The 72,089-nt window shown below is 37.5% G+C and overlaps 1 protein-coding gene across 1 annotated transcript; it reads left to right on the forward strand.

Moving 5' to 3' along the window:
* Positions 1-294: 294 nt before the first annotated feature.
* On the forward strand, positions 295-39,318 carry TINAG (tubulointerstitial nephritis antigen). Its single transcript, XM_058802397.1, has 11 exons — positions 295-737; positions 5,435-5,498; positions 6,537-6,626; positions 8,145-8,259; positions 13,828-13,951; positions 15,647-15,797; positions 21,234-21,414; positions 21,837-21,882; positions 26,297-26,402; positions 37,390-37,435; positions 38,560-39,318. The coding sequence occupies exons 1-11, from the start codon at positions 368-370 to the stop codon at positions 38,674-38,676; spliced, it is 1,410 nt and encodes a 469-aa protein (XP_058658380.1). The 5' UTR covers positions 295-367; the 3' UTR covers positions 38,677-39,318.
* The last annotated feature ends 32,771 nt before the right edge of the window (positions 39,319-72,089 follow it).

A 72,089-nucleotide genomic window follows, 5' to 3' on the forward strand; every position in this document is an offset into this window, starting at 1 on the left:
ACATTGTTTTGATTTTAGAAGTCTGAAGTAGAGAAGTAAAATACTGGATCACGTATATTTTGTATATGTTGAAACTTTGCTATAAACTTTCTCACTTGCAAGAGATCACACCGAAGTTTCATAATGACGAATACATAGTTGTGTCTCTGTTTCCAGTACCTCTGTATCTTGGACAAATAAATCTGTTTACAACATATCTGACTAATAATTAACACATGCAGAGTCTTCCTGGAAAACTGTAGTCTGCAGCTTTCTGTTCAGATTTCTTTCTGATTGCTGACTGGAGGTACTACCTCTAGAGTAAATGAACATTTGCTGAGAAAGTGAAAGACAAAAAGTCTCAAAAAAGGCTTCTAGAGGCACAAGAATGTGGCACAAAATTCAGATATTGCTCTTATATTGCATTGCCAGTGAAGTTTCAACAACAAAACGTCTTGATTCTAGAAGAAGTTTCCCCCAAGGACTTTACTCTGTAAAAGACAGTGGTTCTGCTAAGTGGAACAGGATTGCAAGGAGTCTGTATCAGGGAAGCTCCTGCAGGATACGAGGCTGTTGCACAGGAAGAGATGATGACTGCAGCTTTACCATTGTCTCCAGAGGAGCTATATGTTACTGTGACCAGTACTGCACCTCGGGCTCTCCTGGGCCTGTAGACTGCTGTACTGACTACTGGGATGTCTGCAACCACCCCGTGGAGCCCACCAGGTCAGAGGAGCCCTGGCCACCTCCAGCATGGGGTAAGTGGAGAGAAAATGTGCAGCTGGCTTTAGCGCATCGCAGTGAAAATATACATAGAAGTAAAATCCTGAAAAATTGACTGAAGTCATAGTGGACAAAGACGCTGAGCATGAAACTGGAGTGAGAATTACACTTGATGTTATTTCTTTGTCTCTAGGACATTAGCATTGATTAGATTGTGTTTCTCTTGGACAGAACCTCTTTTTTATTTGAATCTTGTCAAAGAACCTCATTGGGTCAAAATTAGTGTAAACTGAAAAATTTCAATAGGGTTCCACAGATTAACACGAGATGAACAGCAAGCTCTAAATATTTGTATCCATTAGTACAAACAAATCATCAACAAAACTGCAGGTTATCCTGAATGATACTGCCCTGAGGTGTTCTGCAATGCCTTTGACTCCGCACAGCTTTCCTGTAGGACACTTTTTCTGACAAAAGCTCAGGTGCAGGACTAAATGAAGAGATGTGCTTAGAACAAAGAGTAGATGAAGGGATGTATTATAGCAAGGATTTCTGGCATATTTTAGTTTCTTACTTTTTACTTTGCAGTGCAAGTCCCTCCAGGACTACTCTAATTATTTTTAGCACTAAAGATTGCAAAAAAAAAAGATTTTTTTCAAACATCTGGTCCTCCCTTGGCTTGTGGATAGGCCAAATCTCTGATGGTGGAGAAAATTTGGTATTCTCTACGTCTTTAGCCAGATTTGGTGTAGCTTCTTACTGTCAGTACACCAAATCTGGCCAAAGATGTAGAGAATGTACCAAAGTTTCAAAAGCCTAAAATCAATAAATTACTACTGTGATTTTTTTAAAATTAACTGTCTCTTTTCAATAACTTTGCTGCTTGCAGTTCAGCCCTTAGAACACAAGCTCTTCAGGAGGCTGTGCTCTTAGGTGTGTAGCCAAAATCTGATAAGTGGGAGTGACAGAAATGCTGCAAAATTTGATTTTCCAAAGTGTTTCTAACCATTTAAAAGAATTTTCTAAGGCTCTATGTAAATAAAGACATTTATTTTCATTTTTATTTGCTGCAGTGATGTATATTATTTTTGATGTGTGGTTTTTGTTGTAAGCTCTGCTTAAACATGTAGTTGTATTTCTGCCTAGATCTGAGAGGTGGTGGGCCTACTTTGGCAAACTGTCCCATAGAATTGAATCATTACAAAACCTGCAGCAGTTTGCCACATGGTCACTGCCACAAGTCCACCTCTAAAAAGCAGAAGTGTAACAGAAGGTTTAGATAAGGGAATAGGTGAGGGGTAATCTTTTTACTGCTTTCTTAATCCATTTTTTTGCATTTGTGATCACTGTTTGCAACTCCTAACATACCTGCCAGGGGTAGTAATTATGTTTTAAGTACCTTTACTTGTCCTATAAATGAGCTTATACTATTTTTAATATGTCATCTTTAAAAAGATGGAAAGTCTGAATTTTTTTAAAATCTCTTTATTGGATATTCATTATGTAAGTAATTTAGAGGGTAAAAGATGAATAATACAGCCAAAATTAAGCAGGAGAAAAAAGGTAACAAACAAAACCATCTCTAAAGAATCTTTATAAAACTGGAATGTCTGAGGAATTGGAATGAAAAAAAAGAGAAACAAGTAGGAATAAATGCCTGAAGATTAAGAAAATTAGGAAGCATCATTAGAAGTGACATAAGTATGCTAGCTGACTTTTAGCAAATGAGACTACACTTCTGTCTTAGGCTAAAAATTATTTAAGGACTTGAAGACCACATGTGCCAAAGTACTTTTTACCTGGAAGGGCTTGATCTTTTGGTTGCCAGAGGTTTTTCTCTCAGAGCCTCCTGAGTCATAGTTCTTTAAATAAACCAATAAAGTGAAGTGTTTTACATGGGCTGGAATGTACAGCAATAAAACTGCTCAGTGGTTTATTTCAGGATCCCCACATATTCACTGAGAGGCTACAGCAGAAACACTGTGACTTCTTGCATGTGTGTGCACCATGCTGGGGGTCAGTATTGATTTAATTGTGTGGAATTGCTTTGACTCTGCCTTCATAAACCCAGCCTTCAGTTTGTTTCTATGGCTTTCATGTGTAGTTTCAGAAGAAACTGCGCATTCCTTCCTTAAATACCAAATAGAAGTTCAGGGTCTTTTTATTATAGTCATATTTTAAATGCTGTTGTTAGAAGAACTTTTTGAGTTTTATTTCAGGACTTTATTTATTATTTATTGCATATCTTTGTTTCAGTTATTCTGATGGTACAAAAAGCCCCGTGACAGCCCACATACTGGGTCTCACTCTGTTGGTGGTGTAAAAGTGATATCCAGTGAGTTTGCTGATTGCTTTTACATGACAGATGTGATCTGACCTACAAGGGAGTAAACCTAGAGATATTTCACTGACAGAAGTACTCACACCAATGCTGGGGACAAATTAAATAAGAATCATTAAGGGTATATGAATGTTGGACCGTGAGGGAAGTCTCTATTTCTCAAATTTTCTTCTTTCCAGTAATGATTTTCACATCATAAAATCTCATTCACAAAGTCATCAAGCTGCATCTTCAAATTAATTAATTTCCTACTTAATGTATTAATATTCTAACCTAATACATTCAGAGCCAGACAGCCTCACTGTATTCTCATGTGTCCTTTAGCTTAGAAAACTCTGTTGTCTCACTGATGCCTCAGGCAGTACTCCTGGCCCACAAAATATTAACTTGGTTAGGTTAAAGAAACTGCATAGTGTTAATTTTCAGTTCCCTAAGCATACATCATTGTAAAGCTGCTTCTGTACTAGTCCAGGTTTGCATTTTATCTTGGGCACAGGCAGTGAGCCCTGCCAGCAGAGCTCCAATGAGGGGCTGTTCCATCTCTCAAGTGCTGCATCAATACTTCTCTTGATACTTTTGAAATAACTTGCTTGATCCTCCTTCCAGATACTGTCTGATGCTGACTTAGTCACATACTGTGACAAATGATGGCGTTTTGGTAATTTGCTTTGATTATTCTGTGAAAAGTACCTCAGCTCTTAGCTGAAGTTGGATTACAGCAGACACTTTGGGCCTCAGACTGCCTCAGCAGGATCTATTTTACCTGTGCTAGCTCCCATAGCCTGCTGAATTAACAGCAGGGAAATAACGGCATTTATAGTTAATACTCACTTAATAATCATCTCTAGTTCCCTTTTGCACTTTGTTATGTAATCATATAGGGCTCAGAGTGCATTTCTGTCCTGGCAAGGAAGGAGGTGCAGGCCGCTGAGGGCGGGGTGTGTGTGTGCCCGCGCAGCCAAACCCCAGCCCTGGCCATGAGAGGGGCATGGCCTCCCTCATACTCCTCACGGGGAAAAACAGGGTATCACACCAATTTGCAAGTCAACACCATATTAGAGCTTCTTGCAAATGGAGGAAAAGATCAGTCTGCCTTGGGCTGGATAGGCTGCCAATCTCACTCTCCTGACTTGGACTCTGCGTCCTCCAAAAAGCGGCAAAATCAGAGGAAGTTGGAAGTCCCAAAAGCTGATGTAATCCAGCCTGAATCACCAGCTGATGCATGGCGTATCACACCTCATGGGAGATGTGGGGGCCAGCTGTAAGAATCCCTGTCTGACAGACTGTTCAGGTCCAATCCTGCTAGCCATGGACCCCAGCCCACACCATCTTACATGGACAAAGGCAAAAGATGAGAAGTGTTCTTCTCCACGTGGAGACAAAAGTCCTAAATTTATTTCCTTGACAGGAGACACCTGATTATCCAAGTGACCTCCCAGGTGAAGAAAAAGAGAGTGATGCCTCATGGCGGGAGACTTTTAAACCTGGGGGAATGGGGGGTGGAGGAAGAGGACCACAGCCAAGGGGATACACGTGAGGAAGGGGCGAGGGAGGAGTAAACCTGGGACAAAGCAGTTTAGTGCAAGTCCAGGCCCTCTCAGCAGGGGAAGAAGCATGGTGTCTGTAGGCTCAGCTGTCAGAACAGGCTGGAAACACAGACCCGTGTGATAAATGCATGGTGCTTGCTCCTGACTCACTCCGTGCAGGCCTTCCAGATCGTGCTTCCACTGAAGCTTTGACAATCAGATGCACTGATGAAACAATTTATGTGGGAGATACTGAAACACACACAAAACCTTTTCTCAGTGAAGTGTTACCAAATAAAAAAAAATGAGAGGGATGTATTTTTTTGGAGAACTCATCCCTCAATTTATGTTTCATGGTGGGTTTTGGAGGGTGCATGAAACATACATTTGCCTTGAAGTGCAATTGATCTGTCTGTTTTTCAAAGAGGAATTAATCTGGCAAGGAAAAACAGTTTATTACAATACTTTTGGAGTATTCACTAGTTTTTTGAATTCTATACCTGTAAAAACCTATTTCTAATTTAATTGTCAATTAGAAAATAACCTTTATTATAAATATTTTCTTTTTAATATTGGAAAATAACTTTATTTGAAGAATTTTTTATTTATATGTAAGATAGTAATTCTTCAGTGGGTGTTTTGAATCTGATGCTGAATTTATTTACTATGAAGGATATTTTCTAAAAAAATAAAATACATTTAACTGCCTTCATTACTTGGAAGAAACTGGAACCATATTGCTGACTTTCAACTAAATAATTCAAGCATACTGCATAAAACTAATTAATACAATAGTAGCAAGAGTTTTCAGTAATTCACTTGAAGAATTATTTTATTTTCACACATCTATATGTTATGTTGGCAGGTTGTTATAAAGATGGCCGATATTACGGAGAAGGAACAATAATTAAAGACAACTGCAATTCCTGGTAATGTTTCAGAGAACTGCAAATTGAATTTTATCTAGCATATGTCATGAAACAGGAATTAAGGTAGAGAGCATCTTTAAATTCATATTAAACATGTAATCAAATCAAAATGGCTGCAAAAGTAGTGCTAAGTACTGAGGTTTTGTGGAGGCAGATTAAAGTCAATTTAGAAGAACAGCAAGAGGAAAAGTGGAATTTCTAATCAAGATATGAGTATTAGACTATTCAAATCTCTTCCTCACGGGCCTAATTCTGTTCCTGGCTCAGTCAAACCTAAATTGAAATGGTTTCAGTCTAGTCCTGGGCATTGACCTGAATGTAGATCAAACAAATATAACAAATATCATTAAATTTTATTGAATCCTTCCTCGGTGTTTTTTATTTTTCTTTAATGAGTTATGAGAACTTATATTAACCTGTAAGGAAAGTGTATATATATATATATATACACACACACATATATATATATATATGTGGAACGAGTGAATTGTTTGAGCACCCCTTTCTCTGCCTTGGGACAGAAGCAGACAGTGCAGGCAGGGGAGCTTTGCTGTCAGCCCTGGCACTTGGCTGCCTGGGCTTTGCCTCTCCAAAAACCAGCCCTACCCTGGAGTGTGAATCCCAGGGCACCAGCCCCAAACAGGGCTGGAATTCCCACTGTGCTGACTTTAGCTCAGGGTCCTGGGAGCACAATGTCTGGGGCCACAAAACCCTTTCTGAGTTTCCAGAGTAAAACTTCCTCAAAACATAACATTTTTTCAGGAATTCAGCAACAACATTACATTCCCTGGTTTGGCCTCACAAAGATGGAAGCAAAATGTTTCAGATATGACCTTTCTCACAAACTGTAAACCTTCCCACCTTGTTCCAACTCGTTAGATAGTGAAGGAGGAAGAAATGATGCTATGTTTTCATAAAATCTCTGTGACAATTATACTGTTTACACCTTTTTCCCCTCCATCTGCCTTCTGCTGTTAAAGTGCATATTTTTCCTTTGACAATTCTTTTTTTTGTTTAACAACATTCTTGTCCTTTCAGCAAATGTTTCAACAGTCTCTGGAAATGTTCAACAGATGTATGCCTTGTTCGCCAAGACTTAATTCAGCACATCAATTCGGGAGATTTTGGGTGAGAACCCTTTTATTTTAAAGTTTTGTTATGCACTACAGTATTGCTCATTCTGTGTATGTGCAAATTACAAGGTATGCAGTCTTCCCCACCCCTTCTTTCTCCAAATACGTTACAGCAATTTGACAGTAAGTATGCATTTATGAAACTTTCCAAATCACTGGCAGATTATAAAGCTGTAAATGGAAAGATACTGAACATCTCATGCTGGTAAGAGAACATCCCCTGTAAACATCTATCTAAAATATTGTCCAAATTTAGAACAATTTCTTTTCTCTCAAAACAAGATTTGCATCATCTTCCCCTATTCTTCACTGTGTTTATTACTTGGGATAGATATTTAAAGTAATTTTTTTCCTGCTCCCTTCAGAGCACTGTTCCATGTAACACTGGAAGTGGAGAAGATGGGTGAAATGGGGATCAAATTATCAGAACTTGGGGGGCTTGGTGTTTTTCTTATTAACAATCTCATTCCTGTGGTCAGTGCACAGAGATTTGGGACCTCAGTACTGTATCTGTGCCTTGGCAGCCTGCTGGCTCTTTACAGAAAGAGATACATGGGCAGCCTCCTAGGATCTGGGGCGCCAATTCATCAATGAAGGCTGCCCAGATTTTAAGCTATCAGGAGTGCTGAAACATTTTGTACTTCATGGGAGGCATTTAAAGCAACTGAATTAAGATAAAATCCAAGTTAGGCCCTGGAGCCTGAACCTATCTCTTGTCAGTTATGATCCTCGAGATTTATCACAGGGTGACAGGTGAGATATGATTCAACTTCTCCATGTGCTTGCACTTTTCATTGACCACAGCGAGACCAAGAGACTTTTTTGGGCAGTAGGAATCCCACTCCTTGTTCTTACAAAAGCAAGTAAGAAACTGGCAAAGAGAATGCTCTCTCCCCTGTCACTCAGCCCTTATCCAGTAGTAAATTTCAGTGTGTTCCAAATGTGTATGGCTGCAAGGGTGGTTTTCTTTGTGTTGTGCATATAGTTTGCACATCAACATTGCAATCTGAGTTGGGTCCACCTGAGAGTAGCAAGGGAATACTTAGAGAATCATGGGGAGCCCTTTCTCTCACAGTGGCTATTGGTATAAAACTAGGGCAGAAGGTGTCAGCTGGGCTTTATGCACTGCAACTCACAACATGAGGCTGCTAGTTCTCTGTGGGAATCTGGGCTGGAGCATGATTTGAGCATAAGTGCAAGAGAACAGCAATGAGTGTCTCGTTTGCCAGTACTGCTCTGAAGGATTGCACACTCGTGTCCTGCAGGGTGATGTGATGCTGACCCCAAATCACCACTATTCATATAATGCTGTGTTGCTCCATCCTGCACTTATCTGCAGCAGAAAAGCCCACAGCAAATATTTTCTCATACATATTGAATGCAAGTTTTTGAAATGCAATTTCAAAAATTTATTTCTGGATGCTTTTGCTGTTGTACTCTTAAATGAGCAATGTGTTAATATGAGTGTTATCTCTAACCTGGGTCTTGCTTTTTGGCTTCATGTGTGAGGAAGATGGAAAGCTGACAGCTACAGTCAGTTCTGGGGAATGACAGTGGAAGAAGGTTTCAAAAAGCGTCTGGGCACCTTCCCTCCATCTCATTCTTTGCTGAATATGAGAGAAGCTCCTGTAAGTGTCATGTACACTTGTTAATTGTTAAATAACTTTATCACATAGAAAAATAAATGTGGACAATTATAAGAGTATGATTCAGGGTTTTGTCACTCAATGTTTCCATGTTGAATATGGTGTTCCTGGAACAGTTCTATAAGTCATAGAATGTCGGGCCCTATTTACGGAAATCAAACAAGAAGGAACAAAAGAAAATCCTAATCACTGTGAAGCTCTGCAGCAATATTAATTTATCATTGTAGTTCACTTCCTTAAGAGGGCTCCATATTCATTCTCTCCATTTGCTAATCATTGCACACACAGCTGTAACCACCGAAAAATACATCTGGGCATAGTTCATTAGTGCAAACAGCTGAGTCTAAACAGCAATCTTTGACAGAAGCTGTGAAAGCTTTTTTCAGGTTTTGAACAAATGGACAGAAAAATTACGGGAATCATTGCAAAATAAAATTGTTCTCTACTACCAGCTTTCTAAATCCCTTGGCCATGACAATTTTTGTGACAGCTAAATTAAATTTCCTATCATTTATTTATGCTGAAATTAGTTTGGCATCAAAGCAAATATACTTTAAGTTATGTACGTTGGTTAAGCAATTTAAGAAAAATACAAGTTCTTGAATCCAGAGTGATTTTTCCAATGCTTTGGATCAGTTAGTTAGTTTCTTTCTGAGAGAACACAATTTATGGAGTTCGCAGACCAAAAAACCCTACCTAACTAGCTCACCAGAGTGAAATTAGAAGTGAAAGTATAAACAGATAGATCCAAGGTTTGCAAAAGTGTTAAGTATAAAAGGTGTTTATCTTTGCCTTCAATATAGCTCAGGCAAGTGATGCCTTTTCGTTATCTATTAGAAGTCAATTGCTGATGCTTTTTTATGTGTTGTGATATTTCTACAATCAAAAGAAAACTTTCCAAACAATATTAAAGGTGATAATATAAAGAGCACATCTTTAATGAAAGCTTTCAGGTGCACAAAATGTCTGGGGCACACCTGATATGGGATTTCCACAAATTTTGTAAGTTTAATTAATTAAGATATCCAGCAAGTACATCCTATAGGAGACCAGTTGCTCTGGTAACCACCCTTGGGCCTGACCCTCAGTGTCTCTCCAAGGGGTTCTCAGCTCTATATTTTGTTATGTCTCCTGTGTGCTGGTGCAAAACAGGACGTTCTTGCTAGAAGTGCTTTTCTTGAAATAATACTATTTATTTAAACAGAATTTCAAGAACGTGGCATAAATGTGTGAGAAAGGATGATCTACTGTTCTGAAGTGTGAGAAAGCATGAAAAATTATACAGCTGCATACTAAAAATCTACAAAGCTGCAAATATATATATATATATATATATACACACATACATACATATTTAAAACTAAAAATCTTTAGGGATCAGTGGCAGAAGGATTTCCACATGATAGAAGGCCTTGTGGTGACAGATTCAGAGTGCATAGCTGCCTCTTGAATGGGTTTTGGGGAAAGAGAGCATGGCCTCTGCAAAAATTTGAGCAGTCATAACCCTTTTGCTTGATTCAGACCATTCTTGGTTACACACAATGACAGCTCCCTGCAGCAGCAGAGTAAGGCATTGTGTTCTGGCCCAGATTGGCCAACTCAATCAAAATTAAACTCTGAAGGGTTGCCAGAGCAAGAATTGGACAGGAATTAAACTTTGGAGTTTTGCCTTGTAGGATTTTCTGGACTACTCTTTGCAGCCAAAAAAGGATCATTTGACTTGAAGATGGCAGGTCAAAATAAGACAGTGGCATAAAAGAATTTAACAAAATTTAGTAGGTGTCTACCTTAAGTTACCAGTGAACTTCACTGAGGCTCAAAAGAGTTGGACTGATTTGTTGTTTTTGGCATTTGCCTTGAGGGATACAGTGTGAAGCTTATATAGCACAGGTAAAAAATGGATTTCATGTCCCCAGCCCAGAGACTGACATCTCCATTGCTAGGTATCTAGCTAGGAAGATGCACCACTAATCCCACCTAGGAAAAGATGAAAGGGGAAGGTTTCAAGAAATTCTTCATGGTACTTCCTTTCCTTTATTCAGTTTGTAGTAGCTGTTTACTCAGTAGTCCTGCATTACATTCAGCTTATTGAATCATTGTTATTAAGCTTCCTGCAGCCACTTTAACTGGTACACTTCTTACTGTCTTTGTTCCACAGATACATTTCTCAGTTATATTTTCTCTGTCTGCTGTTTTATGAAATCTGTGAGCCACAACCCAACCCCCTTTGGCACTGCCAGACACCCAAGGAGATTCAATGCATTTTTCTCCAGAAATCCAACTTGCCACATTCATGCATTTAGTCATCATGAGACTTCCTTACATGTTGCTGGAATCACATACCTTTCACAGGATTCTAGGAAATCTTTCTACTTACAAAAGCTAAAAATATAAAATAATACTCTCCGTTTGACTTTGTCAGCTTCTGCAATATTCTCAGGGAAATCACAAACTTCCCTGTAGTTGCTTGTAGAGCTTTTAAAAGTTCTGCTTTTAATAGAAGATTTTACCTGCTCAACAAGGTGATACTTTTGTCTGGAAGGGAAGTTTGTCATGATGGCACATTGGAACACCCAAAAGACAATGATATGGAGCAAGTACCAAAACTGAACTGAGGACCCTCTGTTGCACACTATGGCTGGACCTGAGTATAGACCAACAGCTAAATGCACCACTAAATCTGTTTGACTCCTGAAAAAGCTGAAACTCCTCCATCTGAGAAGGCATTTTCACTGCAGGAGACAGTCAATCATTCTTGAAGTTCCATGTAGCACAAGAATAATTGCAACGCCTTTAAAATCACTGTGATGCACTTTTGGTGGTATTCTGTCAGCACAAGTTCTGGCAAAAGGTACATTGCAATGGTAAGGTCTGCACCCCCAGCAACAAGGTGCTCACCTGACCATCTTACAAGAAGATGAAATACATAATTCAGTAGTAAGGCACCATTTTCTCAATAAATATCAAGAAAGTCAGAAAAACAATTGGAAAGTAGACAAAGTACAGCCTCTGTTCCACTGGTATATGGCTTTTCACAGTAAAAATCCTCAGCAGTTGTAGTTCTCTTGCAAACTGAAGGTCATTCATGCCCATTTGGTCTCCACAGAGCAAGTGATGTCCAGGATCATTTTGCTACACAAAAAAAAAAAAAAAAAAAAAAAAAGGCCAAAAATAAAGCAAAAAAAAGCTATTCCACAGGGAAACTATTTCCACATTTGCAAATTCAGTTATCTTTGGCCTTTTCCCTCTTATTGGGCATCTATCTTTTCTGAAGAAGTCATTGTTGAAATTTGAGTGCTCTTTTATGTCCTCTTACCTTCCTGCTTTAGCCAGGCTGCCACCTTCACTGCAGAGAGTACATATAAAGGTTTAAAAATAGTTCACCAGTCATTTTGCTGATTGCTTTGTGCTGTCTGATGCTGGTCCATGGAGCATACATTGAGAAACAGTTGTCTAGACTTGATATTTGCCACAGACCAGCAGCACTTCTCAATATCAGGGTAGAAACTTTTTCAGAAAAAAGGCCAATGTTTCTTGCTACAGATCAGTCCTGTATTTCTAAATGACAAGGCTCAGGGATAATGAGGAATTTGCTCTGGGATTTACAATAGGAGGCTAATAAATACATTGACAGTAAGTTAGGAATACAGAAAACAATACATTGTCAAAACTGGAGATCTATTTAAAATTTTACTTTTCTCATTGGCCTCATTTGTAATGAGGCATCATAATGAGCATTATAAGCAGCCATTACCCACTCAATTGTGCTAAATATTTGCCAAATTTTGCTTTTTTACTGGTTGTTAGTCTCATAATATAAAAGAAATCCTATCTGTCTGGGATTTGCCCTGTATGTTTCATCTTCAAAGTAAATCTTGAGTGCTTGTTCACTAATAATGAACATAATGATAATTTGTCAAGTTATTATTTAAATTAGTTGCTGCTTCCTGAGTGTCACTTGATGTTGCAAGTCCCATGTATATAAAACAATGAAAAAGCAGTCTTTGAAACTGATTAAGCAAAATAATGAGATTAATATTTTAGCGAGGTTTAAAAAATTTTTGGCCTTATATGGGTGGAGCTGAGACTTTCAAAATTATTGAAGTGACCTAACAGTTGGCACTATTCCTTCATGGGTTCAGGACTCACTGCCTGCATCTAACCTGCTCAACCTAGTACCACTGAGTCTGGGAAAACACATGGACTGTATCAATTTGCCTGTTGAGGCTGTATCCCAACATAATGTCAGATATAGACCTGAGGTACAAGCTTCCTTTTCCTCACCCACTCTTTCTCAGCTGGGGATTCTCCGTGGCAAATCCAGGTGTACAAGCTGGATGGAGGCGCTGCCGTTTCACAGTGTACACAACAAAGTGATCTTGATACAGGCAAAGGGCTAAAATTCGTTTCTCCAAAAAGTCCTAAAATAGTTTGAAAGAACTGGCTTCAAATGTTTAAATAATCTTAGCAAAAGGTATGTTTTTATGATTATAAATCACATAAACAATTTAGAAAAATGTTTTAGCAAGGGTACCCAGAATTTAAACAGGATAGAAGCCATTGTGCTTCACAATTTCAGGTTGCTTATGAGAAAGAAGCATCAGTGAGTGTTTTGCTCAGGAACAGATTATCTTATTTTGTATATTGTATTTCCTGCTGGAATTGAGTTTATCAAGAATTTTTTGAAACAGACTGATTGCATGGCCTAATACTACACCTAATACTACAATTCTCTATGGCCATTCCTATTTCCTTGCACAGCATAATCCATCATTCCATGAAGTTCAACAGTAAAAAAAATGGGTCAGTAATTTTGATATGTTGAACACAGAGCAGATTATTAGCAGTTGTACCAGATGGCTCTTGCATATGCAAATATTTGTTCAAAGCTTGGAGGACTTTGGAGAGGGACATAAATTTAGGCTGAGAGATGAAGGTGCCAGAAGTGGCTGGCCAAATTGCTTTAGTGAACAGATAATGAATTTTCATGAATTCACTATCAGACTGAAAAGCAGAAGAAAAATCACTGATTTTTATTCTGGAAAAGGAATAATTGCTTCAGACTGAATAACCGCTATGTAAAAGACAAATCAATGATACACTGTACTTATTCCTCTCCACAGTGACTAAAGTTTCCTACCTACACCCAGGTGTCTGGGAGAACAGGGTAACAGGTATTTAACTTCAACTCTGTTTGTAGCAGAGGGCTTTTCTTTCCAAAAATGCCAGCTGGGTCACACTTAGCAAATTTCATAGGAATTTATTGTTTGATATAAAAATCAGAGAGGAGCTGGTCAGGTTATTCAGGCTGGCAGTCTTGAAGCTCAGCTTTTCAACTCAGTTAATGGAATGCCAGAACCCTCCTGCTCTCAGGGGTCTGCAGCACCCAGCCATGGTGAAACCACCACGGAGTTGCTTGGGAAACCACAGGGGCCAATGCTTTAGGTTTCTTCAGTCTAAAAATTAAGAATTTTACAAACAAAATTACGATAAAATTTATGATAAAAAAAGGAAATTAAGCATTTACAGATCTTCTACTTTTTGTTTTAGGGAGAGTCACTTCCAGAAGAAAAGTTTCCTGCAATCTTTTCAGCCATTTATGAGTGGCCTGATTGGATTCATGATCCTTTGGATCAGCGAAACTGTGGAGCATCCTGGGCTTTTTCAACTGCAAGTAATATTTCTTTTTGCTCCCTTTGAAAGTATCAATGATGTTAGATGTGTAATGAAAATTGGAGTGGTTTGTAACAAAATAATATCAACTTGCTTTTCACCTTTTATTACCAAATAGGAACATTTAAAATTGCTACAACTTTCCTTCTATACTGTCCCAAAATCTTTAAACGTCAATCTAAGCTGCAGCACTTTGCTTTTCATAAAATTGTGTAACATAAGCATGCAATCAATCTTTGTGACTTAATTTGGCCGGAGGGTCCTCACAGGTGCAGGTTTCTGCAACTGCTTCTTTAAGTCACAGCAGTAAGAAAAGGAAAGGAGCTTTAAGGTCAGCTAAGCCCAGGTCCCTGAAAAAAACAGACTGAACGTGCTTATTTTCTGACATATCTTATCCTCTGCAGTTTTCAAAAGAGAAAACCAAGAGAGCTTTTAACAGCTCTTTTGACAGATAACTGCAGAGATGAACAGAGATCACTGAGGGAAAGAATTTGCAGATATTGTGTCTCATTTTTCCTTTCCGCAAACAAATAATTTTAATTCACATAATTATTTTCAAAGCTATGTAGTGTGAGATGCCTTCACATGTTGTTTAGGTGCATCTAATGTTTTCAGTCAGAGTTTTCAAGATTAGTTGTTGCTCAATGAACAGAAAAGCACTGCTGTATAATTTTTTTCTTACCATGAATAATTTCCGTAAGTACTCCAAAACTTTTTATACCTATGAAAATAAACTCATTATCATGGGACTTTGGAAAAGCACAAAATACAGTTGCTGCCTGATGTCAGCAACTTTGTTTTCTGAAGTCTTCCTCAGCGTTCACCAAAGTTAGTGCTGATTTTGATAGGTATTTAGATTTCAAGAGATTTTTTAAAAAATTTATTTCAAAATTGAAAAATGTGGGGCTAAAAGTAATACAAATAAAATTCAATCATAGCTAATGATTTGTAAAGAGGTTTAATGATTGTTTCATTGTCATTTGATAAAGAGAGTAGAAGTACCTGAGTTTCACCCACAACTTAGTTAACCTAGTCTGCCTTTAAATCAGTTCATAAATATATAAGCACTAAGAATCATTATTATCTGATTGAATTCAGATAAGGTTTCTATGTCTGAGGAATAATTTTGTGTAATAAGGGAAAGAGGTACAAAGAGTCCCACATTTACGCTACAATATGTACATCTCCAAATATTCTTTGTAATAAAACCAAAATATACTTCCAGTCTTGAATTGTCTTCTTCATAGGATTGCTCTTTTTTTTTCTTTTTTCTTTCCCCTCACATAAAGGAAAGAAAGGTTGAAAAGAAAGCAAAGAGATTTAGAGATTCAGCTGCAGAAAAGTATTGGGAAGTATTTGTTTCTTCTGTTGAAGACAAGTAAATGTGAATATGCATTTACAAACATGATACAGACAATTATGCGAATGTCTCATCTAATATTTGGGTATTTGGGACTTTATAATAGCCAGTAAATCTAGGAATTTGTCATATAACAGCAAAGTTGCTCATGATGCTTTGCAGTTTCTCAATCTTCTCTCTCAAGAGTCTGGACAGATTATATCAGTATTGTTTAGTGAAGTTGTCTGCACAGACAGAAAATATTGAGGTGGTATTTCTGTCCCTCTTTCACAAAAACAACTGCTAAGTTTTGAGTAATTACTTGATTTTGATAGCAGAAAATTTATTTTCAAACAGGTGTTGCAGCAGACAGAATAGCAATTCATTCAAAGGGTCAGATCACAGACAACCTTTCTGCTCAGAACTTGATCTCTTGTGATACCAGGAATCAACATGGATGTAATGGTGGAAGCATTGATGGTGCCTGGAGATATCTGAAAACACATGGGTAAATATTTTATCTGTCTGTTTAGATTATTTTAAATTGAAACTTTTGCTTCATTTGCAATAAGACAATACTGTACTTTAAATGTACTTAAAATTTCTGTGTTTCTTGGGATACAGGCTCTTCATTTGAAACAACCCTGAGTAAGCAGCCAGTTGCATGAGACAACACTGTGAATATTCAAAAGAATCAAACATCTTTTCTCAATAAAGCAACTTGTAATCATCTCATTCCAAGGTTATTCCAGGGTGCAACACTCTATTAAGGATTGTACCTAGATCCTTCTTCCTTCAGATGAGACTAAGCAGAGTTAAGAGCTATCAAATTCCCCAAACAAGGTAGAAACTTTAAAATGGGATATAATAATTTATGGAATGACGAAATTATTTTGGTTGAAACTTTGGAGGTGACCTGATCCAACATTCTGTTCAAAGAATGACTTTAAAATTAGATCAGGCTATTTAGGCCATTTCCCTGGACACATTTTGAGTATCTTCAAGGATGGTGGTTCCACAACCTTTCTTGTAGCAGGTCAGTTTTTTTGACTAATGGTCAAACTTTTTTCTTATGTCAGCATTTTCCTTGGTAAAACTTGTGACCGGTACCTTCCTTCCAGCTTTTCACTGTGCATCTCCAAGAGTTTTGTTCTGTCTCCTCTATACCTCCCCTTATGTAGTTGAAGACAGGAATGATATACTCTTTTGGCTTTCTCTTCTCTAAACTGAACAAGTCCAGCTGCCTCAGCTCCAGTTCCCAGTGCCCTCCAATGGATTTGCTCAGTTTGTCAGTGTCTTTCCCAGGGAACACATAAGTGAAAATACAACTCCATCTGCTGAGTAGTAATTTGAGGGGAAGATAAATTTTCCACAATGTCTTGGTTACGTTCTTGGTAACACAGCCCAGTATTGACCAGCCACATTTGCCAAGAGCACTCACTGCTCACCTGCATTCAATTTGCTGTTTCTCAGGACCTCATGTCCTTCTCTGTTAAATGACTTTCTACACTGGCAGTGCCCTGACAGTACCTGGGCAGTTCTGGCTCAGAGGCAGGGTTTGCCATCTGTCTTTGTTGAAATTCAGGATATTTCTGTCAGGCTCGTTTCTTTAGCCTATTAACACTACTCTGAACAGCAGCCATGCATACTAATCACTCCCTAAAAGTTTTACATTCTCCAAAAACTTGCTTAAGGTGCCTTACATCTGGCTGTCCAGATTGTTCATAGAGATACAAAAGTGTTGCTTTTGTGTTGTCTCCTGGGGAATTCCATTAATAAATAGACACCAGTCACTTTGATCTGTCAACCATTCAACATGCCAGTCCACAACTGACCTTGTAAGCAATTTACCTAGTCCAACAAAGTAGAGGAACACCACAGCAACCTATGCTGAAAATGTCACTAAAGACAAGGTAAATGATAGGTACTGCTTCCTTACTCTCTCTGGAGCCAGTCATTTCATCATGGTCTGGCTGTCTCATCACATCATCATTACCTGTCATGGTAAATCGACACATCCTGATTTCAGTCCACTCCTTGAAGTCTGTATGTCTGGAAATGGCTTCCAGGAGAAGTTCAATAACTGTGTTTTAGATACCATATAATAAAATCCTGCTGTTTCTCACATTACCAGGATTTTTTTATCCTTTCTGTTCCATACCAAAATCTATTTCCTGTCTTGCTTTCGCACAAGCTCATCCCTTACTCTGTTATATCTGAAAATGACAGACTGAGGGATCTCAGGTGTTTTCTCTGTCAACTTTTGATTTTATCTATAACACAAACAAACAAACAAACAAACAAAGCATGTCAAGAGCAGAAGAATGTTGGATGTGATGTGTCATAGTTGACATGGCACTCTGGGGATCCAGGAGAAGACCTGTCACACTATACAAGTGACAATTCGGCTTTCTGCAAGTATATCAAACTATTTCTGATATGACAAGGACTTTGTATTGTTATGGGGAGAGTTTACTTTGAATGCTCCTCTATCTTTTTCTCTCAGGGTTTCAACACTAAACTGGCTTTCATTTAGGTTTTAAGAAGGAGATCCTTCAGCTGAGTGATTAGCAAAGGCCCTTTAGCACCTCAGGAGCTAAGGGAAAAGGTTTCATTAATGAAGAAATGAAAGTTATAACTTGACATTTTAATTTTAAGCACTTTTTAACTGCAATACTTTTCTTTAACTAGAAAAACAGTCTCATTTTACTCAGTAGTTCATGTTTTTATGAGAGTAATTGCAACACTTTCTCTCTGAATGGTTTTCTTGCCTGTTAAAAACAGGAGCATGAGAATTGCTGGTATAGATAAGAGAAGAGAGAATAATTTTTATGAGCATTATCTCCAGAACAGTTGGACCAACTTATTTTTAGAGGAAAAACTGTAAAGAATGCAGTGACAGGACAATCTCCTAGTTTTCTGTTTCCTCTGACTATTACCCCTGTACAGGCACAACTAACATGAGCCCCATAATAATAAAATTCTTCCCATGCCAGAATGTAGTATTATTTTTACCTGAGCACTGTGGTTAGTGACATGGCCTGTTATACAGAAGCAATTGAAGTATAAAAGAGTTAGTTAGCTTATTTTAAAAAGAAAAGCAGGGCAGGCTGAAGCTCTACAAGGCACTATCATTATCAACTTAGCTGTACCCTGCAGGAGCTTGTTCTGGTGTGAATGCAATAACATTATGTTTGACCTGACTGAGTAGCAGAGTGACAGTGGTGTGCTGAGCAGGCTTTCTGCCTGATGTGGGCCTGGAAACACAGAGCCACAGCACTCAGCTCACGCAGCACATCTGTGAACTGTCTTTTTACCTTCACACTGCCAAGTACTTGCTTATTGCTCAGCCTCATGTTAGTCACCAGCCTCTTGCAGCTGATCATCTCAGAAAAGAATCTGAAGGGCAGTTGTGAAAGCCATCATGAATTTTTGGAAGCTATCTAAATCTCCAACAAATCTCAGCAATCCAAGATTATTTTCTTAGTCATTTATTATGCTTTTTTGTTGCCATGGAGCTAGCTCCAGCTTGGACAACATCACTGTGCTATGACAGACATTTGCTTGCTACCAATTTTTATTCCTGACCATTGATTTGTCATCAAAGTACCACACATGAAAGTATCCCTACTTACCTATTTTTATAAACATTTCTACATTTTGCTTTTCTTTCCTCAAGTTCAAATGATATTTCAAAACCCATTCTAAAATTTCCAGATGCAAATAAACACATTAAGGGAAATATCCAAATATCTTTAGAACAGATACTGGAAGAACAGATGAACAGCACTTCTGGGTCCATCCAGCCCAATGCTAAGTCTCTGATAGTAGCCAAGAGCAAATAATATCAAGAACAACAATTAAAAAGTTTTGATTCACTGGAATCATAATTTAATCAGTTTTGTAGGTAAACCCCATAATCCATAACCTTTTACCTGTGACAATGCAAAAATATTGGAAATTTATGGCAGACAAGTTAGAAGTGTCTTTTGAATGAGCCCTGTCAAATAGTGCTTGCTTCCACACACTTCCAGGTGACTTATTTTTAGGAATTGTTATATTGCAATCATTGTGTCATTATCTGCATACCCTGCAACAGGGAGAAAACACATTGATTTTCTGTGGGCCCTTGTAAATTATCACAGCAATCATTCAATGCTGTTTAAAGTTTCTGCTGTTTTTGATTTCTGGAGTGTGCTCAGCTCAGGTTTTTGACAGATTTTCAGAAAAATCAAGTGCTGACCTAAACTATCCCCAGTAAAGTCAGAAAAAGATTTCCATAAAGCTCAAGGAAGCTAGGCAAGTGCTGAGACCTGACTTTTCAGAATTACTAAACACCCAATTAACAGTGAAATCTGCTGTAAGTGGAGCTGAAACACTGTTTAAATATCACTTTGTCTTCCTCCATTAATTAAAGAATAAATATGTATTCTATTACTAATTATCATTAGTTTTAAGTGTTTCAGTTACAAGTCATAATTTGGGAGAAATAAGTGTTCTTGAAAGCATCTATTTTAACTAATAAGAAAAACAAAAAGGTTATATTCATCAAGAATGAGGAAGAAACACTTCATTTTCAGGTGGTATAAAAGTTAGACATGAATGTAAATAGTGCTTCCAACCACAATAGGACTTCATCTGATTTGTACTTCAGGCTCTTGACAGCTGTAGGTATGAGAAAGGTGTTATTGCTATTAGCCAGCTTGCAAATAACATATTCTAATGCTTAGGATTATTTTCTTATCTCACAATTCAAATACATAAATGCAATGAATCCACAAAAATTTCATTAGATTGAACACATAGACGTGACTTCAAATGAATTCTGTCAAGAATGTATGAACACACTACAGAGTTTTCCTAGTTGGCCCCGGATTCTGCTTGTTTCTAACACTATTGTTGTATATATGTATCTATATTTGTGCATATTCACATCTATTTCTGTTTTTCTTCTATGACTCTTATGGAAGGGTCTTCTTGAAGTGTTTTTAATGTTTACTGGTGTGCTGGTGCTTCAGCACATACGACATTGTACTTCAGCACATACGAAATTGTGCTTCAGCAGAAAGCTGTTCAATTGTGGTAATCAAGGCTGCAGAAACTGGGGTTGGTGAAAAGATTCAAACGTGACTCTGAACTAAGAGATCTCATCTGGATTACCACTCAGCTCCAGTGTGCTACTCTATGTGCTCTACTTTGGGCAGAAAGAAAAAGATTTCTCAGATTTTCTATCACCAAATGCTAATGGTGAAATGCAATTTCTTATTCAAAACAGCTGAAGGATATATGGGCTTATCTTGTAAAGCTCCTGGCAGCTAAGTATACACTGGCAAGCATAGTTTACTCCATACTGTGTAGAAATATAGTTTTCAATTCCTCAGGTTCAGGAATTCTGGTGTAATCGATGAGCTACTTAAATACAAATGCTTTTTATTGGACTGACTATTTTAAGGTATTCTGCTTCAGCAAAATATTGGATTATGCTCTGTAAAAGAAACCCTCTCCTAGGCCTGCATGGCATTAATGCAGAAATGTGTATATTGTTTCAGAAATGTCTAACAGTATTCCACATATCCCATTTCATAAGCCATTTTTGATAAATGAAGCCCATTGACAACATTGGTAATTTATTGATCTTTTTCAGTGTGAGCTTTCACGCATCATTAATGAGATGAATGTACCAGGTGACAATTACTAAACACATTTTTTACCCTATCTCTCTTTGGAGAAGGGTGGGAAGAGGACTACTGTAATGGAAACTTAATCATAAATATCATGTATATTAATTGAAGGAAATGCCATCCAGCTGAAAATATGCCATCTACATTTCTGAAGAGTATTACTTGATAAATGACAGTTGTAAAATAATTAAAATCTTGAAGTAAAATGGCAAAAATTTTTGAGTGAGCTTCTTATCAACTCTTTTTTTTAACTACCTGAACAGGGTTGTATCATATGCTTGTTATCCATCATTTTGGAACAAACACCTGGGGCCATCAGCTGAAAATCAGTGTTATGTGTCAAGTGAATATGGAAAAAACCATATAAATGGGCCATGTCCCAATGCTTTTGAAAAATCCAATCGGTTACACCGGTGTGCCTCTCACTACAGAGTGTCCTCAAAAGTAAGTTAATGAAATTCATCTGTTGTCTCAACAATTTCACCCCTTTGAGGTTTGGTTAAAATATGTTCACTTCAAGACTAGAGCTGTGAATTTTTCTTTATGTTCTCCTTGAATTTTCCTATGAGTTGAAATTCTTTATAGTTTCTCAGTTGTACATCATCTCTTTAAGGTTGATACTTTGTGGTCCCATAGAAATTTGAGATAGAAAAGAAAGTATGCTGTCATAATAGTGCAGTTGTTCTTCCCAAACATGTTTCTGAAGGTCTTGTTAATTTGGTAAACCAAATATTCTCCAGCAGAAATACAACTACAAAGGTATACTTACACTATATATGTAATGATAAATTAGTATGAGTTTTAATTTTATTTAATAACTGTTGTCTTCCCTTGCTCTCTCTGTTGCTGCTCTCACCTCCTGTCAGGAAACTGATATAATGAAAGAAATCAAGGAGAGAGGACCAGTGCAAGGTATGGTAAGTTTAAAGGATGATAACATTATTGAAATAGTTAGACTGTGCAATGACCTTGTATCAAAATATTAGAAAATGCAAATTATATGCCACAGTGGAGAAACAAGTCATATGCACTGTAGGGACATTTGGTGGGTAAATAGTGGTCCTAAAGGCAGCATGGCTGCATCAGAGCCTGCAAAGAGTAAAATGACCTTGAACTGGATGTGTTGAAAATTTGTGCATAATGTGTGTGCAGGAAATCTGTGTGCCTTTTTTCGTTACAGTTCTTTGGTCATTGGTGAAATAGCAATTTATGGAATTAAAGGTTAGCCAGACTTGGTTCCATAGGGCTGGGGTTGATTCCCCCACAGCTAAGGCCAGCCTACCAGACCTGCTCTCCTCTGAAGGCAATGCTGAAATATATGGGCCTTCCAGCAAATCATTCAGTACTGAAATACCCCAGAATTTCTCATTTCAGAGCCCAAATGCTCTTGTTGACGCCTACTAGTTTTGAATTTTTCTGCTGAACTTTGCAATGAAGATCTCTGACCTCTTAGAGGTCAGAAATACAGAGACTTAACTCAGAGACTCAGCATTGAGTAGGGAATTGCAAACTTTTTATTTTACCCTGGATACTATCCATTCGTGGCCATGTATGGTGCTGGCACCAGCTGAAAATGCAGGTTCCTGCTCACAGCCCAGGCCAGTGTAACTAGAGATTGATGGATGTGGGGCTTGGGATGATGGAGAATGGTCACAGTGCAGGATCTCCACCTCTCTTGGATGGCTGGCTGATGCAAACCCAAAGAATTTTACTTCAGGTGACTTCTGCATTTCTACTGCCTTTAATTATATAAGGAATTATCATAATCTTCAATTTATTATTCAAATGGTTTTGATTATGAGATGGATGTAATTCATTTTGATGCATCATGTAGTTGAAATTACTTCTTAAAGCTCTTTATGTGGGCAGCTGCAATTAATCTGAAGTTCAGACTTAACAAGATCAACATCATCAGTCTTTTTTGTTTGTTTGCTCAAGGAAAATATTATTTCCCACATTCCATTTGATCTAGATGGAAAAACAGTAATTTCTGCCAGTTTTAGAAAATGATAAAAAGAATCCTCAAGATAGAGTTTCAAACCTCAAATATTCTTCTAGATTAAATCTGCTAGTACTAAATTTTACGCATGAAATAATCAATATTCAGCCATTTGTTAGGATTTAGCTACTCAACAATTCAATTTTTTTTAATATAATGCTTTTGTGTATCAGGTTAAGGTAATGTTGTTTGTAGAAAAATCAAGATCTACATAACGGCATATAATCGAGACTATGCATCACTGACTGAAATCACTTGTTCTTTTTTCTTTTGGCTATAATATGAGTTTTAAATTAATCACAGTTATGACCCTGTAATTTGTCACTGATCCTCTCTTCTATCTTCCCATATTAAAAATGCAACCAGGGCAAAAGTCTAATTTTAAAACCATATCATATTTTTTCTGCAAATGATCTTCAAATACTGAAGGGGTTTTCCATTATTCATTCACTTGTCATTTCTGACAAACTTACAAAATGCTCAGGGACAGTATTTTCTAATGTACTAAGCAATGTTTAATAGCTGGGAAATATTCAAGATCCCTTCAAGATCATGATGATGAATGGATTTGGATTTTTGGACATATTCAAAGTTAAGAAAAAAAAATTTAACAACTGTGAAGCAGTAGGTTTAGGAATATAATTGAAGATTTTATGTTATACAGCTTTCAAGTTTGAATGACAATTTTTCTTCGACCTACATCATTGTCTTACATGGTACAGAAACTGAACAATTAGCAATTTTTGATTCAAAGATGAAATACTAGATTTTAAGAAATCCATTTTCAAGTAAACATAGTGAAATTTCACCAATAATTTCAAAACATTTAGATGGACAATCCTAATATTGCCCATACATTTTTTTTTTTCATGGACTTTAGGAAATACTCTGACAGTTACAAGGCTGATGGAGAAAAATTATCCTCTCTGACACCTTAGTCAGTCTCAATTAAAAGACACGCTTAACACATTGCTGGCAATACATCACAGTTTTGACCCCACAAAACTTACAATTTCAGCTGTTATGATCTTGGGAAAAATTTTTATATTTGCTAAAGAAAGTAAATCTGTAAAAATATGAAGAAAATGATCTATAGAAAGTGCTTGACTATATTAATGTATAAGCTAAACTTGGTTTCCTTTTGTAGCAACTAGTTTTAATTTCTCATATCTTTGTATGATTAAAAAGAGACAAAAAATCCTATTTAAGCATTTTATGCAGGGGAATGCATAGTGGAATCAATCTTTTAATCTGCTGCATCTATATGCATAGATCTGACAAGCTCAGCATGACTGAAGTAGCCCATGCATGAAGTATACTAAATCTTATGAAAATCGCTGCCTTTTCTGATTCATTAATAATTAATCTGTTCATTTTGGGAAATGCAAAGTCTTTCCTATGTGAGAAGGAACAAAATTAGGTGGTGGACTGTGATCACCTTGTCCTGTCCAAGTCAGAGTCTGCATCAGGACAAAGCGACTAGATAAATAAAAATATCTCCAGTGCTAGATCTAGAATTACCATCATCTTTGTCCATCCTGTACTTCATGCACCCAGATCACTCTAAATCCAGACCATACCATTGTTTAGGTCCTGATTACAAGGTATTACATGCACATGGGTAAATATATTTACACACATATAAAAATCTGTGTGTACACATGTGCCCAGGTATGCAAAGTACATATAATATACAATCATGGATAAAATTCTATCACATAAACTAAAGTTATTCTGGAAATACACTTCAAAAATTTCTACTTTGTTTCAATGGAAAAAATTTAGGTATGATATCTCTTCACAGACAAGAATGTGTCTCATTTGGGGCACAAGTTGTACTCTCCTTTGTACTTACAGTTGAAGGCAGCAGGATTGGAAGAAACAGATGGGCTGAGTCCATTGAGACATCATGGCTCCATGGCTGGTGTCACAGCTAAAGCGTTGGGGGGTTTTGACAATGGGATGGCCTAAGCAGCAGGCATGCTGGCATCAGATGGGACTCCCCTTTCCCAGAGAGGAAGGAGAGCCTTTGCTCAGGAGCAGCAGGTCTCATTGCCAGAGCTTCAACCAAGCTGTGATGGGGAGGGGGCACAATATCAGGCTTGTCTGTGGCAAGGCAATTGGCCTCATTTAACCATGTTTTAAGAAATCTCATCCCCTAAAATTTTTGACTGTTTCATATCTTCAGCCAAATATGATAGAGGTTCTTTTATAGATAGTTAATTTTCTTCAAGTTTATGAAAATATTCAGGTAGGAAAAAGAAATTTGTAAGTATGCCAGACAGAAAATATGGCAGCATGATCTCATCTTACCTGACACTGCAGATCTATACCAGGCACGTATGTTATAAATGGTCCAACCACATAAAAAATGGTCAGTGAGACTTGTACTTTATGGGACTCCCAAGGCGCACGATTTTAGGAAATTGGATTTCACTAATTCTCATGTTCTAAGCTGTGTGGCAGTTAAAATTATAAGCTAAAAATAAAATGGAATGAAACTTATAATTAATGCTTCTAATTCACTGGAATCTAAAGGTAATGTAGACCTGAAAAATACTTTCATTTCTCGGGATCTGGTAGCCCGCCATAAAGCAAATGGTAGTAATGGTGGCAGAACATATGTGGAAAGAAACCCAGAACTATTTTCTTAATAAACGAATGATGCTCCTAAGAAATAATAAATAGGCATAAAATGCAACTTGTAATCTTCATTTTCTTGCACAAAAGTTCAGTCCATCAGCTCTTTCACCTTACATTTTTATGAAAAAAGGGGTGACTTTTCCCACATTTTTAACTAGCAGTCACGATTTATATGCATACAAACAATTCAGTTTTCTTTAAGGAGATTACTGTGTATTTGATGAACTTTAAGTTTCAGAAAAAGGCATTTCACTCCACTGTATTTCACAGGATATACATTTTCTGTTAAATGCTTTTCTTGAATATGCAGATGCTAGTCTGAACTGAGTAGTTTATATATGAACCTTGTGGAAATTAATTTTATTGAATTAGATTTCAAAATTTATGTAAGCCTTCACGAGGCAATATTTCCTCTTAGTGCATTGGAAGAAGTCAGTGAGAGGGAGATTCCATGACAAGGAAAACTGACAAACTTGATAAGAGACCATAGAGAGAACTTTGTTGAAGTATTTCCATTGGTTCACTCAGAGCAGGATACTTCTGAGAAATTGATGTTATTAGTGGAATTACAAAGTGCACTTAATGCAATCCAATGCACAACAATAATTCCACTGGTAAAATGCAAGGAGGAAAGAATAACAGAGGTTATGTTTGCTGACTGTGATTTTTCCTACTGTTTTTCAGCTATAATGAAAGTGTATGAAGATTTTTTCCTTTACAAAGAGGGAATATATCGACACTCCCAGAAAGCAGGATCTAAATGGAAAACTCATTCAGTCAAACTCCTTGGGTGAGTAAAGCACATTCTTTTACCCTTTTTCTCTGCCAGTCATGAGTGTAATAAAATGTCAATGACCAGTCTGTAAACCAAAGATTTGACTGTCACAGATGGAACACTGCTAGCTCCCAGCATAGGACTGATGTTTCAGCTCATCAGCATAGGACTGATGTTTCATTTTTTCCTTGTCTATGAATTTTAGAGAGTATTGAAAAGAGGTGTAGACCCATCATCTCTTAATCTACTCTTATATTTGTTCAAAACCATCAAACATAATGTTTATAGAATAAACCATTTAGCCCCATATATATATATATAGTTAAAACCCACATACACGCACACATATATTAAAAATATATATACATGTACATATACATATACATATACACATACCATATAAAAATACTTGGTTGGGTATTCACAAATATTCCAAGTTGTGAACAAAGTTAATATCATTTTCTTAAAATATGCCGCCAAAGAGAATGCAAATAGAAACATGAAAATTGACAGTGACCTCCCACTTAAATGGCATAGTTTACTGGCACAGCACTCTAGGCTTTCTGTGCCCTGAAAAGAAACCAACTGCTGCTGAGATGCTGCTGATTTTATTTGGAAAACTGCTTCAGAAGCATGTGTGTAGTGCACTAGTGGATTTCCTCTCAAATGTAGACCAGGCCACTATGTTAAGAAGACAAGCGTCAAATAGCGCATATGCTTGAATTACTGAACACACCACAAGGCTTCATTCTTTGCCCTGAAGGGAGTATGCAAGGATGAATTTTTATTAAATCAATGAGTGAATACACATAAAAATGACTGTAGAATTTCAAGAAAATATTTTATCAGTGGTCTAGAATATCATATAAGTAATGATTCCATGTGTGCTAGGAAAATTACTGAGAGTATTTTCAACAAGTACTTCAAGAACATAAAATTGCAAAATAAGGTTAATTTTGTGCTTGTGATCTTAGTGAAGACATCTTCATGAAGGGCATGGGAATGCCCTTCATGGATGTGGAAACTGCTGCCTATAGATTACAAGAGTGTGCTTGACAGTGGCATAGAAGCAAAGAGATGCAGCAGGCTTATGCCAGATCATCTTTGATATTGCTGCAAAAAGTATTGACTCAGGCAAATAAAGGAAAAACTCCCAAACATATGATTATCGAGAATATTGAGCAGCAATGAAAAAGAGAAACTGGAATTTAGTGTAGAAAAATGGGGCACTAAAGTAGGAAAATATATTTATGGAGGACAGATGGTAAGTGTTGGTTTTTTTATCTGTATTTAAGGTAACAGAGGTGAGAAACCAATAACATTAGACAGTAAAATGTGCAGTGCAATTTGAATACTTTAGCTCTGGAATGAGCTGCTGTGAGGCTGAGTTCAGGTGCTGGGAGGGCTGTGAAGTACGCTTGGTGCAAGCATAGGGTGATGAGAACTCCTCCCTAAGACAAGCTGCTCCACCTTTGTGCTGAATAACCTACCCAGATGAGTGATTATGCAAGAATAGCACCAGGGGACAAAGTGATGGTGGAGGAGGGAAAGAGGAGGAGATAACTAAGGTGCCAACCATGTGTACCAACCATATGAAGCTCAGCAGGGCAAAGTGCGAGATTCTGCTCCTGAGATGGGGCAACCATGGATGTACAGACAGACTGGGAAATGAGATACTGGAAAGCAGTGCCACAGAAAAGGACCTGATTGAAAGAGGAATATGACTGAGCAGTGTCCTGGCCAGGAAGGCCAGTCCTGGGGGTTATCAGGCCCAGCATTGCCAGCCAGGCAAGGGAGGGGATTGTCTCTCTCTGCTCTGAACTGGCACAGCCTCACTTCAAGTGCTGGGGGCAATTTTAGGCACTGCAATAAAAGAAAGTTATTAAACTATTAGAGGGCAACAAAGATGGTGAAGGGCCTTGAGAAGAGGCTGTATGAGGAGCAGCTGAGGTCACTGGGTCTGTTCAGCCTGGAGGAGACTGAGGGGAGACCTCACTGCAGTCACAGCTCCTTGTGAGGGGAGGAGGAGGGGCAGGCACTGATCTCTGCTCTGTGGTGACAGTGACAGGAGCTGAGGGAATGGCCTGAAGCTGTGCCAGGGAGGTTTATGTTGGATATTAAAAAGGGATTCTTCACCCAGAGGGTGGGTGGGCACTGGAACAGCTCCCCAGGGCAGTGGTCACAGCACAGCCTGACAGAGTTCAAGAAGCATTTGGACAATGCTCTCGGGTACATGGTGTGACTCTTGGGGTGTCCTGTGCAGGGCCAGGAGTTGGACTCAATCCACTCAATCCAAGGATACACAAGGAGTTGGATCCTTGTGGGTCCCTTGCTAGTCAGGATATTCTACGATTCTGTACTTCCGTGCTGAAGTGGATGCTGATTTAAATGGGAACTGACAGGCTGTGAAAAGAAAATATAGCAACCCTTAGGCAAGGGACCACTGTAAGCAAAATCTGAACACCTTGGCTGAGACACAGGACTGTGTTGAATGGTCACTGGTGAACACTGAGAAGGAGGAAAGACAAGTGATCTGATGTACTGAAAAAGAACTTAAGTGAAGGAAAAAGAAGAAAACTGAAGATGGTATTATATATGAAACCCCAGACTTATTCAGACTTTAATATGGGGGAATGCATTTTCTTCCTAACTCATTTATTTAATTTGAATATTCCTGAAGTATCCAATGGATCCAACAGTATAAAGTTTTACCAATCCTGAAATTGTCTAAGGCACAAATGTTGAAACCTCCAAGGTTGTGCCATATAAAATACTTGCAGACCTGTTTAACTGTAAAAATTGAATTAGATATTAAAAAGTTGGAGGCTGATGGAGCCTTAAGCTAGGTGTTTCTAGCAATGATAAATCCAGCCATAAAATGTGATTCTGCATCATGAACTTTAAACCACTTCATTGTATAGATTTTAATGTCTTCAGGATTAAGCCACCACTTTTTAATATAATTTATTAGTTTCAATGAATTTGAATGCAAAATATGTGTTGTGGGTGTAAGTTCTTTGTCATTCATATATAGCTTGGAAGCAAAAGAAAATGTTGACTCCTTGACCTCAATAAAAACTCATGAGAATCTCATCATAGTTGTACTTCAGATAAAAATACTGATGAATATTTGCATTTTGCTTAGCTGAGATGGCTCCTAGGGAGACAAAAAGGAGCAGAGATATGCTGATAGATAGGATAAAATATGCAGTTTTTTGTGGGCTGAGGTTTATGGTAGGCTTATTTTTATTTATAATCCCTTCCATAAAAGACATTCAATGCTTGTAAAAGCCAGCCATAATAATGACAGACCCTATTAAGCTGATATTTGTAATATCTCAGAAACATTTTTGAAAATGCCTTAAATTGCTCCTGAATTGTGCAACATATAAGGCAATGGAGTGATAAAATGCAAAAACATTTTGGTGGCGCTTGCAAGAGCTATTTGTACAAAACCAGAAATGTACATACAAACTGCCCAATTGATCATTGGACCAGAAGGATTTTAAATGTTTAGACTGGCTTCCCTTGTTCTGCAAAGGGGAAATTGCAAGTTATTTTCTATCAAAGGTTTATTTATAAAACCAGCTGTGACAAGACTGGGAGTCTATCTCCCAGTGCAGTACTGTGAGGTACTGTGGGATCTCGGGCTCAGGGAGAGAATATGAAAAGACAGAATAGCATGGAAGGAAGAAAGAAAAGTGTGGAAGAGCCAGGTGGAGGCTGTTGTGGGTAGCAGAGTGTTTGGGTTTGGTCAGTCTGTCTAGTGAAATAGGGCTTTCAGTAATCTGAAGGCAGGATGGACTGACCCACTGATACTTGAAGAGAGCATGATCTCTCAGGCAGTTTCTGTGTCTATTCTAGACACAGGGATTTAAGCAGAAAAAGTGAGTAATGGAGACTGGGATACATAACAGCGAAGTTTTAATGTAGTAAAGTTACACTCCTATGCCTCTGCATGTTTCCTTTATCTTTTATAGATATTCATCTGCTCTAGCTCAATTATCTAAAGGTGAGCTGAATTTGTTTGATCTGATTTCTCCTTATAGACTATAATAAAATCTGTGGGATAACATCACACTTAAATAACTAAAATGAAAAATTCTAGGTTAGATTACAGAAATCCCACATGGAATGACACCTTAAAGTTGCTTAAAACCAAAATGACTGGTGCATAATATTATAGTAAGACAGTATTTTCAGAATCATGCATATGTATGTGTGTATGTCCATACATGCATTCATGAATCCATACATCCACAATTACAGCTCTTAATGACACCAGAATGAAAATCAGTTAAAGAGCCACCCACCAAAGCTTTTCCATGGGTAGGGCAGGATGGCTACTTTACAGCCAAACCCACCTCCCTGCCCCAGCCTCAACACACTCCTGCTCACCTTGGCACCTTCATTTTACCTCTCTTTGTTCTTGAGCTAGTTTTGTGTTCAATAAACCCCCTGATCTCAAGCTGCACCAAGGGAGATCCAGGCTAGAATTAAGGAGGAAGTTTTTCACAGAAAGAGTGGTCAAATACTGGAATCATCTATCCAGGGAGGTGGTGGAGTCACCATCCTTCGATGTGTTTAAAAAAAGACTGGATGTGGCACTTGCTGCCATGATCTAGTTGAGGTGTTAGAACATGGGTTGGACTCAATGATCTTAAAGGTCTCTTCTAACCCAGAAATTCTGTGATTCTGTGATTCTGTGAAAACTGAAAAGGGCAAGTGGGACTAAAAAGGACAAACTATTAGTTTGGTAATTTTCATTTTTTCATTGGCATGTTCCTATTTAAAGAAGATTGATGGCTGAAAAATGACATACAAAACTGTCAATTTTATCTCAAGGTCTCTTAATAAAAAAAGACTAAATTCACATCAAAGATTAACTTGATGGTAGATTTCTTTCAGATCTGTACATTTAAGCTAGGATTTCTGATCAAACCTGATATATTTGCTCTCCACCAGATTCTCTGCAATTTTTTTGTTGTTGTTGTTGGTTGGTTGGCTGGGTTTTTTAAATTTTATTTTCTCTTCTTTCTAGTCTTCTGGTTTTCTTAGTTCCATCTAGGAAAAGAAATGTAATGTCTATAGGAAAAGAAAACCTGGGGAAGATTTGTTGGTATAAAATGTCATAGTCTGGTAAGGAAAGTACAGCTCAGTCAAGGAAGTACATTGGATGGATTAGCTGTGGTTCTAGTTCAAACAAATACTTTTCAAAGTTAGTGAAGTAAAGTACCCATCCTGAATGTTTGCAGCTTGTTCAGAAAAATCTCTCAGACTTTTATTTCTGAATCCCTTTAGTATCAGTGCCAAGCTACAATATATGATCCATACCTCACTAAAAAGCTGCAACTGCTGAAGCCATGACACTGAAAAATCCAGGCAGGTCTCAAAAGCCCATGCCTTTGGCTGCAATTAAATCTATGTACTATCATTTTAGGGCTTGGAGGAAGCAAACAAATGTTATTAAAAACCTTGATAATCTTTCATGAACAAGATAGATTTTCAACGCTTGGAAGGAGCTCAGAATGACAAAAGGCTTTAATAAGAGGACACTGAGATGTACATTAGCTGGAAACACATTTCCCCTCTATTTTAATTAGCAATTCACTGAAAGATTCAAATGGAATAATGCAGCAGATTAAGTGGCTTGGCCAGCTACTAAACTGAAATTTCTATGCCCTGAAAAAACATTGGTTGAATGTTTAACACAAAAAGCCATACTAATGGAGATAAAATTGATATGTGAGGCAAAGAGCTTGTGGTTTAATGTTGAGGAGACAGCCAGACGGAGCAACAACATTCTGAGATTTAATACATAATTAAATGATTCATCTGTCCAAAGTCCAAAGTTTTGACTACTGTTAGTGATATCTGGGGTTTTGGCTTTGGAGATTGTTTTTCTCTATATTTTTCTCTTAGTTGTCCTCACTCGATCTGCCACTCAAAATAACTACAAACAAGTAACATTTTAAACATCCAGAGTCATAACCCAAACTGTTTTGTTCCTGAACAAAGAAACCCGGGCTTGAGTTCCCTTCTTCTTTCATGGGGAAAAATAATTACTTTTTCACTGTCAGACAATCAACATCAGGTATTGAAGTTAAAAATTAAACAGCAACACTCAAACATTTTATAGCAAAGAGAAATACATGAGGAGATCATGGGGAAAAGATGCAGTGTCTGATGATTCATGCAGTTAAATCCATGAGACTATCTCTCATACGATTCATTACAGTAGGTCTGTGGCATCTGTGGGAGTGATTTAACTCTTGGCTCACTGGCTCAATTTGACTCACCTCTCATGTTGAAAAGTCTATGCAAAACTACAATTTCAAATTCCAGCAACCACTTTCTAAGAAGCTTTTTCTTGTGGTGAACATAAGTTAGTGACCCTAACCTTCTTATTTTTAATACAAGAATAAGATTTATTTTTAATACAAGATTTATCTAATTGAATAGATAAAATTGCTAATTTTTGAAGTGTACTAGGCTGTTGTGAACCAGCACTAAGAACAGGACATGACCCACAATAATTACAACTCCTTTCTCGGGTAGCATTATGATAGATATACAATCAAGTCCAGGAAGAAACTGAGATGAGAAGTTTTTGGACAGCATATATTTATGTCCAGCAAGCAGTTTAAATCCTTGGTTAATGCAAAGTATTGACTTCTACTAATAACAGCTAATCTGCAGAAATTAGTTTGAGATCTAAAACCTGCCATTCCTCTTTATTTTTAAGGCCATATTTGTTTTCTGTTCATACCTTCAGTCTTAAGGAGACATTTTGTATAACATTATTTAGCACAATCTTGAGAAATCTTCACTGTATTTGCTGTCAAGAGCATTTTACCTACAAAAGTGGGTGTAAGCACCCTTGAACCTAGTTTCTGTGACCTGCCAAAACACCATAGTTTTGAAGCCACTGCTGATAGCATTTTTCTTGTGTTAGGTTATATTTCCCATTTTTTATTATTTTATTTGATGATTAATTTTCAGCTTACATTTTTTCCTGATAGCTTTCTTTATGCTTTCCTCGTGAAATCCACCAAAATTTTAGTGGGGTAGTTTATTGAAAAACAAACTGGGAAATGTTAAAATAAAACCAATTTCCAATAAAAAATTACAGCTGATGTATTTTTTTAGTAAAAAAACAGTGTGTTATGAACATGTTCTCTGTAATACTACTGAAACAGTCTTTGTATTCTAGTTTTTTACCTGTCAGGCAGAGTTGTATATTCAGGGCTTGCTCCTACAGAGTTAATGTCAAGGGAAACTTTTTACTGAAAAGGACGGTTAAGGTGCTTCTACTATATAAAATTGGACACAAAATTATGAAAATAATTTTATATGAGACCACAAGAACTCATCCACTTATCTGAAATAGCAACAAAATTCTTTTCACAGAGTCACTTGGAGCAGGTTTCCTTGGAGTAAATGGAAACACATTGCTTACTTTTTTTCCTGAAGGGGATTGAATGCAGTTCTGTGAAATTACTTTTTTTAATTTCAAGGTTATTTTTGATTGAAGATCATGATAGTTTCTTTTGGAAAAGCTAAGTGGAGTATATCTCACAGAATATTTTTGCCAGAGAGAAGAAAACTCCCTTTCAAAAGTAATTTTCGGTAATTGATAAACAGATATTCTTAATGATTTCTTAAAAATCTCTTCTTTTTCTTCTAAATAAAACCAGGAAGTTTGGATATGAAATAGTGTCATGATTTAAGCCCAACTGGAAACTAAGCAGTCACTCTCTCAACAACTTCTCTCTCCCCACACACCCCAGTGGAATGGGGGATAAAATCGAAGTCAAACTTGTAGATTGAGATAAGATCAGTTTAATAATCAAAAGGAATGTAAAATACTATAATAATGGCAAATGATAACAAAAAGGGAAAAAGAAGTGCTGTATGATGCAATTGCTGACCGACACCAGAACCCCCTTCCTGAACCCAGATTGGACGCGTTTCTGGTAACTTCCCCCAGTTTATATACTGGGCATGAGTTCTGTGGTGTGGAATATGCTTCTGGTCACTTCCAGCCACCTGTCCCAGTTAGGGTGCCTCCTAGTTTATTTTGCATTCCTCTTCACTGTTAAAGCATGAGACAAAAGGATAAAAAAGTCCTTACTTAGCAAAACCTGAAAAATCAGTGTGTTATCAACATCACCCTCATTCCAAATTCAAATCACAGTACTGTAAAAAATACTGAGAGAAAAACCAAAACCCTCTACTCTAGTGGAAACTAGGACATAAGGTTGAAAGGGTTTCTAAAAAATACCAAAGGTAGGGACATTAGTGACCTAAAGCTTTGCAAAAATAACCCTGAGAATTTCCCTGTCTGTACAAGTCCAATAAGATCCAAAATCTCTTTGCTTTTAAAATGGCATTCATTTGGAGTAAATATCAAGCTGGAACAATCACAAAAGCAAACAAAAGAGTGTGATTAGGTTGTTTTGGTAATCTTCCAGAAAATACAATATTGTTCTCTAATGGATGCTGTCCAAGAACGTGTCACTTTCAAGAAGTCTCTGTCAATTCCACTTGGTAACCAATTCCACTGGGAGTTCAGTTACTCATGAAACTCCTCCAGGATTATGCTTTTTTTTTTTTTTTTTTTTATTTCTCTGAGCTGCTGCTCTGCAGGGAAGATGATCAGGAATGCTGTCTAGAGTTAGCTGGATGCAGCCATCACTACCTCCACTGGAGACTGAAGTTCAAGTAGGGGATGTAGAAGGGGAGCAGTGGGGGGACCACCAAAACATATCAGAGGAGTCTGTTCTGTCTTCTCTTTACCCACCCTTTGGAGAGAAGACAACAAATACCTGCCCTGAGCCTTCTCTCCTGAGGGCTGTACAAAGCCAGGTCCCTCAGCCTCTCCTCATACATCATGTGCTCCAAACATCTCACTGGATTCCTGCTGGTCTCTTGCCAGCTTGTTTATGCTTTTCCTGTGTGGGAAAGCTCAGGACTGGGCACTGGACACAGTGGCAGTCCCAAAAAAAGGAAATCCATCACTTCTTCTGACCTGCTGGCTGCACTCTAGATTTTAATTTACTTTAATTTAGAGTATTTGATGAATACCCATAGACATTGATTAATGAGAAAGCAGGTCTTCTTTCCAAACTGTAAATAAAATGCATATCTCAAGTGCCTATGTACCTATGATGATACAACCCTGGGAAACTAAATTAATGGAAATGTTATAGTCAAGGATAAAAAAAAAAGTTTCCTTTTCTATCATGGCTTATAAGTCTTCTTTTATTTAGAAACATTTCTAAGAATCGATTAATTCCTGTCAATGTATGAAATTAGAAGTTGACTCTTTTAGAAAACAACAAATGTTAGAAAAACATTTAATCACAGGAATGTGACCCTGTGGGATATCGTCATACTCAAGCAAGCAGGAGAAATTATGTGTAGTATGAAATGCAGGAGTACATGAATTTCAATTCAAGGCAATTTTCTGTCTTTGAGACTAATGTAAATATTGGATTTTCACATTACAGCTGATGTATATTTTTAGTAAAATAGTAACGAGTAAAGAAGTAAATCTGAATCTGATATGAAATTCAAAAGCCTACAACTTTTTAAAAAAAATTATGATCATGACAGATTGTATCCGAAATATTTGGCAAAGAAACAGCAATTATTGAAAATCCCTGAACACTCATGTGGTAATGAAAAGAAAATGCATCATGAGGCCTCTTTAAAAGAAAAATAATTGCATTCCAGGCTCATTATGGCAAATATTGTTTTTATGATTCCTTGAATTTAATCATCAGTAGCTACAATTTGTGCTTGCAAATACAATCCACACTTCATCTCTCTGCTAGTCACCAATTTATCTTCCTTTCCTTTTTCCCTTTGGCTGAAAGCACAGGTATTCCATGTGAATGATGGTTCACTGTTAACCCAGGAGAGCTGATGTCACTGTTGCTGCTCAAACAAAAGGATGACAGAAAAATCCCATTTTCCCCATTCACAGTGTGGGATTTCTCATCATATTTTTGCTGGTTGCCTTTGAAAATGGCTGGAGCACTGCAAATACAGCTCAAACAGGCAGCGTTGATGGGATATACACCAGTAAACACCCTGTCAATGGCATTTGATATACCCTAGGATTAACTTCACACTGGGGAAAACCATCTAAAAGTTCATATCTTTGGTTTTCTGTTTATCTGTGCCCTTTCATAGGCACCCAAGCATGATGAGCTGTGAATAGTAACTAGACAAGCATTTCTTGTAGAAATTAAAAACAAGACAGAGCTCTTTAAGGTCCAGCAGAAAACCCATCTGGACTTAACTACCTAAGGTGTGCAGTGCAATTCTTGCTCACTGAAATACATCCAGGTGATTGGGTTGGAACTTCCTCCCTGTGTATAAAGTGAGACCTAAAAATCATAATACTAAGCAGTTCAGCTACAGCTATACCTCTGTGAAAATCCTATCACTTGGCAGGTTGGGAAAATTTCTTGTATGATTTCACAGATATTTCCACAAAAGTTAGCATGCCCTCAAAGATGACAAAATCACCAACACCTCCCCCCCTCAATGAAACAGATTAGGCTGTCAGCAGTCCAATTTAATCTGAGAAAAGCTAGGAATATTTTCAGTCCCAACCCACCAGCTATTTCTGTAAAGGTGCTGGATGAGACTTTTAACAAAAATGTGGCTAGGGATCTCCAGTTGATTTGAAGAAATATGCTCACAATAGTTTCAATATTCCTACACAGTTCAGTTCATCAGGCAAGCTCTCCAGAAGAGAGATTCTGTCAATGAAAACAGGTTTTTGCAATGAAAAACTAAAACTAGATTTGTGTTAACTTTTTGTAATAACTAATGGCAATTTGACTTGTGGTTAGCAAGTCAGCAGGTAACCTCACTTGAATCATCAGAGTTTGTTACTCAGGATTTGTTCCGACACTGATAATGATTACAGCTAATGCTTGTGTTTTCTTACTGCTTGTTTCATCAAAATAACATTCTTTTCTAAAAGGTGGGGAGCATTACCTGACAAAAATGGAAAGAAACAGAAGTTTTGGGTAAGTGAATACTTGGGACAGTGTTTTGAAGCAGATGAAAAAATATCTCAACAGCAGAGATAATCTAAAATCTACTTCTTTACTCTCTCTGCATCGATTTTTTTCCTTCACCTTAAAGTGTCCTATGTAATTCTGTTCCCTCTCTGGCAACTTTTATCATGCTGACCCTCAAACTATTGCATCACCTAACTCAATTTCAAAGCCTGCTTCATCCCACCTATACCTGTGGGTTTTCCTACACTGCCTTTTCTGTTTCAAATCTTATTCAATTTTTCAAATGTTATTAAAATTTCTATGAAGAGTCTGTTCTTTTTGATGTCTGCAAATGAAAGTCAGTAAAATTAATCAATAGTAATTGTTAAAATATTTGGAAAAGACAAATTTTCTGTTTAAACAGTGTTGGAAATTGTTATCCAGCCATCAGAATAAGCCCCTCAAAACTAAAACCAATCAAACTAAGAACATTTCCTTTAAGCCATTTAGAATAAGTCAAATTTTATCACTTGGACTATGACTAACAGCTCATCCCATTATTCCTGTGTTCATCTGAAGGTACTTTGATGTTTACACAGCTGATGGCAGGGCTTGTGGGAGATAGTTTCATTGATATCAAAGGCAAAACCTACTGAGACTACTGACACTTCATCAGAAAATAAGTTTCTTAATATATCAATCAATAGCTACCTGAATAAAACGTCATTCTTTTAAACTCAGCTTTTATGTATCTATATATATATATATATATATATATATATCTTTGGTGCATCTCTGACAGATTAGTTGGAATTCTGACCATTGTTGTTTCAATAACCACTTTCAGCAGTAAATATATGAATATTCATGTAATGATTTCTGCTTCAATGTATCAAACTGTCTTGTAGAAATACTATTCCATTTTTACTAACCCTGATTTTGGAACTTAAATTTTGATCAAACTGAAAAAGGAAAAAATTATTCAAAATCAGAAAAAGACAAACACTAATTCTCAGTGCACCCAATCTGAGAGAATCTGTTCCTTAAAGAGGAAGTTAACACAAATTATTAATTTTGCATTTTACACCCTGCATTTTAAAATAATATTTTAAAATTAAAATAGATTTTTTTTCTGTTTTGTTTACTTCTAGATTGCTGCAAATTCCTGGGGAAAATCCTGGGGAGAAAATGGTTATTTTAGGATTCTTCGCGGACAAAATGAGTGTGATATTGAGAAGCTGATTTTAGCTACTTTGGGACAACCATAGTTTAGCTGTACCATACTCTGCTTGATGTATCTATTCTTTCCATCGTTGTATATTGAGTCTTTATGGGGGAAAAAATGATGTTTTCTCTCTCAGTTACCTTTCTAATAGCCCTCATGAGGTCTTCCTGACTTGAACACACTGCAGACGTCACAGCACACCTGGATCTCACCAGGTACAAAAAACCCTTTAGACTAAAAGCATGTTACATCCAGGACTACTGAAAACCTTGATGTCTCACAGAGCAGGAAGCTCCCTCCTCACTGAACAATGCCTGAAAGAAATGGAGTTACCGTGTTAGTATTAATCTCTTTACAATATATATATCCTGACCAGAAATTTTTTCAGAAATATTAGGTGCTCTTCCAAAGAAAATTGGCTCAGACAGCTCATGGTTGTACTGGATAATAAATTCCAAAGAAATGTAAGCAGTTCTGATCCTGTAGTTGAAGAATTCCTATCCACCTTTACTGAAAACTAAGTAGTTAAGTTGTATCTATGTATCAATATCTCATCCAGGAAATTAATTTTTTTCTAGTAGATCCCACAAAGTTGATGCATTCAGTGTAATACAAAAATAGCTTGTAATGAAAGAGTGTGTTCCTGCTCCTGCAACCACAACCAAAATGGTACAATTTTAATAAAGTTTTAATTAAAATAAAATAAAGAAGAACATGTAATTTCTCCTCAATTCAGTTTAGACTAGACTAATTCCTGAACTGCTTGCCTTCCACTCCCTGTATAATCTGAGAACAAGAACGTGCCAACATTCCCACAAGTCTGTTGCAAACAGAAAAAGATGGAAAAGGTATCCTGGTGTTTGTCTCGACTGACATATCTGTAATTCAGGCTCAGTTCCTGGTGTTGGTCACCACGATCACTAGTGCAAATGAGGCACAGAGAACTCCTGATGCTTCCACAGCTACTTCTGTCTGAAGAAGCAGCTTTTTCACCCACATTCCCTCCTATGAGCATTGCTGCAAATCTTGACAAGTTTGAGAACTGTTTTGCTTATTTGCTAATTAAAATATCAATATTGAAACTATTGGCATAAGAAGAAATTAAATAATTTCTAACCCTTTCTGTTTCAATTAATCCAAAGGCCAAATGCCAACTAGAATAAAATTATCTATGAAAGAAACCATGGCACATTAACTAAGTAGGGGGAAAGAGCTGCCATGAAATATCAGTGAACAAAGAACTTTCAGGTGCACCTTCAGCGTGTTTAATAATGCTTATTCTTTCTAGAATAAGAACCTGTTTTCTAATGTCATCAGCAAATTCATTCAAGAAGTTTTCATGGCAGTGGTATATGACAAGTGCCCATGCCTCTGAAATAACCTCTCTTAACCTAAAGCTGAGTGACAATTTATGCTGCATCACTTAAAGAAAGACATTTGTTAAAATATCATTACCATACTGCAGCACAACAAGCCTTCGGTGGCCTTTAGTGTCATATAGTAAACTGAATTTAGACACAAAAAAAACTTTACCATTTGAAATTTGTAGCAAATTGTAACACAAGCAATTTTAGAAGCTCTAAATGCTGTGAGAGAAATAACTCTTCTAGTTTTAGTGAGCTAAGCCAGTACTTGAGAGAAAAATATACTGAATCATCTGCACAGCTATTTCCCAACCTCTTGGTATGTATTGATTCCATAAATGTCAAGATTTCAGAAGAGTATAATTTAAATTTGAAGTGAATGACACTGAAAAAATAAGTTCAGTAAACTCTGGAGGGGATTACTTATTTCAACTTCAAATTGGTTAGCACAGCTGTGTCTTTTACTTTTGCCAGTGGCTGTTGTTGCTCCTGATTTCCTTATGAGACCTTCCTAAGATCTGGTCTGTGATGTTAAGCTCCTAATTCAAGGTAGTTGCTTTGTCCTGGATGCTCAGAGTGAGATTCCTCAAGGAGAGCTTCCCCTGGGCATGCTGAAATTCGGGAGGGTTCACAGCCTCAAGCTGGCAGCCAGCACTGGAACTCACAGGTGCAAAGTTTTATGTGCAGCTTAGTGCAACATATTTTATGGGAACACAACCTGAAACAAGAGGAACAAGAACTCCCATGGACATAAGGAATTTGAATCTAGAGCAGAGATGACACAAGCCCTGAGAACAACATGGGAACTGTTTTCCTGTAGTTGCAGGCTTCACAGAAAATTGCCAAACTAAGAGCAATCCTGAAGAGAGGAGCTACACTTCCAGAAATCAGAATAAGAGAAGGATATGTTTGTAAATATTTTCAGTGCAATGTTTTAGTAGAGATGTGACAGGAACTTGCACTTGGTCACTTAACGCTATACCTACCATTTGGAAACTGTTTCCTAAATGAACTTACATCTCTGCACCCATTCCTCCCTGCAAGGACCAGGTCTTTATCAGGATGGAGGCTGGGTCGCTGCTTCAGTTAACAGAAAATTGTAACATTGCTTTATTCTAAAGTTCTCTTGCATCCCCTCAGTCCAGATACACCTGTATTCAGTTACCATGTTTGTTTTCAGACAATGTGGAGACTCCCTGCTCTCATAATTTTCTCAGTCCTATGTTGTTCAGCAGTCACCCCAAATCAAGGATGGTGACAGAGGTCAGTGGGTGAGGGCTGCAGAGCAAGCACCTCTGACTCAAACAACTTTTAGTTAGGGCATATTAGAGATAGAATGAATGCAATGAAAGGAATAATTTCTCTTTTCTTTATAAGTCGAGCTGCCAAATATACACACCATGATACAGTGAATGTTATTGCTTCATCTATAACAATTTATTGTTTTGTCTGGAAATCTTTATCATGGAGCAGCACTGTGCAAAGCTTTTCCTGGAGAAGGCAGCTGAGGAAGAAGCCTGAGGCAGGAGGTCAGACTTAGCTCACCACTGAAATCCTCTGTGCTTTAAAGTTTTTGGGGCTCTTGAAGCTGTGGGCTGCCTCAGGGTCTGTATGAAATATTTTAGGCTTATCTGGACGTTTAATTCAGCTCTTCCAACAGTGACAGCCACACAAACACATAGATGGGAACTCATTAATATAAACTACTGCCTTAATATAAGCACAACTGCAATTCCATTGCAAAACTCCGGAGACTATAATCTTTTATTTCTCACTGCAGCAAAATGAGTATAAAAACACAAGTATGGTTCATTATGTCTATCAAATAATGAATCACAGCCCAATGTATTATCAAAGAAAAATTTCTAGAAAACTTATGAGTAGAAGACAAATATTTAGCCCTAGTGTGCTGTATTGTCATACTGTGAAGGACTCAGCTGTTGGTCCAAATTAATCAGCGATATTGCTATTGCATGTAGTTATAATACTGTTCTATCTCAGAATCATAGAATTGGAAAGGACCTCTAAGGTCATCAAGTCCAACCATTAACCTAGCACTGCCAAATCCCAAATATGCACCCTTAAATGGCACATCTACACCTTGTTGAAATACTTTCAGGCATAAGGACTCAACCACTTCCTTGGGCAGACTTTTCCAAGTCTTGAAAAGCCTTTCTGTGAAGAAATTATTCCTAATATCCAATATTAGAAATTATTCCTAATATCCAGTGTAAACCTCTCCTGGCACAACTTGAGGCCATTTCCTCTTGTCCTGTCACTTGGCAGAACAGATTAACTCCCCACTTTTTGATAAGGTTCTTCTCCAGCCTCCTTTTCTTCAGGCTAAACAAATCCAGTTTCCCCAGCCTTGTAAGAATTGTGCTCCAGTCAAATGGCTTCTCTTCATCAAGAAACTTGGAAACAGCAAAAATGGAAAATCAAGGAATTAGAAACTGCTTGTCTTCTTTTTTAAACTACAGAAGAAGTTTTTTAAGAGCACTGTGTGCTACTAGCTAGCAGGATCCACTACATGTGAAAAAGTGTATTAAAAGTGTGACCTCAATAGAACCCAAATTGCTGAAGTCTGTGAAGGTCTTGACATCAGAAGAAAGGAAAAAAAGCATAGAAGAAGAGGGAGGGAAGAAGTAGTTTAATAATTCTTTTTGGTTTCCACCAGGTATGGAAGCAAAAAGTAATTGTACTTTTATCTTGGAAACAAAATTCAGCAAGTTTTTCAGGGCTTCAGCTCAGTCTAAAGCAAAACATGAGCTCATATTTACAGATTTTTCAGCAAGTCTGGGCCAAACTTTAACAAAATCTAAATCAACAATATGTTTCAACTGGAATCATCATCTTGTAATAGTTCCACTCCACCGAGTCTGGCATGAAACTCACCTATTTCACTCTGATTTCCGTCTTGGAAAACAAACTAAAATCAAAATGGACTGTAACAGGAGATTTTCTCAACTGCACTTAAGGACTGCACCAGAACAAAAAAAAATACCCCAAAACCAACAACAACAAAAAAACACCTCTGCATCTTTGGTCTCTACTGAATATTGACCCTGCCAAATTTCATACAACATTGCTGCAAACAAAAAATACTGGACCACCACAGTGGTAGCTGCCCTAATGACATTTTCATGGTAAATAACTGCATAAGGATTCATCCAATAAAAAAAAGACAGAGGGGAAAAACACAACTAATCACTCATCTTTTCAAGCCCTGAATAATTTATTGTTCCATTAAACAGGAAACCTTCCTTCTTTGAGTGAAGTTTGGATGAACAGATGGCATTTCACTAGTTGGCTACTTTTAATGTGGATTTTCGTTCACTGTTCTATCGCTTCTTTGTCCCTCATGGTGTGCTGCCTTTTAATGTGTTTGCATTTCTTGTGTTACCTTTGTTATTACTGACATGCTAATGTTTGGGACACTGAAGGTGATACTTAAATAAGGTTGCAGGCAAGCCATCTGTGTATACTTAAGAACTTGGGTTCCCATAAGTTTCCATGGTATTTTGGAAAGGCTGGGGGAAGTTATTTCAGGAGAGCAGAAGAACACGAAATTTAATGGAATTTTTGTGTACTGAATTTTCTCAATGGACAGCCTGCCCAAGTGCTAGTAGCAGAAAGGGAAAGAACACAAATGGGCAAAACTACTTAGATTTCAGTCTGATTCTGTTCTGCTCTTTCACAGAATCATAGGATCATAGAACCATCAAGGCTGGAAGAGAGCTTTAATATCATCAAGTCCAACTGTCAACTGAGCACCACCACTGTAACCCCATAATCACTAAACCATATCAACCAGAGCAAGATCCAGATACTTCCTAAACACCTCTGAGGTTGGTGACTCCACCCCCTTCCAGGGCAACATAACAGCAATTTTTTTTTCTAATATCTAATCTGAATCTCCTCTGTCTCAGTTGAAAGCCATTTCCCCTCATCTTCTCAGTGCAGACACAGTAGAAGAAACCAGCCCCCACCTCACCACAACTTCCTTTCAGGGAGTGTAGAGAGCAATGAGGTCCCCCATGAGCCTGCTCAACACTTAAAAATCCCAGCTCCCTCAGCCACTCCACATAAGACATGTTTTCTAGACCTTTCCTTCATCTAAGTGGGCCATTTTCAGAGAAGGAGATCAGGTTGGTGAAGCAAGACTTGCCTTTGTAAATCACATTGGCTGGGCTTTATCCCATAGTTGTCCTGCCCATGCTGTGGGACAGCCCTCAGGATGATCTCTTCCACAACCTTGCCTGGAACAGAGGTCAGGCTGGTAGGTCTGTAGTTTCCCTGATCATCCTTCCAACTCTTCTTGTTGATGGGCATTACATTTGCTACTTTTTTTCTCCATAGCACTATCTTGCGTCTAGAGCTCCTCTGCAGGAGAACTTCAATTCAAAATGATGGGTAATACAGGTAGTCAGGGTGTTCAGAGCTGCAAAAAACTCAGGGAAGAGAAGGAAGTTTTCTTTCTAAAGGCTTGTTGTACAGAAGAGATGAATTTGCTTTGCTGAGAACATTGACTGACAAAATAGGCCTGTGCAACTCTTTCTTGTAATTTTTTTAAAAATACTCTTTATAAAACAATAAATTTGCAGCCAAAGGTCAAGAACTTTAACCCTTTTTATCACACATAAAGCTCTGCAAAAGCATCACACCCTTTTGTATCAGGACGAAAATAAGGAGGCAATCCTGCTGCAGATCCCACAGCCCTGTCAGGCCCAGGGCCTGGTAGCACACCCTACCAAAAAGAGCGCTAGTTTTAGAAATGGTACTGCTTCACACCAAAACTGCTCCTGCAAAAGTCAGCTGAGGAGTAAGAAAGGCCTTGAATGGTCTGTTTCTAAAACAGAACATAGCACTGGGTGTGAAAGCTAAAATCTGTGAATTTATGTGAAATACACCGCAACAGAGTTTGCTCAAGAGCAGGTCATCATGTGAGACGAGCTATCTGGCAAGTTTTTGTTCCTGAGGCTGGAGCTTGTGTCTTCTGGGTGTGGTCCCTGAAAGGGCCCTGATGTCACCAGGGAGTCATTGTGACACCTGTGACAGCAAGGCTTTTGGTTCTACAGGGCAGTCCTGAAGGGCCACAGTGCCTAGCCTCCTCCATCAGGGACAGACATCCAGTTGTGTGCTTTCTAAGGGTACAGAGAAGATTTGCTGGACAAGGACATTGGCAGGGCCTGGGGCATGTCTGTGCCTCTTTGGGGAGGAGTGAACACCATCAGTGGGACCACCACATTTGTTTCCTTGAACTGCAGGGGACAGGGAGCCAAATCCCGGGGTGGTCCCACAGCACCTGGCACCAAATACCACAGGAGAAGCTAAGGAGGATGGAACACATCGTGGGTCTAAGCTCTGAACACGATGACGCAGCGTCGGGGAGGAGCGAGCGCCGTCAGCGAGGACGCCGGGTTTCCTTCAGCGAACCGCAGACGTCGAGGAGCCGATCCCCGCAGAGGTCCTGCAGCAGCTGGCACCAAACCCTGCGGGAGAAGCTAAGGAGGATGGAACGCGATGAGGGACGAGCTCTGAGACCCGAACGGGACATCCCAACCCCCTTGGGGTGGAGTGAGCACCATCAGCGGGGACGCCGGATTTCTTTCACTGAGCCGCAGGTGGCAAGGAACTGATCCCCATGGAGGTCCCGCAGCCATGCTGGGCACGAGCCTGGTAGCACACCCTACCAACAAGGGAACTACTGTATGCCCTCTTACCAGTGTCAGGAATAATACTACTTTAGATAAAATCAGCCCCTATTAACAATTGCAAAAATAAAATCAGATCCAATGCTCAGGCCTCAGGCCAAGTATCTATTCTCCATAAAAAAATGCATTTGAAAATCTGAAGACACTCTTGCAAGGCCTTTTATGTTAAGAAGATAGCAAACATGAAACTTGAGGGCTGGTTTTGTTGTCACATTCTATTTTATGCTGTTCTATAAAATGTGGTACTGTATTTCCACAGTGTTATAAACTGAAGATGTTTTATCAACTAAAAGACCACTTTTTCTCCTTTTTGCCCTGATGTCAACATCACCAATGGCTTATTAGAAAAAGCTTTTGTCCTTCCATACCTGTTTTCACATACTTCACTCCAAGTATCACCCAGAATAGCTTTTCCTATTTTTTACCATTCTCACAAGCTGGCAGTGAAAAGTGAAGTCAATTTACAATGACTTTGTCTCACACTGCCTATAATGCCAGTCTAAATCTCATGCCTGGTAGCAAGCCTCTGAAAAGCTTTTTCTTCTCCTGCTTCCTTAGAGACTTTAAAAATAACCCCCAAAGCCTGCATGGAGAAATTTGCCCCCATGCCATGCCCTGTACAAAGCCTCAGGTTTAATGCCCAGCATGGCACTGCAGGCTACATGCTCTTCAGACCATGGCCAAAGACTACCAAAGTCATCAAAAAACAGCATTGCACCAAGAACTGGTAAGACTGGAGCAAAAAGAGGAGTCTTCTCAAAAGACAGGTTTTACAGTACATTAATTACTGGACAAACCCTCCCTGTATTCCGTTTTTGTATTTAACTGCAGTTGACCTATAATTTGTATACTCCTCGTGTCCCTCCATGACTAGCACTACCACAGGACAGAAGCCCTAAGACGCCACTGTGAAAGAATTCAGTTGAAGATCAAGCTGCCTTCTTCTGGCTCACAGATTTGATGTGCAGCAAATTGCTACAATTATAAATTGTGACCGCCAACCAACAGGGAAAACTATAGTCACCTGCAAACGCATGCTGAGATAACAGAGACAATGATTTTAGAGAGATTTTTCACTCATTGCAACCCCCACATTTTTTTTTCGCTTGTTAGTTGTCTATGCAGTCACTAATAAATCCCCTAAAGGGAAAAAAATTAGGATGTGGAGATCTCATGGATGGCCAGCTTCCATGAGGCAACTTCCAGCCTGGATGCAGCAGTCTGAGCCCTTCCTCATAGAAGCTGTTCTAGTCCTTTCATTGTTTTTGTGGACCTTTGCTGGAGGCTCTCAGTATGCCCCTCTCTTCTTGTGTTGGGGAGCCCAGCACTGGCCAGGGTACTCCAGGTGTGGCCTCACCAGCACTAAGCAGAGGGAGAGCATCACACCCCCCTTTGACCTGCAAAGCCTGCCGAGGAGTAAGAAATGCCTTGAAATTGTTTATTTCTAAAGCAAAGCAGAGTGCTGGCTATGAATGTGAAACCTGTGAAATTATATAAAAAAAATAGGACAAGAAACACTCCCTTTTCATATGTCTTCTTAAATAGAAATACTGAACTCTTGTGGTGTCATAATTTATTCACCAGCTTCTTTTCTTGTCCAGAAATGCATGCAGAAACCCAGAGAAACAGTGTCACCATACTGAGCATGCACAAAAATTATTCTCTGACTAGACTTCAGTAAGACTGATGATGGGACTTCAGACCTAGCTGAACTGGGAAAAAATATTGCTTTCCCTTTTTTTTAAACATCTTTTTCTTCAAGCCCCTGAAACACTTTTGATTAGTGCTGCTCAGTACTTATGTGGTTCTGAAGGGATTCACAGAACAGTGAATCAGAACTGGACAGTGCCAGTCTGGACAATAATATTTGTCTTTATTCAGAGGAGTCGAGCTCTGTATCAGAAGTAGCTGGAACAACCTTTAAAGTTCGTGTACATCCAAACATGTGAAAGCTGTCTCTTGGGGAATGCTTTAAAGGTTTGCGTGAGTATCTGATCAGAGCAGTTAATAACTTTGTCTATTTAAAAAAAAAAAAGCAAAACAAAACAAACTTTCATCTCTTAATTTTACATCCATCAGAGTGGAATTTACTAACTTCCCATATATATACAGCATCTTTGAAGAATTATAAAACTCCTAAGGAAACAGCAGCACTGTCATGTTTTAAACCCAGACAGAAATTAGGGTACCATGCAGCCATTTGATCATCCTGCCCCTCCCAGTCCCCCACCTCAGTGGGACAGGAAGGAGAATCAGAAAAAGGTAAAACCCATGGGTTGAGGTAAGAAGTCAGTTTAGTTATTAAAATTATAATGACAACAGCAACAATAATAGCAATAACAATAGTGATGACAAGGATGATGACAAAAAGAGAGAGAGAAATAAAATCCAAAAAAGAGAACCCATGCAAAATGCAAGTGCGCTCTGACCACTGGCCAATGCCTATTTTACTCAATGCCCAAGCAGTGACTGGTACCTCCTGGTAACTCTCCTCAGTTAATAAACTGAACATGATATTCCATGGTATGAAATAACACTTTGGTCAGTTTGGATCAGGTACTGTGGTCATGATCTATGTCAGCTTTTTGTGCAGCTCCTCACTGGCAGAACACGACACACTGAAAAGTCCTTGACTTTTTGCCAACACTGTTCAGCAACAGCTAAAACATTAATGCGTTATCAACATTATTCTCATGATAAATCCAAAACACAGTACTACACCAGCTACCAGGAAGAATGTGTCCCAGCTGAAAGCAGGACACACTGTAACAGTATGGTACAAGTCATGTCAAACTGTAATTGTTGGAAAATGAAAGTGTTCCTGACCGTTCTCTGATCAAGCAGACATCTCTGGATGTCAGTATGCCTTCAGGTCAGGAGGGCTGACCTGCCCTCCTGTAATCCTCTCCCCCCCCCCTCAGGGTTAGGTAATTGAACAGAATTGTCAGAGATGCAGTAGAACTTTGGACCATTCCAGGAGAGAGGTAAGGAAGGAAGCACAATCTCTTTCTGTTAATTTGATTTCCAGGGCTCATATTCACTCTGAATGGGATAAAGCATTGCCTTTGCTCAGAGCCTGACAAAGGACAACTTGACCCTTGCTGCAGTTCCCCTTTGACTTGTAAGGCTGGGCCCCCATTTCCATCTGTGTTTTGCACTGACCAGGCCTGTTGCACTCCAGGTCAGTTGGGTTAAAGCACCTTTTGGAAGCTGGGTAGTGATGCATCTGGCAGTATAGACAGAGCTAACAGACCCAGAGGCATCCCAAACCATCATCACATTGGTCAGACCATCTTTTTTATTCAAGTACACTTTTGAATCATCTGCTTTCAACACAGAGAAAGTCTTTGTGAGTCATTGATTACCTTTTTATTCCCCCACAATGCTGTTTCCCTTGCTCCTGTATTTAGAAACAAATGGGCTGTCTGTAGTATAACAGTCATTATTGATATATTCAATACCAGACATGTGGCTAAGGTTTTTTGGAAGTGCTTAAGCAAACTTCAAGTCAAGTTCTACTGATGCACAGGAAAGTTGTGTGAAATATTTATGAGTGCTTATGAAAAGCTCGCTTATGTGTATTAGAAAACTGATTTGTGTTCATAAAACTCCACTCTTGCAGACACAATGTAACTTAAAAAAGCATCTTAATGGAGTCTAGTCTAGCTAGAACCTAAAATCAATATTTCATTTATCCTAAAGAGAGCCTTCGCTTTCCAAAAGGCACCAAAAATAGTGTCTAGAATAAGGAATTGAGAGCTTTTGCCTGATAACATGCAATCCTTCATCCACTAGAATTATCAAGTGATATCACTCATTTTCTTTACTTTTCATTTTACATTGTCCTTACTTTTGATATCCATGAATTGATAAACATTTTCCAGCTCATAATTAAGCATCTGATCTAAACTTAGAGATACACAATTTTGTGTACGAATTTACATACAGTTTCTTGTACTAGTGGTGGAAATTTAGATTGGGTTGTTCCATACTTGGTGAGTCAAATCTCAGATCTCCTGTGATCCACCAGAACATTGTCATCTTCTATACACAATGGCAGGTAACCATTTATTTTGTATTTCTGTGTGGTATGCAGGACTGGTTAAAATGAGGGATAATAAAGGAAATTTGTCCACATAATATCAACATTATTGTGCATATAAAATTCCTTGTGGATTACCAGGTGCACGCAAGGCATATACTTTTTCTTTATTCCTTCTTTGACATTCCTAGGCATAGTAAATCCATATGTCTTAGATTCTCCCACCTCTTTATTTGTGGTCTTTAATTGCCAGACACATATTTCTGGAAATTATGACTGTGTCTTTTGGAAATTCTTGTCCTGAGAAGGAGTGAGATTGATTTCAACACACATGTAATGAGCATTCTCCTAAGCTGTGTGAGGCTAAGAGAGAAGATGGACATGTATGCAGAATCCATAGTGATTCACAAGGTCCTGAGTGTGATCCACGAGGCTGGAATTGTTTACTACATGAATCTGACAAAAATAAATTGTTTAATATTATAATCACTCAGAAAAAAAAATTCTCATGCAGGATTTCAGTTTCCAGGAGAAATGAAATTTTACACAAAATGAATTGTATGGAATAAATTACTAAAATAAAAAAAAGATACAGAAATATTTTCTGAGTCTAGAATAGCACTTTGTTCCCTTTGCAATTCCTCATGTGCAAATCCCACAATGATAAGACGACACACGGATTTAACTTCCTTTTCTTTTTTTCTGACAGATAAAGCTCCTTACCACAGAGATGAATAGAGGGTCCTTCAAAATGGTTACTATAGAATTTTTATATAATATTATATAATTTTTATATAATACCAGAAAACATTGTAATACATTGATGTCTTTCCAAAACATACTTGTAGCTACATTTCCATTTCCTTTAGACTCCAAGAGGCACAGGCATTACATTTCAAGCTGGGGTTTCTATTTTTAGAATGGCATTAAGTTTCCTTAGCAGTTTCTCCAGGCTGGCTGTCATTCTGTCTGAGCTAAATGGAGCTGAGCAAATGAAGTCATTCCATTCATCTGTTTCTTTGCATGTTCGTGGTTTAAAATGGTGCTGGTTTGTTGGGCTTTATTTAGCTTGACTGCAGCTTGCACTCAGTATAGCAGCAATGAAAAGACAAGAATGACTGCAATGTTTCAAAGTAAAAGCAACATTCACCCATTGCATTCTTCCTCAGATGTGTCTTGCAAAATCCTACAGCTAAATATTTGTCAGATCTCATAGAATCAAGAGATTAATGAAAATGAGTCATCAGTTTTAAAAAGTTGGAGATTTTTTCAATTTAAAAAACTTTTGGTTTACATACATACCATGTACTTCAAACTCTTTTTTTGCTAGATATGTGAGCTTTGTAATAAATTTTAAAATGATAAAAATTATCTAAAATCCTCCCAGGGACACCTCGCTTCAGGAGCATAAAATTCTTGCTAAGTCTTCAGGATGTAAAGTATAAAATGTAAAACCATGTATCACTCCAGGTGTGTGCATTTCTTATATACATATTTATTTCTTAGATTCAGTGAAGATAGTATTCTTAGTGTAAGTGAACATGGTATGATCTTTAGGAAATAATGTAGTAGGCTGTGGCAAGTTGACTTCTGTCAAGAGTTATTGGAATTTCCATTTATTTTATCATTAAAAGATTGAATAAACAGGATTTTAAAAATATATTTTTAAATATATTTATTTTAATATATGTACCACCCAAATTAGGTGGTACTACACTGCCCTTTCTTCAAGATGAATTAAAGATGATGTACCGCTACTTGGAGTTCTTATATGCTTGGACCTACAGGAAGCCTTCTTACTGAAATAGAAAAGGGTTTTTTTAATCACCATGATCATGTCTTCCCTATCAAAATTTAATAATACTTTCCCATAAAAATATAATAATCAATTAGAGTTGGGAGTTTCATTCCCAACTCACTGCAATAAAATGATCTGTGACAGCTGGCTTTAGGTGGCAAGGTGAGTTACTTTTCAGTTTAGAAGCTAAATGTATAGTACAATGTCAGTGCTCTTTGTGTCATCCTGCAGAAGGTTCAGCATTCTTCTGCACTTTCATTTCCCATGTATAGAAAGAAATATATATTCTCATAGCTCATAGTGCACAGATACATCCCAGGTTACAATCCTTTCTCATAAGAGTTTGGGGTATTTGAGAGAGGTCATATAGGTCTGAATGATTCTGCTGCCATCCAATTGAGCAAAATTTTTCTCATTATTGTTATTTTGACTAAGTAGGAAAAATACTGTAACATATAAATCCAACAGCTGTGACATATAGGAAAGAGAGGTGTTTCTTGTTTAAGATGTATTTTAATATTAAACATTTGACACTTCTTTTTCATCTTACATCAAGGTCTTACAATTCACACTTATGAAATATTCATCAAAATGAATGAAACAGGGAACTGCCAAAATGCACTGACTTATTAAGATGTATTTCCTTTAAATTCCAAAATTCTTAGTTAGGAACATAAATAGGAAGTCCTGAAACATGAGAACATGTTATGTGGAACATTTGTACTGGTTCAAATGGATTTTTTCTCTCATAAAGGTAATATTATGTGCCTTGGAGGGATATACATCTATCTATATTTTTTTAGCTACATATTTTTGAGAATTTATTGATTGATATTTTTGGATGTAGAGCTGGATGTCTAAGTATTCAATATTCCCAAGTGGAGTTCGTAATTCTGATTATTAAATATATCAAATTGCCAAATGTCAAGTACATAATCTTCAAAATATCTTGAAGATATTAAAAAGTTTTGATAATTAAACCTTCATAAGGTGCAGAAGCATGAATGTTATTTCAAAATGGAGGAAAAAGTGAAGAAAAGTGACTTTCCTGTCAGCCAGCAGTTTGGTAGAAAATAGATGATTCTGCTGTTATGATATGGGCAAGTACACTATCAGCAGAACACCCCTGGAATTCATCTGGCAATTAAAAGAAAAATAGTCATACCTTATAATGAATTTTTAATGTTCAATTTAAATTAGGGTTGTGTTTTCTTAAGTAGTACTTACTTATCTAAAACACCATTCTCCTGTAGCTGATTTTACCTTGGATTTTTAGGTGATGAGCTTAAATCCTTCCTTAATAACTTATTGCTAGTTGTAGCTTATTTTAATGGTAGAAGATCCACAGAGAAATTCATTAAATATGTATGAACTTAATCTAAAGATGCAAGTAGAAGCAGACCTTATTTTACTTCCTGTTAGGGTAGAAGAACCCCTTATTGTGCAATGGATAAGTCACACTGGGGAGAAATTATTAAAAATGCTTTGAGATCTTTCAGTGAGTATTTGCTGGACCTCACACATAATTTAAAAACAATTTATGACACACTGCCACCCTTCCTCCCCCCCAAAAAGTAATCCAAAGAAAAAAAATTAAATGTCCTTAATTCTATTGTTCACACTGAGTCCACCTGCAGAGATATTTTTGTGAGTTTCTAATGAAAGAGAGTGTGGCCAAGACACAGCTCACTGAGGTGCTACCTGCTATGTTAGCATTTGCATTTAAATAATAAACCAGGGCACAGTAATTCTGTGGACAGAAGTCTACTGCTGGGTGAGACCCAACCAGCTGCCTTTCTCCCTCTTATACTGTTTCAGTCACTTCCCATCCTACCAGTCAGGCATTTGCAGAAAAATCTCAGAGTCATTTTAGACACCCAGACAAAGTTATGTTCAGTAGACTTCTCTCAAATGTCATTTTCTTTTTCCAGCCACACACAGCTTCAGCCACAGTGCTCCTTTTGCAAGCTCTGTTAATCCATTTTCATATAGTTACCCTTCTTACTGTGTTTTCCCCCCAGCCCTCCTTAGTTCCAAATTCACTCCACAGCTGTTAATCACTCTCTGCTTGGGAAGTCCAGTGTCCAGTTGTGCAGTGAAAAAGTGCACCTGTGCATTGAACTGCCGATTCCTCTGTAAGCAACAGTATTTATTAAGGTTCATTCCTGTGTTAGCACCATTATTCCAATGTGGCAGCTTCTAGAACACCAGAACATTGCTTGTGCTCTGAGTTGTTTTCCCACCTTTATTCTAAGAGAAGAGGTTCATAAAGTCTGTTCAGAAGTGTGGGTGCGAGGTTTCCAAATTGTGTAGGGCCGGTTTGTGTTTCTATATGTGCACCTGAATGGTTGCCTCAGGTCTGAAAATTAGTTTGATTTAGCTCTTTGTAGTTTTCCTTGCATCTGAACATTAGTTAGATTTGAATCTTGAGTGTGAAAGTACAGATGTATCTCTTCTAGGCTGTATCTGGAAGGAACTTGGAGGGTGTTTCAGAAATGTTTGTCTTTTCTCACAGACATGACCAAGTGACATTATTAGTTACTGCATTTCCTTCCTTCCTGTTCATTGATGTCTGACTTGTACTGTTGCATCTGTTGCAAGTTTCCTAAGGATCCCAAATATCCAAGTTTTATCCCTCTTCTGCTTTTGCCAAGGAACTCCCCAGGCTGGCAACAGGAAGCAGAAAACTCCTCTTTTGCATAGCACCTGTTGGAAAGTACTCCTGAGCTAACCTGAGCATGCTAGCCCACTTTGGCTGCTCTGAAAAGTACTGTTGGGTACTGTCAGAACCTTTCCCTTTAGATTGTCTCAAAATCAGTGTCCTGCAAGACAGTTTGTGGCAAGTATAAGGATGTAGTTTAAAAACTAAATACAGGCATCCACCTGGCTGGGAGATGGCTGCACTTTCTTCATTCCTGAGGCTCCAATTACAATACTCTAATTGTATTAAAACCACAAAAAATGGAAATTTTTTCTTTCTCTTCTTACACTGAGAAATTTGGCTTTAATGCAGACAATATTCTTCTCCTTTCCCAAAATCAGTAATATAAAATATAAAAGCTTTCATGGGGCATTCCCCCCCCTCACTGCTTAGTAACAATTATATTATTTCTTTATAAAGGCTGTATTTGACAATCAATTATTAAAAAAAGGATGTTTCTGAATAGAAATATAACTAATAAAATTAATAAGAGCAGAAAGCATACTAAGAGGAATCACTGGGTATAAACTGTTTCTTATGCTTCTTCCTAATGCATCTGTACTGAAACCTGACAGACAAGATGCTGCATTAGGCAACTGGATCCATTAAGAATGTTGGAACAAAGCATATGGGATTGCTAAATGATTATCCATTTTGCATTTCCTGTGGCTAGACGATTAATCCTGAGCACTGTTTTCTTTTTATACCTAGGAAGGCTGGATTATTATTTTGAATAAAATGTGAGAGAGAAAATTTCATTGGCTTGGATTATGCCATTTTCTGCAGCATGAAACATGAGTCAAATTATGTCAATGAATAACAGTCTAAAGGTTTTGAACAAATACGGAACACTATTCTTCCTAATTAAAAAGCAAAGCAATGTGAAGCTCTTTGTTTCTGTAATGAAATTGCCATGAGGACAAGCACATTAGACATACAGAAACAGAATTCACAGTCAAAAAGCAATAACTGCCTGCATGCTATTGAGATAACAAAACAGTATGTTTCCAGCTGAGTGACCATAATTCTTTGTAGAACAGAGATCCATTAGGCAAACAGAATTTACAGCTCATTTCAGCCTATGTATACTTCCAGTAAAAAAAACCCAAAATATGATGTCAAACCCAGGAAGTCACAGATGGCCTTAGTCCAGCACAGGAAGAAGCCCAAGTGGGACTCACAGTAATAGAGAATATTGCTTTAGACCTCAAGGATATTTAATTCAAGTAAAAGTCTTTTTGAAAACATTTGGGATGACAGTATGATTGGTGACACTGTACAAGCCCTATACTGTACTGCATGAGAAATATTATCAAACTCTCAGAACCACAAACTGGTTTGTGCTGAAAGGACAGAACTGAGCAGCTTGGAATACATGCTGTAGACAAAGAAATTAATGCTGAATTTTAAAATATGCGAAAGATATCAATAAAGCATTCATATTTTAACAAGTATTTCCTCTAATGACACTGACACAAATTATCCAATGTAGCCTACTGTTTTAAACCTATAGGCTCTTTTTTAAAAAAAATTTTTCTCAGAATCACAGGAAATGAGATGGGAATCAGAAAGTCCATCTGATTTTTACTCCCCAGTTTGAGGCAAGACTGGCTGTATCTAAACTAGCCCTGACAGATGTCTGGTAAGTTCTTAAAGCCTGCAGAGGAAGATATAGTACATTACTGCTAAGCAATTTACTCTGGTACTTACCTGTCTTGCCCATTAGATATTTTTCCACCTTTCTGATGTACACTTCCACAGCTGCAATTCTAGTCCATGCTACTTGTTTCATTCTCAGTAACCATGGAAAAAGCTTTTCCCCTACTTTCTTTTTCAGACACTTTTTAAGCTTGCCATTACGTTTCCCCAAAGATTTCTCCTGAAAAACCAAATCACATTTTTATGTTTCCACATTTATTGTCTAATAATTCTTAAGGGCTTACCTTTTTGATTGTGTAACATCCAAATTGGAAATGGCAGTCCTGGGGAGGTCATATCATTGCTGAGAAGAGCAGAATGATAACTTCCTGTGATTCATTTTAAACAATTCCATTTCAATCTTTCAGTATTTCAGTAACATTATTTAATTACAATTGAGTATCTTTTTGCAAACAATAATTATTTAAATTCTTATTTCCACTGATATGATATGCCATTGACTGCTATGTAAACTTGATTTTTATTGTCACTATTTCCTGTCTAGGACAGTTTTTTTTCTAGGATTTTTTCACTATTGTTTGTCTTGGTATTTTTGTTGTTTCTGGTTTTGTTTTTGTTTTGATTGTTGCTGTTTGCTTTTCTTTCTTTTATCAATGTCCTTCATTCTAATATTCCACTTACAGTAAGCTCACAACCACAAATGGCTTGCACATCTAATACACTGGATTTTGTTTAGTTCCTAAATAAATAAGAATGCTTGAGAATATGGAACCATAGAGTCCCCTTGTAGTACTTATATCCTTTAACTTTTGACCTATTAAAATATTTTTCTTCAATTACTTATCCATTTTTGTGATAAGCTAATCAGGAGCGTGCTTTTGGAGGAAGTCAAGTGAATATCCGGTTGGACAGGGTCAAAAGTCCTATGCAATTCAAAATATCTGCTTTCACCCATCTTTCAGGTTTCCTGTCATGTCAAAAAATGTAATTGGTTCACCAGGATTTCTTTTTAACAAACCCATATTGATTATTACTTATCAGTTCAGTGTCTTCTAGATGACAATGTTTTCAAGTTGTTTCTTTCTAATATTTCTTTGAAAATTGAAGTTACAATTATTGCAGAAGCTTTTAGGCCTCTCTTATTGTTTGGTCTCTCTTTTTTTCTAGGAATGAAACACTGAATGATGTTATGATTAATGTCTGCCATATGGCAAGTTTTCCAAAATTTTTCAGAATAATTTTGAAGAAAATGTTATTCTCTGGCTATGTTTTAACTTCCTGGATCTAAAGACATGTTCTGCTTGCCTGTTGTACAGTCCTACTCTCTTTCTTCAGTGAATCAGAAGTTTGAACCTTGCCATTAACATCAAAGCCTATCTGTCAGATGATGGTACTAACACTTTTTCCCCTTTTTTTTTCCTAGAGGTTTCTTCCACTTGATCTTGCTAATTTAGAAGCCAGCAATAGACCATACCTGATTGCAATATTCTTGAGGTTTTTTTCCTTTTTTTTGTTGTGTAGAGATTTAATGAGTCTAAATGCCATTGCATTTTGGATTCAGTGAAAGTGCATATAACTTGATATATAAAATTCTACCCTAAACTTCTTAATAAAAGTCATTATTGACCAGCATTCATGTTATAGAAATGATCAACTGAGTGATAGTTTTGGTGCTGAAATAATGTTGCTTACATTCCTATGTGTTACATACACACATTTTTGTTCTTGTTACTTTGCTATAGTTCTCTTTTCAGTGTAGGTGCATCTAAAATCTTGCTGATAGTGGTGCACCTTTGCCTACCCAACCAATTCCCCCTTCACTAGAGATTTGCATATTCATTATGTTGATAAGCTCCTGGTCTTCCTTGAAACTCATTAACCTACAATCATTCAAGTTCTCCCACTTGATCAGTTTAATAGGACACATCTATCACACCAGATGAACTTCCTGACAATTTCTCTTGGCAGGAAAAAAGAGGACAAATTGTGTGAAACCTGGGCCGGGTTACAGTCTGAGGATCCTCCCTCTGTCAGACAGAAGGCATTTTGACAATACAGCAGTACCCTGCCAATTTGCTTCTTCCTCCTGGAGTCTTTGCAAACTCGAATGTTTGCTTCATGTGTTATTGTTTTGGGATCAATACACAGAAAAAATTAAATGGGTGTCCTCAAAAGTGCTGTAAAGGAATTGAGGGCAGCCTTTAAGCATGTGTGTAACATCATGAACCCCATTGGAAGTGTTTTAATGAAAGTCTCTGTTGTATATGGGGCTGGAGGGGGAGAATATTATTTTTTTCATAAAATTATGAATCCAGATCCACAGTGTTATTTTTGTTTTTAGACCAAATAGTGCTAGAAATGTAACAGTTCAAATCCCTATGCATAAGATTGAATTTCTGAAAATACAGAAAACTATATGACAAGAATACCCAACAAATGTGTAATAACTGAAATGGATAGCCGTTAACCATGATTTACTCTCAGCTAGAAAACTGGTCTCCTCATCAGTTATAGCAGTTATAACTCATGGCATAAGAGACACCACCTCTTTACAAAGAGTATGATTGCTCTGGGTTTTTTTTTCTGATTATGACAGGTCTGACTGAGATAATTTGCATCAAAAGTCCCCCAAGAAAAGTACCTATAACAAATACAATTTATTTTTATTTTGTTTTCTGAGGGATGTTTTAGTCTCTAAACATACGGAAAATACCTTTAGGATTTCTCTGTAATTTTAAACTATGAAAATAAAATTTGATATTAGAGGGATGATTAGTGTTTCTTCATTACAAATGCATTAAAGTAAATGCAGTAAATTTTGGTTTTGAGAGAAAAATGGTATAAACAGAATGTAGCAGAAACTGTGGTCTGATTGTGTTCATCCCCTCATTGCAAAATAAGAGCAAAGGCATTAAATAAGATCCAATTGCAAATTTTTATGTCGTGACCAAAGCCACAGAATACAATCAAGTAAAATGCATAGAAGAGCTGCTTGTAACTGATGAAGAATACAATGTAGAACATCCACTGATGTTGTAGCAAAGAGAAAATATGCTCCATTGTTGGAAATAGAGGTCAAACAAGCTAATCTATGTCTTAAAACCTGTGGGATCTGCCATGCTTTCATTGATGCCAAGGTCAAAGATAAGGGCTGTGCTCAGCAGGGATACATCAAAAGTACAAATTACTGCAGCCACTCATTGGAGTGATTTCTGAATAACTACTACCATCACTGTGGGATGGGTCAAAACAATTATCATTTTGAGCCCCTCAGATAGCTGTTATATTACTAAGTATGTCTTATATCTAAGTGCCAGACTCAAAAGCATACTTAAGACTTAGAGGAAAAACAAGCAAGGAATATGAATCAGTGAATTAGTGGTCAAATCTTTCAGACAGTAAGACAGAGTCTTGCATACAGGTTGAGTTCCCAAAGTCATTACTGTTTCTTGCTTCTCATCCACTGCTAATGTGAAATATATCCCAAGGAGAGGACCAGGGCTCCTTGTTTCCTGCTTCCTCCTCCTGTTATCACTGCCACCCACTTCTAACTCTCCAGAACAGGATCTGCAGTTTGGAGGAAATATGTCTGACTCCAGAAACTTCTTTGAGACTTGCTGTAAGCCCCTGAATGCTCTTTCCTTCTTTACCCAGGGAACCCAACAAGAAGGATGAAATATGGACATCTTCCTATAAAAAGCCTACATGCTTCCACTGAATCTTAACAGGGAAATCTGGACATAGGAGCTGTCTGTGCATTGCAGGGAGCTGAAAAGCATTGGTTTGTTATAAGCTCTAAAGGCAACATCTCAATTTTACAAGTAATGTTAATGAGGAAACTGTTAAGGGAAAGAGTTGAATTGTTATTAGAAGTCACTGAAGCATAAGTAATTTAATTTAGTTTACTCAATCAATAAAAAGCCTTCTAGCTAACTGTAGGGCTTTGTCACTAGCCCTTACAATCTGTGGCAATTTCTTTGTGTTTTTCCAAAATGCAAAGGCAGAGTGAAGACTTTTCTCCAGATCACGAAGAATCAATGAAGCAAGAGACCAAAATTAGTACAGGATTTCAGCTGAATTTGGAGTTAGGCTCCAAAACTGATCCTGAAAATGTCTCATCTTTTTTGGATGCTGCTGGACCTAGATGAGCAAAAAACACTGACTTCTTTGGTCAAACAAAACTGCTGAACTTTTTAACCAACAACCAACCACCAGAAGGTCTGTTTCTGGTCACTTGGGTATTGCCTTTGCTGACAGGAGTGAGGGGTCAGGAGTGAGATCTGGGTGCCCAGATCCCAGCCCTCATCCTGCTCTGCAGCTGTGAGAAGGGGCTCTCCACCATGGCCCATCAGGTCACCAGCCTCAGCTGCTGCCAGAGCATTACACACCTTACAGACATTCATGGGACTGGCACTCAGAACACGCTGAGTGGAATCTCCACTGGAGCAGAGAAAATTGACCTGACTGCAAGAGAAAGGTCTTAACAGTCTGAACAGTCATCCAAAAACAAGCAACCCCAAAATCAAAACCCCATTTCCTCAATTTTAAATATCTTATGTGGTGACTTATTCAGTGTAGGATCTTAGCACCTCAGGACTGATGTGCAGAGTGACCGAAACCACCCTTGGGGGACTCAGAGGTCCTGGAATGTTGCCAGAAGTGTCTGGTGGCTGGACTTTCATCCTGCACAGGAGACGACATCTGTATGAGGATGGGAGGATCTCACTGGGATAAATGGTGAAGGGATAGGTTAATTAGAGTGTGAAACACAGGTTTTAGAATTTCGGTACAGGGGGGTCTAGAGAAGTAAGATGGAGGAATTGGGGCGTGTCCTGTCCTTCTTCTTCTTCTTGGCCTCCATCTTCTGTGGTGGTGGTGGTGGCACTTTGGGATTGGTTCTTACTAAAAGTGCACTTGTCAATAGGGTGAAAGGTATTGGGGAAAATAGGTAAATATCTTATACGTAGTTTTGGGTATAAAGATAAGTGACCGCCCTGGGGGCAGTCAGTGTGCTCATGGCTGGCGTGCTGTGCAGACCTCTGTCGGGCCGAGAGAAAATCTTGTAGATAAAAAACTAATAAACACTGAAGACCAAGAAAAAACCTGAAGACTCTTTTCGTCCTTTGGAGCGCGGGCTGCCCAAGACCATCCCGAGCCTTTCCAGGCCATAAAAAACAGCCGAGAATGGGACAATTCAGCGTTGGCCGCTGGGTTCTATACTGGCACACTGTTGTCCTGGCTCTCAAGGGAAGCAAAAGGAACCCTGCTATCTGTGAACTCCCATTTCAGAGGAAGAAACCCTTAGTATTTCAGAGGCATTGTATGTAGCTAAGTTTAATAAAGCTGGTGAGGTATTTATATTATATATATGTCTATGTCTATGATATTATATGATATATAATTGAGGGAAGATAATTGTCAAAAGGAATGGAATGGAATGGAATGGAATGGAATGGAATGGAATGGAATGGAGTGGAATGGAATGGAATAGAGAGGAGTGAGAGCATGGGATGGCTGACAGAGTCACAGAGCAATGTAATTTAGCAAAACAGATGAAGCAATAGAGAGTAACCTACTCAGCTCAGGGAGCTGCTGGCAGCTTGCTTACCTCATGCTGAATGCTGCTCATTGTTTAATCAGTCAATATATGACTCCCCTGACTGTGTTTGGGGAATCAAGAGAAGAAATATTGAAAACATGTTTTGCTGCATTAATTCTAAGGTTTAATTTTGACACTTCTTTAGTACCATCAGAGGTGACTTCTATGCATCAGCTCACCAATAAAGCACTGCTATTCAGTCTCAGCGTAATTTTTGACAGACTTACCAACTGAAAAGGGTGTGAAAATAAGGGATCAGTCATAGGACTGGCCAAGCAACAATTTTCCATCAGCACACAGGAAATGGAGTAGTTGTCCTGTTATCACACTCCAACAGGGTGTTTTAGAGTGGGATCCTGGTGATGACATCAGTTTTAGGAATATGGTTGCGCTGGCCAAGTCCTGTGTCCTGAGCATGCAGCCAACACTGCTGGCTTTTAGGTTTGCACTTTCTACTCAGAAACCCTATATGCATTTTGCTGCCTCTGCATTGGAGTCCAGTACACAAAATACTGTAAGGGATATTAGAAAATTCTCTAACAGCACCCCAGCAGGAGAAGGGCTCCCACTCCTGATGCTCATGCTCACAGGCAGAAAAGAAAGTGGTCCACCAGTTGTGGGACACAAAGGAATTAATGGGGAATGGAAAATCCTTTCATTTCATTCTGAAATTAAAACTCTGGATAACTTTGTTTCACCTCTGACTAATTTAAAACTTCGATTAACCAGGCCTGGCTTTTCATTTATAAATACTAGAATTATAAATAAGCTGGTAAGGCAAAAGTAAGGTTTACGTAGATTCCAGCCAACGTGTTCCCATCCCAGCAAATTCTGAGTACTTCACTTTTATGCCCTGATTCTAGTGTCTGCTTTGTCCCACAAATGGAAGAGATACATCTAGTTAAATCATAACCACTCCCACCCCGTGCCTCAGTGCTCTTCCTCCCGCTAAAAGAGAAAAGACCAAAGGCTCTTTCATTTAAAGGCTACAAAGATCCTAGGTGAAATCCCAGTGTTATTGAAGGCAATGTCAAAACTCCCACTGAGTCCAGTCAGGTCAGGATTTTAATGCTTGGTTTTGTGAAGCAGATGAGTAAGAGGACGTGGGATATGGGTATATAAAACAGTCACAAATCACACTGTGAATCATGCACTGTTAGAGCTTCTTTTATATTACAAGAAATAGGTCATCCTGGGAAAATAAGAGTTGCAAGTCTAAAGCTGATAAAAGTGAAGTGTTTTTATCTCATGCATAGTCACTTTTGGAACCTCATAGCACTTTCTCATTGCTGAGTGAAGCGCTTGGATTAACAAAACATTAGCCACTGAATAAAATTTGACTTAATTTAAAAGGGGCTATGTAGTAAAAAAGAAGCGGTATAAATGTCTATGATCAATAAAAGAAGATAAAAAACACAAAACCAGATAAGCTTTGGCAAAACATTTAGGGAATGGACAATTATTGCAACACCTTCTTCAAAGTATTCCTATTTGCCATCTTAGCTGAAGGATACAGCATACAGAAGAGATTCCATAAATTCTGTTGGAAATAACTGACATTGTGAGAAGAGATGATTCTATGAAATTAGCCCGTGTATTATATGCCCCAGCAATAGCTACAAGAGTTTAACACTGGGTAATCTCATGTCTCCCCATGTGGACAGGAACTGCACTCTGTGCCCTGCCTCTTACTGTCCCATCTTTGCAGAGTGACAGCAGCTTAAAGAAAAAAACAAATTTACCTGAGGTAAGCAAAAGCCAAGTCCTTATCCAATAATTTAGAAAGAAAATTTAAAAGAAAGAAGAAGACAGGAGTAGGGGGGGGAAGGTGGAGTAAGTGACCAGAGGTTCCTTCTGACCTGAATTATCTTTTTCTTGTGAAAACACAGGAATCTGTAAACTCAAAATGCACAAGATCTCAATCTGTTTTCAGCGCAGGAAGGAATTTCTCTCATGCATTTATTGGCTGCAAAAGCCCAACTGGATAATCCTTCTCCTTACATTCTATCTGCAGAACATCCTTATTCATCTGCTAGCTGGTAGTGGTGCTCTTCTTCAGCTACCTAGGACCTGTGGAAAGTTTAGTGGTTGCTCTTCAGGTTATTTGAAAACCAGTGAGAGCCTCCTTTCCTTAATGCTAATTCCTCTATCCATATAAACTTTTTCTCCTAGGAAAACAACTGAGTTGAAACTACAAATCCATAGCTGCAGTATTTTAGAAATGATGTATCTGGGAGGTATGTTCTTTCTTCCCAGTGGTCTTTCTGTCTGCTGGGTTTTACAGGGACAGTTAATGGCACATGAATTTATATATTCTTTAAAGGCACCTTGTCACAATATAGTATTGGTCTCCCGATCAGTAATAAGTTAATAAATTCACAGAGTTAAAAGACAGATATTTACATTTTGGACAAAAACCCCTAAAATTAAAATAGCAGCAGCAACAACAACAATATCAGAACACTTTAATTAAAAAATTCACATTTTTTAAAAACTTGAAAATTCCAGCATCTTTCAAAAGTCATTGATAAGTCCACATGATAATGTGTCAGTTACCTTAATCAGCGATTGCATCTATTGAGTAGCAGCTCTCCATTTTCTTTTTTCATTCTTTCAGAGGAAGAAAAAAAGATGAAAACTTTATCTCTGTTTTCCCTGCACTTAGAAACTAAAATGTTTCTCCAAATTGGGCATTCTAGTGCTTGTTCCTACCTTATAACATTCTACAAAGGAAGGTCCAGCACTGGGATTTTATCTAAAGACTTTGGGCCAGATCCTGGAACACAGAACCTGTAATAGCAGACTTATTATATAACTGATTCTGCTTTGATTTAGTTCAGTGTCTGGCTTTTAATTGCATAGAAATCCATAAGCCAGGAGGGAAGGAAAAAGAAGCATTGTGACTCATCTAAAGGCTTAGATAGCAATCGTTTTTGTGGTTCCTCTCCACATGAAATTAACCTTTGCAAAGGTGAACTGATATAATCCTCTTGCCAAAGTAAGTCCTCCTCTTTTAACCCAGGGAGAACCTTATCAAATTATGGACAACACCTCCACTGCAGATAAACTCAGTAACTGAAGCTACTGACCACAGTTATTTCACTGTTTAAGAAAGAAAATCCAAGAAGAGCCAACATGAACAAGTACATAACAAAAATGTCTGGTTTGGCTACATCCTCCTTTTGGTATCTCTGCTTTAAGAGCTTTGATGGAGAATATTCCTTTAGGATGGCTCCGTCCTGCAATAGGATTGGAACTTATGAAATTTATTTCATAAATTAATGGTGTCCATTCTTTCAACTGTATTACAGATAGGGAAATATCATGTGAGGATTGGGAAATTTTTCCTTAGAATATTTATGGATGGCTTGAGAGAATTTGTAAAAGAGAGAAGTATAGTCATCTCACCTGAGCCTATGACATCAAAACAAGTGTTAGAGACATTATTTTAAAAAACTCCGTTATTGACACTGTTCAGTAATAGGTAAGTTATTTACATAAAGAAATTAAAAACTGATTAGTTTCTTCTCTTTCACAGAACCAGAAATCACTTTATGCATGCTTTTCTAAAGTAAATAATTGAAAGGAACCTTGATTTAGCACCTTAAGCTAAAATTGATAAGGATTTTTTATTCCAGAATATTTTGGAAGTAAATTATTTTGGAATAAAATATTTTGGAATAAAATGATATAAAAATAGTGTCAAATGGGCTAAGTAATTTTTTACAATTTTACTTGTTATTGCTTAAGATGTGACTAAGATTTATCATTTTGACATCTCATACTTTCACAAAAGAGGAAGCCCTAACCCTAAAGCTCCTGAATGTTTCATTAATATCTCTAAGCAAAGAAAAAAACCCCATTTCATAGTTTTCCAGATCCTTATAAGTTTATCTCCTCACCATGTCTTGAGCTGGATATCTCACATATGTCCAGAGTGCCATTGTCTTGCTGTCTTGGGAGATGCCCTTGCTGTTGGTTCATGACTGAACAAAAAATATCCATAAATGTTCAAGTAAATGTTTGCGCAATGCCCTGCAATTTGCAGTGACAAATTTGTTAATTTGAATAACTCACAAAATACTCTCTAACAGTAGAGGAAAAGGAAGGTAAAATGAGAACTACCAAACCTTCTTTCTTGATTTTTTATAAATATATTTGCAAGTATTAAGCGCCAAGAGTATCAACTCCTTTGAAAATTTAAATTGGAGTAAGACATACCATGAGGCAGAAAATATAATTGTAGTCTCATAAAATAAATAAATAAATAAAATATCAGTAGTAGTCTCTCCCAGAATAGTTCTGAGCATCAAAAATTCAAACAAAAGTAGATACCATCTAAATTTCAGTATAGGAATAAGCTAATTATAATAACCTAATTTTATCAGAATAAATGTTAAAATAAAATAGGCGTTTATAATTACCTTGCTGGTAGCAACTGTCCAAGTCAGATGCAAATATCTCTCATCTGATAAACAAGAGGTGGAAAGGGTTTTTTGGGAGTTACTCCTCTGACACTCATACCCCTATTTCCTGATGCAGCAAGGATGGTGTTCCCTTTTCTCACCACATGCAGTGTCAGACCAGGCCTGAACTGACTGAAACAAAAATTGCTGTGCTATTTCCCACTTTTAAAATTCTATTCTACTATAGTTGAAATATATAAAGCTTAGTATATGCAAGTTTAAATAAATGCCCTCTACAAGCAGTTATGGCAGAACAAAGCCAAACTTTCTCTTCAGCATTTTACCTCGGCCTTCATCTTTGCCTTCTGCAAAATTTCTTTAACTTTCACAAGTCATGGATGTGTTCAACAGGCACACAAATGCCAGTGGTCTCTTTTGTTTCTGCCTAAGCTTCTGAAGTCACATTTCTTTTAGGAGAGAAAAGACACCGTGAAATTAAATTTTATTTGATGTGTTTTAGATAATGCATCATGGTATTAACTAAAGATATTGATAACATTACCAACAAGTTATAAAGCAGTGTTTAATCAAGATATTAAAAGTTCTTTGACAATTGTGCAGCAATAGGTTTGCAAAAGCAAGATACTTACCTGTTTGAAACTGCATGACAAGTTTGCAGGGACCCTGGGCAGCTCCTGGTGTTCCCCCTGGTTGCTGCCAGACATTATTTGTCTCTGAAAGAAACTAAGTGTATATTATTCCTTCTTAATTTCTGTTTTAATGCTTTGTGAAATGTGGTATAAAATGAGCAAACACATCTTTCAGCCAGTGTTTCCACTAATGTTTCTTCCCTTCCAGCGTAACAAACATTTTTCTACTTGTGTTTTCTAATAGGAAACTGCAGGACCCCAGAAACCGCAATAAACAAGAAACTAAGTGTGATGCTAGCTGCAATCTGTTTTTTATTATTTTAATTTTTTGCCTTAAATCCTTTTTCCATGTATTATTTCCACTGAAACCTGGTCACTTCTCTTGCTTTGATGACTTTTTATTGCTCTTTATTAATTTCCTTTTAATTTTGCAGCACTACACAAGGTGAGATACTGATATGAGCTAAAATTACAGGCACTGAACACATTTCTGACACAACTGCATGCATCTGAAATATACTTAAAAATATAAATCTTACTAATTGTAAAAGTAACTATAAAGATCAAATTTCTATAAAATTCTATTGTCTCAGGTACTGAAATGAACAGAAAACAAATAATTTAAGATTTTTTTGATGACTTATTTTATCTTTTTGTGCAAAGAATGAAACTTTGCCTTCTAAGTGACCGCACCCTCTGAACTAACACCAGACCTTTATGAAGTTCTAGTGGGTTTTTATGTTTGTTTGCTATTTTGACATTTTCACAGAAAAAAGTGACCCAAAATTTGGGTAAATATTAGGGGATTTGTATAATTTCACATATAATATATAAATACAGGCACAATTGTCATTCACTGAGGGGTCTCAAATATCCTTGAACCTTGGTCAGAGTGTTTACTCTCTTTTGTTTTTTCTAAATTAAAATGTTTGCACAGTCCTGTTTTAATGTTTATGACATGCTGGCTACCATACTGTAACTAATGCCATTAAATACGTTACACTGGCAGTTTCAATTTGTTCTCCATTAGAATAATTGGATGAATTTTTCATGGGAGTTACTGTTTTTACATTTGAGGTGAAAAGCTATCTACACCAAAGCCTTCATAAAAGATCTGAATCCATCTAAAATTATAAATGACATCTTCAACTTTTATCCATGTTGAAAAGTAGAACTGAATCAAATATTACTTCAGGATCTGGAAATAGCTGGAAGCTTCATCTTTAGACTCCTATTTTCCTGTAGCTTTACAACATCTAGGATTTTGAGGCAGAATATATTATCTCTTAGAGTAGAGGTCTGGTCTTTTAACCCATGGTAACCAGTTCATGCAAGAATTGAAGTTTGGTTTCTAAATGACCTGTGTCAGATGTATGTAAACTGTGTAAACATTACATATGAAATCTGAGCATCATCTTCTGCAACCTTCACAGGAATATACATACTGTCCAAAATTGGAACAGATATTCAAAATGTAAATATTTTCCTCATCAGAAACCTGCATTTTTGGGGCTGTCTATAAAAATCCAACTTCTCTGTTTTATTTTTCTCTTCTTTTTAAAACTCTGTTTTAGTGCATCTCTTTTATTACGTATATCTTGAAAGCAAGCCCAGTTCTATAAAAACACCTTTCTTCCTGCAACCGGAGTTCCAAGACTCCAGATCCTTGTCAGTGAGTACACTGAAGCCCAATCTAGTAAAGTTTAAGCAAGGCAATGAGCGTGGGCAAATTGTTGTTTTCTAAGATTCTGCCAGTCATCACTGCCTTAACAAAATGAATACCTTGTCTCTTTCCTTTACAGTTGCCCTTTTCCTCCTGTGCATTGCACTTCAGATGTTTGTACATTTAAAGGCCAAACTGTGCCTTGACATGCAGCTCGTACAGCCGTGACCTGTGAGATCGTGTGTTATGACACATTTACAATTGTTTGCCTCACAGAATGATGAGAATGATGACAAAAGAATGATGACAAAAAGACTCACCATTTTAAGGCAAAATCTTGCATTAAAAACCCCCAAATCTTACAATGTGCAGGCAACTCACTACTGGTATTTGGTCACCCACCAGAGAGCATTGAGCTGAAAAGCATCAGTGCTGAGTCTGTGTCTCTGCCAAAGGGCACAGGGCCATGGGAAAGAGAGGCAACCTCCCCTGAAAGAAGATTATACCATAGCATAAAAATCCACTTCCAGTGGCAGAAGCAGAAGGCAGGTCACATTAATCTATGCTTTTAACTTTAGTTTGTTTACAGGGATGTGAAAGCCAAGATGAGATGTTTCCTGAAATTCTCAGAATGTGGCAGACTGTAAAGCGTAATGAAACATCAAAACACCAAAGAGGGGATTGAGCAGTGGAAAAGGAGTTGTGAGTGCCAGCTTCCCATTTGGAGCTTAATGGATGTGGCCAGGCAGTTGGTGGGAACAACTGATGTCTGCCAGACCATCAAATAGGTGAGCACAGCACACGAAGACGAGATGGAAAGGCACAAACGAGGGCGTGAGTAAGGCTCATGAATAACACACTGGGCACTGGCTGCAGGTTACACTCCCTGAGCATGCTTCAGAGACAAATGCCTGAGCTTTGCACACATGACACATTTTCAGCTTTTTGAGGATATTAAGGATTGAAATGTTTTTGTGCTCCTATACCTAACAGCAAGGGCTAAGGAAATCATATATAACTGGAAAATTTGTATGGTTTTCTCTGAAATATCTTACTCGTTTATAAAATCCTTTCTTTAAATTTCTAGACAAAATGAAGCACCATCATATGCTGAAAGTCATTCTTACATTGCATTTTGCTTCTCAGTCAAGTCTGGTGCCTCATTAAGGGTTGCTATTTAAATGTTTTATTGTTAATGTGCCACTAGGGATGCTATAATCACTTCTCCAATTTTCTTCACTGTTCTCAATAGTATCCTTTTCTCTATTTTTACTTAAAGTATTTTTTTTAATGCAAGATGTTCCATTTGATTAAAACAGATTAAAATTAAAGACATTTCATTTACAATTTTGTACTTTAAGGAATGTATTATAGTGACAACTTCTAGTCAGTTTGTTTTCCACCAAGGATGCGTCTGCCATCAAGTACCTTGCTATTAGAAACAAGAGTGCTTTGTCCCCTCTTTTGTAAACCTAGAGAAGAGAAAAGTAAGTCTCAAAAGAACAAGATAATAATGAATATATTTGAAACAAAGAGAATACAATTTTTCAGGGAAACAAATGCTACCCTTGTAATTCTCATTTCCTACTGCAATAAAATCAAGTGGAAAAAAAATTGCAAGCAATAAATATCAATTTTATCAGACTTAAATAGACCAGGACCTGTCAAATATTCTTTGATGACTGGTGACCTGGAAATCCTATAGCCTATTTTATCTCCATTGGTTTAGTTGCACAGTACTGGAAAGTCAATATCTGTGTCCTAATTCAGCTTCTCTATATTGTTCCTGTTTGTGCTCCTGGGACTGCAATAAGCCAGCACATTTTACAGTAATATATAAAAGAAAATCCAGATCCTTAAGTATATCTGGTTGCTCTATATTATGTCAAAACAAAGCAGATGTATGGGCTAATTTTGTTCAGACAATTTGTTTATCAATCCTGTTGAACATGGAAAAATAAACAGTTTGGGTTTTGGGAGTTTTTAGAGTATTCAAAACCAAATTTCATAGAATTAACACTCAGAAAATCTAGAAATGAAAACATAAAAAAAAAGTCATTCTTCTAAAATGTCTTGAAACTGGAAGAAAACTGTAGGTCATTCCAAAGACTGGGATCTCACATTCTTAAAAATAACTGGGTTATTTATTTGGGCTGTCAACCTGACTGATGATCAGCACAAAACCTTGAAGTAAAATTTTCATTAAACCTTTTATCATCAATTCAATCGTTCTTCAGAAAGCTATATTGATTTAATTCTTCTTTTGTAAATGAAATTGTTCTTAGAGGGATGCATTGAGATAAAAATATTTATTGTTTTATTTTAAAGAATGACACTTTTAAGTGGGATTATCCTTTCAGAATCACTTAATTTATTACCGTTTTACTATTTTACCTTTCTGTTTCCTCATGACAGTATAGAATAGCACACCAATCAGTAGTAATTTACAATAAAATATTGTTGGGCTTTATCATGTCTCAGATTTTAAAGGGAAGCTGATACTTTAAACTGGTTGAAGACACTGATTTTCTAGAACTTATTGTCTCCTCTGTTCTTGTAAGACTACACTTTGGCTTTTAAAACCCAAAGGAAGATAAACTGAAAATATGCCAATTACATGACCAGTAACTTTCAAAACCTTTTTTTTGGGGAGGATTTTTAAATTTATTTTTAGAGTGAAAACAGTTCAGTGTTTATTTCACTTCTTTCGAGATAACAGGAATACTCATGCCATGTACCATGAAGCCCCTGATTTATAAGTCTAGTCTCTCTTCTGTCAATATAATTTATGGACACAAGTGTTTAACTTCAGTCAGTAAGAAGACAAGCTTGAAATTCTCTAAAATGCTTGTATCTCACTACTCACTGAAAAGGGATCTTAGGATAAGCAGGTTGCCAGTTTAGGGATCTAAACTGAAATGCTTAATGTAGGCAGAGTAAATACCATCTTCATCCAGTATTGACAAAGATAGCCAAAATACTTGGAAAAATTTCGTAAATAAAAAGAACAATTATATTATGTCACAGTATATTATTGGAGATATAATGATAAATTGGGTTACATTGCTCAGAACAATGATATTTAAAAGGATGCATTGTCAATGCATGTCAACCATAGACAGTCCCAGCAGGATTCAGACTAAAATATTCCTCTTAACCATAACATCCATTAAATGCTAGGACATGTTTTATAGAGCAGTGGAGTCCTGGAGTAGACTAATTTCTTGTTGCTGTTTAAGAGCAGCACAAATTAAAAACCTGGTACTGCTGATCAGAAAATATAATCACAAATTAAAATCAGATGGTGAAGTTATTTTAAACACCTTCAGTAGCACAAATATCTGCTTTTAAGCTGTATTATAGTTTTTGATGTTTCACGGGACAATATACATTCAAATGCACTGCTAGACACAGTAGAGCATTGTCAGTGGTCAGGTCACACATCCTCTGAGTAGAAATAGTCACCGATATATCTGTTTCAAAAAGAACAGATTTAATGTTTTTTTTTTTTTTTTTGTGTACTTTTGAGTGGGTGGTTCCACTCTTCTCATTTGGTGTGCCAATGTGAACTGTGAGTTGTCAGAGAGAGGGTGTCAAACCAGCTCACACTTTAGTTATTACACTCTAGAGTCAGAACACAATCTTTGTACTCCATTATGATTTTCACCCTTACCCACTGGATTTCCAGGCTAGCTGTTCCTCAGTTGATGTTTTCTTGAATCATGGTGGTTTATATGAAAATATGGGAGCATTTTAAAAAAAATGTGTAAGTATTTATTTCTTCTTAATGTAGCACAATGTTTGGAAGCTTTTTTGACATGCACTGAATTGTTTTATCCGGAAATAATAAAATCTATCTG

Source organism: Ammospiza caudacuta, chromosome 3 (assembly GCF_027887145.1).
Source record: "Ammospiza caudacuta isolate bAmmCau1 chromosome 3, bAmmCau1.pri, whole genome shotgun sequence".
Classification (NCBI taxonomy): Eukaryota; Metazoa; Chordata; class Aves; order Passeriformes; family Passerellidae; genus Ammospiza; species Ammospiza caudacuta.

What these genes read in the sequence shown, in the direction of transcription:
- TINAG (XM_058802397.1), top strand. Translation starts at nt 368, where the DNA reads ATGTGGCACAAAATTCAGATATTGCTCTTATATTGCATTGCCAGTGAA. An exon ending in CTGGCCACCTCCAGCATGGG is followed by an intron (nt 738 to 5,434) that starts GTAAGTGGAGAG and finishes TTATGTTGGCAG; the next exon opens with GTTGTTATAAAGATGGCCGA. An exon ending in ATCAATTCGGGAGATTTTGG is followed by an intron (nt 6,627 to 8,144) that starts GTGAGAACCCTT and finishes TGTGTGAGGAAG; the next exon opens with ATGGAAAGCTGACAGCTACA.